This window comes from Bidens hawaiensis, unplaced genomic scaffold (genome assembly GCF_021521415.1).
Source record: "Bidens hawaiensis isolate Kalapana, Puna unplaced genomic scaffold, B.hawaiensis_p1.1 tig00064798_1, whole genome shotgun sequence".
NCBI lineage: Eukaryota > Viridiplantae > Streptophyta > Magnoliopsida > Asterales > Asteraceae > Bidens > Bidens hawaiensis.
This window is the reverse complement of record NW_027501560.1, coordinates 1-70,542: the sequence shown is the minus strand read 5'-3', so window position 1 is coordinate 70,542 and position 70,542 is coordinate 1. Positions and strand designations below refer to the sequence as shown.

General features: G+C 37.8%; 4 protein-coding genes and 2 pseudogenes across 5 annotated transcripts; all 6 read right to left on the bottom strand.

The window, feature by feature from the left end:
• Positions 1–5,993: 5,993 nt before the first annotated feature.
• On the bottom strand, positions 5,994–6,716 carry LOC143604340 (enoyl-CoA delta isomerase 1, peroxisomal pseudogene; annotated as a pseudogene).
• A 7,971-nt stretch (positions 6,717–14,687) lies between these two features.
• LOC143604339 (aberrant root formation protein 4-like) lies at positions 14,688–19,648 on the bottom strand (annotated as a pseudogene). The gene is made up of 14 exons (XR_013148272.1): positions 19,564–19,648; positions 19,351–19,494; positions 18,842–18,991; positions 18,695–18,767; positions 18,371–18,549; positions 18,219–18,275; positions 17,982–18,132; positions 17,823–17,883; positions 17,152–17,420; positions 16,279–16,350; positions 16,015–16,092; positions 15,745–15,942; positions 15,617–15,668; positions 14,688–14,900 (listed from the first exon to the last, which is right to left on the bottom strand). The product of XR_013148272.1 is annotated as an aberrant root formation protein 4-like (transcript).
• Positions 19,649–23,556: 3,908 nt separating this feature from the next.
• LOC143604337 (F-box/FBD/LRR-repeat protein At2g04230-like) lies at positions 23,557–24,150 on the bottom strand. Its single transcript, XM_077080850.1, has one exon. It carries the CDS (start codon positions 24,148–24,150, stop codon positions 23,557–23,559), a length of 594 nt encoding a protein of 197 aa, XP_076936965.1.
• Positions 24,151–25,456: 1,306 nt separating this feature from the next.
• LOC143604335 (UDP-glucuronic acid decarboxylase 6-like) lies at positions 25,457–28,473 on the bottom strand. The gene is made up of 12 exons (XM_077080848.1): positions 28,390–28,473; positions 27,595–27,681; positions 27,440–27,527; positions 27,265–27,356; positions 27,121–27,185; positions 26,488–26,576; positions 26,324–26,401; positions 26,165–26,258; positions 26,023–26,089; positions 25,889–25,952; positions 25,745–25,785; positions 25,457–25,636 (listed from the first exon to the last, which is right to left on the bottom strand). The coding sequence occupies exons 1-12, from the start codon at positions 28,468–28,470 to the stop codon at positions 25,457–25,459; spliced, it is 1,026 nt and encodes a 341-aa protein (XP_076936963.1). The 5' UTR covers positions 28,471–28,473.
• A 23,810-nt stretch (positions 28,474–52,283) lies between these two features.
• On the bottom strand, positions 52,284–54,547 carry LOC143604336 (uncharacterized). Its single transcript, XM_077080849.1, has 6 exons — positions 54,177–54,547; positions 53,948–54,084; positions 53,624–53,719; positions 53,108–53,361; positions 52,790–53,010; positions 52,284–52,708 (listed from the first exon to the last, which is right to left on the bottom strand). The coding sequence occupies exons 1-4, from the start codon at positions 54,180–54,182 to the stop codon at positions 53,184–53,186; spliced, it is 417 nt and encodes a 138-aa protein (XP_076936964.1). The 5' UTR covers positions 54,183–54,547; the 3' UTR covers positions 52,284–52,708; positions 52,790–53,010; positions 53,108–53,183.
• Positions 54,548–61,679: 7,132 nt separating this feature from the next.
• LOC143604341 (CASP-like protein 4C2) lies at positions 61,680–68,537 on the bottom strand (the record flags this gene model as incomplete). Its single annotated transcript, XM_077080852.1, has 4 exons — positions 61,680–61,983; positions 62,316–62,451; positions 62,706–62,882; positions 68,479–68,537. Coding segments are annotated over 4 exons (585 nt in total), but the record flags the coding sequence as incomplete, so codon positions are not given.
• Positions 68,538–70,542: the final 2,005 nt, after the last annotated feature.

The following is a 70,542-nucleotide window of genomic DNA, read 5'->3' as shown; positions in this document are numbered from 1 at the left end:
GGCTCATGCGGAAGAAGTATATTGCATTTCTAGCCCATGTGGTTAAACCTGCTGAAGAGGAGAAGCTTCGCGATATCCCTGTTGTGCGTGATTTTCCTGAAGTTTTTCCTGATGATCTTCCTGGTATCCCTCCCGCTCGTGAAGTCGAGTTCCGTATTGATCTTGTCCCTGGTGCTTCCCCCGTAGCTAAATCTCCTTACCGTCTTGCGCCCGCTGAGATGCAAGAATTGGCAAGTCAACTTCAAGAGTTGACCGCTAAAGGATTCATTCGCCCTATCTCTTCGCCCTGGGGTGCTCCGGTGTTGTTCGTTAAAAAGAAAGACGGATCGTTTCGCATGTGTATTGATTACCGCGAGTTGAACAAACTCACCATTAAAAACCGGTATCCCTTACCGCGTATTGACGACCTCTTTGATCAACTCCAAGGTGCCTCCTGTTTCTCGAAGATCGATCTCCGCTCTGGTTATCACCAGTTGCGCATCCGCGATGAAGATGTTCCGAAGACTGCTTTTCGAACTCGTTATGGCCATTTTGAATTCTTGGTCATGTCCTTCGGTCTAACCAACGCACCCGCCGTTTTCATGGATCTAATGAATCGGGTGTGTAGGCCTTTCTTGGATAAATTCGTGATCGTGTTTATCGATGATGTTCTGGTGTATTCTAAGACCAAGGCCGAGCATGAGCAACATCTTCGGTTGGTGTTGCAGAAGCTTAGAACTGAGCAACTCTATGCTAAGCTTTCCAAGTGTGAATTCTGGTCTGATGAAGTACAGTTTCTTGGTCATGTTGTAAACAAGATGGGTATTCATGTCGACCCATCCAAGATTGAAGCAATCAAGAACTGGATTACGCCATCCTCTCCTTCTGAGATCCGTTCCTTTCTGGGCTTAGCTGGTTATTACCGGCGTTTCATTTCGAACTTCTCAAGATCGCTTTGCCTTTAACAGCTCTTACGCACAAAGGTAAACCATATATTTGGGGCTCGAAGCAAGAAGAAGCCTTTCTGACGCTCAAGCGTTTGTTGTGTGAAGCTCCTGTTCTTGCGCTACCTGAGGGTAATGATGATTTTGTCGTGTATTGCGATGCATCCAACCAAGGTCTCGGTTGTGTTCTTATGCAACGAGGCAAGGTTATCGCTTACGCATCAAGGCAACTTAAGGTTCATGAAAAGAATTATACAACTCACGACCTCGAGCTTGGTGCAGTTGTTTTTGCCTTGAAGATCTGGAGACACTACCTTTATGGTACTAAGTGTATCCTCTACACTGACCATAAAAGCCTTCAGCATATCTTTGATCAAAAGGAACTTAACATGAGGCAACGCCGATGGAACGAACTCATCAGCGATTACGATTGTGAGATCCGGTATCATCCTGGTAAGGCTAATGTGGTAGCCGATGCGCTCAGCCGAAAACCCTGCCAGCTTAACTGTGTCTTGCCACGCACCCAGCTTCACTTCGCGCCGATTCAAAGCAACCTTGAATCGCGTATTCGTGACGCGCAGCGCGCATCCATCAGTAACGGTAACCTTCGCGCCGAGTTAGCGTGTGGCGCGGAAGCACTCTTTGTCCCTAATCTGAGTGGAATTCTCTGCTATCTCAATCGCATCTGGATCCCTTGTGATGAGAATCTTCGCGCTGATATCCTGAGTGAAGCGCACAAATCTCGGTATTCTATTCATCCCGGCGCTGATAAGATGTACAAGGATTTGCGCATTACTTATTGGTGGCCTGGCATGAAAAAGGATATTGCTGTGTTCGTAGCTAAGTGCCTGACTTGTTCTAAAGTTAAAGCTGAACACCAACGCCCATCTGGTTTGCTCGAACAACCAGAAATTCCTACGTGGAAATGGGAATGTGTAGCGATGGACTTTATTACCAAGTTACCTTTGACAGCAAGCAAACATGATAGCATTTGGGTAATAGTGGATCGATTGACTAAATCTGCTCACTTTCTGCCCATTCGTGAAAACTACCGTGTTGAGCATCTCGCGCAGCTTTATGTCAAGGAAATTGTCTGCCGCCATGGTTCTCCTTTGAGCATCATATCCGATCGCGATGGCCGTTTTATATCTCGCTTTTGGAAATCTCTCCAATCTGCGCTAGGAACTCGCTTGGACATGAGTACGGCATATCATCCTCAGACTGACGGTCAGTCTGAGCGAACTATTCAAACTCTTGAGGATATGCTCCGATCTTGTGTTCTTGATTTTGGAGGTAATTGGGATTCACACCTGCCTTTGATCGAGTTTTCTTATAATAACAGCTATCATTCCAGTATTGGTATGGCCCCATTTGAAGCACTTTACGGTCGTAAATGCCGCTCCCCGATTTGTTGGAGCGAAGTGGGTGAAACTCAAATCACAGGACCCGAACTTGTTCAAGAGACAACCGATAAAATCGCCAAGATCCGTGATCATTTGCTGACTGCCAGAAGCCGACAGAAGAGTTACGCAGATCGTAGGCGAAAGCCTCTCGAATTTCAAGTTGGTGATCTTGTTCTCCTCAAAGTGTCGCCTTGGAAAGGTGTTGTCCGCTTTGGGAAGAAGGGTAAGCTTGCTCCTCGTTATGTTGGTCCATTCAAGATTCTCGCGCGTGTGGGAAAAGTTGCCTACAGACTTGACCTGCCGCTCGCGCTCAGTAATGTGCATCCAACGTTCCATGTTTCCAATCTCAAGAAGTGTTTAGCTGACGAGAACCTTCACATTTCACTTGATGAAGTTCAAGTTGATGAATCCATGCATTTCATTGAGAAGCCTGTTGAGATTATGGATCGCGAGGTTAAGCAAACCAAGCGCAGTCGTATCCCTATCGTGAAAGTTCGCTGGGAGTCCAAGCGCGGAGCCGAGTTTACATGGGAAAGGGAAGATCAAATGAAGATCAAGTACCCGCACCTGTTCTCTGCGCAACCTACTTCGAGATAAATTTCGGGACGAAATTTCTTAAAGTAGGGGAGACTGTGACATCTGCCCCGATCCGACCCGACCCAGGTACCCGTTTCTCTGACCCGATCTCTCTTTTATTATTTAATATTTATACTTATATTTTACTTTTAATAATAATATATATTTTCCTTCCCGCCTCTTTCTCTCTCTTTCTTTTCCGCCGTCCCGTCCCTCTTCCTTCTCTCTTTCCGCCTTCTTTTCCCTCTTGTCGCCGTCCCACCCTTACGCCTTGTTTCCCTCCTCTTTGCTTGTCCTTTGGTTCTTCCCGCCTAAGGATGTCTGCAGCTCCACGCGCCAGACTCCTTACATGGAAGCCTGCGTGAAGACATCTTGTTCCTGCGATGCGTGAAGAGAACTCTTCTCGCAGCGCGCTAAGAATGCATGTTCTTCCCGCAATGCGCTAAGAATGTATGTTCTTCCCGCGATGCGCTTAGAATTCTTGTTCTTCACGCAGCACGCTAAGGATTTGTGATTCTTCCCGCAGTGCGCTAAGGAATGTTGTGCCAGCCTTCGCGCTCGCGCACTCAGCCTTCCCGCGCTTAACCCTTGTATCTTCTGTTTAAATCTAGCCGTTTGCTTTTGTGTTGTCTTATCTTTTGAGCTGTTGACCTAATCTGCTTTATGTCTGAATAGTTACTTTCGGCGCAGCATGCGTACCAACCCCCATTGGTTGGTAGAAAAAGCGACTGACATTATCTTTTGAGATCTGCTTTTGCCAAGCTTTATCCAGTACCTTTATCTGAACCGCCCATGCCTGTTACTGTTCCCTGTCAGCTTTATCTTGCCCCCTGCAGCTGCCATATCTTTTGATATCTTTTGCTTTTGGATTCTTATGCTTTTTGATATCTTTTGCTTTTTGAGATCTTTTCCCCTTTTCTAGGATTGTGTTCCCTAGGGTTTCTCTATAAATAATAGTATTATTTTTCCTAACACATCACACACAAAACACTTAATCTCTCCTGTTCTCTTGCTCCTTGCTCTCTCTGCCGTCTTCCTCTCTGCCTCCGTCTTCCTCCTTGTTCTTCCTGCTTTTCCGGTAATATATATTATAATTTACTTATTAATTATGCTAACTTATAATCAAGACTTAAAACCAATCGTTTAAAACAATAATCTTATTTATAGGTTAACTTGTGCTTGTTTAAAGTTGGTTCTTGCTTTATCTATCACCGCATCGTTTATCATGTGAGTTATCTCGTATCTAATCCCTTTTTATTTTAAATGCTTTGGGATGTTCATGTGTTCATACAAAACTTGAGTCTTAAACTTGTTTATGAACTTTAGTCGCGCAGTATCCCATGTGTTGAGGACGTTTACTTGGCTGTTTATTTGTATGTGTGTATCATTAACCGCTTTGTTCGGCCTATTCCGCAGTTCCGTTGGTACCATTAGTTGAACACGGGAGACCTATCGTTTACGGTTTTTCTTTGTTTACACTTGCACAGATGTTTTCTCGTTTTTATGCTCAATTGGGAGCATGGATTGAACTATGATCTATGAACTATCTTAGGCTTGATCACAATCTGATTACACCCTTGTTAAACTCTAGACATACACGTGTTTGCGCGCAGATTTACTGTGATTATCTATGATTATCTATTAAACTTGATTTCTCACCAACACGCAAGTGTTTGACGTTTATTTTAACACATGTTCAGGTTTGCAGTAGCTGTTTTGGAGCTTGTGGACACGTAGGACGTTTTTACTTTTGGACCTAGAATTTAAAATGTATCAAGACAAGTTAATGTTGTTTGAATGTTATAATTTATAATATATTGATTTATGTTTAATTTATGTTCTTTATTTTCCCCGCTGCGCGTGCGCGATAAAATGTGTATTAATAAATATTGACACCAATAGTGTCACGAGTAATGAAACAATATGTGGCGCCCCGATGTATAATCCGCCTTTGGTCGGGGTGTTACAATGTTTACTCGCAACAATTTTATCCGCTAGGATAAAAGTAATTTAAAAAAAAATACGAGCCACAAAAAAATGTCAAAAATTTCTCGGGTTTTAAACTGTTTGCTTGTTTTAACCGGTATTTTTAGAAAAACCAGCGATACGATGCTCTAATAAACCGCCCAAAAATACCGGCCTCTAAATACAACTGCCTTACCAAAATTCGGTATAGCCGGTTCGACCAGCCGGCACGAACGGGTTTTTAAAACATTGGTTAAGAGAGTGAAAAAATCTGAAAAAATAATTTTAAGAAAACATATTTGGACTCTCTGATAAGGGCCAGATAAATGAAAACACTTAGGTAGCGTTGGTATGCATGAATGGGAGGTGGAATGGAATAAACCTTTACGAAGGAATGAAGAAAAGTGTGTTTGGTTGGCTAAAGGAATGGAATCACCCATTACCTTGTCCATTCCATTCCCTCTAAAACACCCAAAATTCATTCCATTCACCCCCTTTGTTTTTTTTTTCATTCCATCCCCTCTTTCACCCTACTCATCTCCACCATCCTCCCACTATTACCATCGATCACCATCACCACCGCCACCCACCACCAACGCCATCTCCACCACCAACCCCACCCCAGCCGCCGCCACCGACCACCGTCGTCGCCTCCGATCACTGCCATCGCCGCCGACTACCGCCGCCATATTAACCATCCACCACCTCCACCCACCATCACCGCAACCCACCCACCACCGCGCCTGCCGTTACCGCCATACCACCTGCCACCCGCCAACTAACGCCACTGACCACCGCCAACCACCATCATCAATCGCCTCCCACTCTCGCCACCTCCGTCCACCACCGCTTACCTCCAATTTTATTTTATTCACTCTTTTTTTTTTCCTGACTAACAACATTAATTAATTATTCATTTCATTTCTAGTTTTCTAGATGATAACCAAACAAGACAATGAAATGGTAATGATCCATTCCATTTCCTCATCCATTCATTTCACTCGTTCATTCCATTACCCCATACCAAACAGACCCGTAACATTTTATTAAACTTATACTTTATTACCATAACCATAACATAACATCATCATATCATAATTCATAACAAACAAGTTTTAACTTTTGACTAAAGTTTCGCCGACGCCACGTTGGCATTAGCCACATCCTCAACAGTCTCATCAAACTCCAAAGCCGGCAACACATCACCATACAACACCTTCCTATTACACCCGTACACGTGTCCATACCACTTCCTCTTAACCAACGCCTCCGCCAGCTTCACAGCCGCCGTAACCGTCTCCTCCGCGCTATCATGCGCCGAGTATATTATCCCCTTCGCCACCGCCACCGCCGCCGTAACCTTCTCAGCTCTCATCACCACATCACGCAACACCGCCGGAGATCCAATCTTACACTTCAAAAGCTTCACGAACCAATTCGGTACCACGAGGTTAATATCCATCTCACTCATGTACAAAAGTCCTCAATCGTTACGCATCATGACGTAATCGTGAGCTTGCGCGAGGATGAATCCGCCGGCGGAGGCGTGGCCGGTGACCGCGGCGATTGTAGGCATCGGGAGGGAAATTAGGTCGCGGGATGAGTGAGCGGAGTTTGGAGGACATGAGGATGCTGCGGTGTGGATCGGATTTGGACCACGCGAGGTCGTAGCCGTTGAAGAATTTGCCGTGCGCGGTGGTGATGAGCGCGCACGGGGATTTGGATTCGGATCGGATTCGGTGGAGGGCGCCCGAGAGGGAGTCCAGGAGCGTGGGGTTTAGCCGGTGCTCGTCGTCACCGGTTAAGGTAAGTATGTAAATGTTATCACGTTTTTCTAAAGTACACATTTTTTTTATTGTTCGTTCATGAGTGGGAGTATGAGACTATGAGAAGGCAACGTCTTAAATAAAAAACAAAGAAGAAAAAAAGGGAAAAAAAAGGGAAATAAAAATAATGGATCGACTTCTTGACAAGTCAATAGTCATTGGTTCATAATTTAATAACCTGTCATGGGGTGTATAGCCTGTAAAGGAAATTTAATTAGTTCTGATAAAATATACCTTTAATAATGTAAGAGTCTTTATCAAAAGTATTAGGGTTTGCTAGTTAGTTAAAGTGTTTCGTTGTTGTCACGTAGATAATGTGGGGGTTTTAACAAACTCACTTGTTAACTCACGTGTCGTGGTTTAACTAGAATTAAATTAAAAAAAAAAAACAAAAGACAAAAAAATGTCATTGGTTATTTAGGGGTGACCACACCATTTCTAAGAGTCACTAGTGAATGGTGATATCGAGCCGGGGGTTTCATCGAAAGCAGGTCTCTCTATTCCTACGAGGTAGAGGTAAGTTTGTCTACATCTTTACCCTCCTCAGACCCTACCATAGCTTTACTATTGATAAGATATACCGAGTACATTGAATAAAAGTAATTTACTTTCTCAATGTGCAGCCACTTGATTCAACTATTTTTTAGAAACTAGTGTTTAAAGCCGCACGTTATGACAGGAATTCGAATTAAATAATAGACTTTAAAACATTAAATCACATGTGTGTGCTGACTCTCAAAAAGTAAACACATCATGTGCGTTTGCAGTGGTACAACACGAATTAATATATAAGTTGTGTTCATGGTAACAATTCAACATGCAAACAGAAACCCATCATTCCTCCCAAACGTATATTATTACCATAAGAAGGGAAGAAAAACTATGGTGTGTGTGAAACAATTGAACCATAGATGAAATCTCCATATCACAAATGCAAATAAATAGACCATAAACTTCCGTGGAGTTATAAAGCGATCAAAGTTGAGTGTAGACTAAAATAGTCATCTCAGGTAAGCTAAAAGTCAAGCTATTTATATAAGTTTTCCAAAATTCATGCATAAAAAGGAAGTACATTAGACAAAAATACTTGTACAAAATGAATACTAATAATGTGTGTATGGATAAAGTTGCTATTTAACATATATACAATGCAATAACTTATTATTGAATAAATAAGAGATTTATTCTATTTATGTCTATGTGGTTATAACTAGTTGGCATGGTATATTCCTAAAAGTCAAAATAATACACTTGAGTCCATGTGGTTTGAAAACGCCTAATACTGAGTCCTTCAGGCTAACAGAATCGTTAAATGGAGTTAAATTTAGGGGCAATATAGTCTTTTCCATTTCAAAAACATGGTATCCCATTTATCCCCTTCTAGTTTACGTGTGCACACACTATGCGTCCTATCCTCTGCCTCCTCATCGTCGGCTTCCATCATCACCGTCAACCTTCGTCTCAACCTCCATAATCTATATCTTTATTGGCCTCCACCTCTCACCACCATTGATCCACCGCCTAACAACCACTGATTCCCCTCCACCGTCAATATGGAACTTAAGTTTGAGCGCGGTACGTGTAGTGTAACAGTGACAACGACAACAACCCAACTTTCTTTCATTGCACATCTTCACTGGATTGACTGTTCTCCCACGACTATCGGATCACTACCGGTGGGAGTGGCCTCTCATGGCGTAGTTGCTAGCAGTGATTTTGTAAATAAATAATTACTACTATTAACGGATTATTATGTTTAACAGTGGAATTATCCATTAGTTTTAATAACTATGTTTATGTTATCCTAGTTTTTTTGTGTAATAATTTGTTTATTATGTTATGATATTGAATGATGTTTATGGTTTTTTTATTTATAATATTGGATGATTATGTAGATATTAAACGGTAAATGATTTTAAAAATTATGTTTATATAAAAACATGGAAGGTAAAATAGAAAAGACAGAATTACAAATTTTGTCCTTTAAAATAAGACGAATTACGGTTCGTGTCCTTTTCTTAGTTTCCTTGCAGGCGGTGTACTTTAAACTTTTTTTTCCTACAAGTTTTGTCCTTTACGCTAACTGGGTTAGAAAAAGTCAGTTAAATCTCATCACGTGAGGCGCATGTGAGGGTAGTTTTGTCCTTTCATATATCTCTGCAACTAAACCCTTTATCAGTCTTCTTCTTACTCCATCTTACTCCGCCGGCAATGCTACCGGAATCCACAAACAAACCACCACCACAATAAACCACCACAATGTCACCACCAACCAAACACCCACTTGAATTAACCGGTGAATCTCAACTGGGATCATGGAAGCTATCAGCAAAATCAACATTATAATCAAACTATTAGTTGGAATATTGAGCCACTTGTTAACAACCATAGGCCACAACAACTCTACACAGCTGCAATCCCAACATTTTTCAACTTAATTTCTGATATGCAATTGGAGATCATACACACACAAACATATGTTTTGGATTATTATCCCAAAATCAATTGTGCAGTGAATGTGTGATTAGTTGTCCACTGTCTTGCGATGCCGCCTAGGGTTCATAAATGGAACCCAACTACAACACACAAAAATCGCCCACCGACAAACAATCGCCATCTAACCCACGACCTAGAGACCGTCGTCCGTACTGCCTGCCTCTCCGCCACCGGTTCCATCGCCACCCACGTCACCACTCACCTCTCACAAACCCTAAACTCTAACTGCAATCTCTCCACCACCACTTCGCAGATCTGAAAAATCGAAATCGCAGACTGGACGGGTTTCCGGCCACCATTACGGCAGCAGCTACGGCCACCATTGCGGCAGTCGTTTTTCCGGCCACCATCGCCATCGCCGGAATCACCATCGACCCCTAGACTCACCATCGCCGTCACAGTCGCCGATATGAGGGTTTCCGGCCACCATTACGGCAGCTTCTACTTCCCTAAAATCACCATCGCCGTCACAGTCGGTTTTTTCGACCACCATTACGGCAGCAGCTACGGCGGCTCCGGCGAGGCTGTGGGCGGTAGATTGGTTGGTGAGATTGATGATGGCGAGGTTGTGATTCCGGTGGTGGTGGTGGTGAGTCCGGCGGGGGTGTTTAGGGTGGATTCTGTGATGGGTAATTGGTTGGTGAGATTGATGATGGTGATTGAAGAAGATGTGGTTAGTTGCAGAGATATATGAAAGGACAAAACTACCCTCACATGCGCCTCACGTGATGGGATTTAACTGACTTTTTCTAACCCAGTTAGCGTAAAGGACAAAACTTGTAGGAAAAAAAAGTTTAAAGTACACCGCCTGCAAGAAAACTAAGAAAAGGACACGAACCGTAATTCGTCTTATTTTAAATGACAAAATTTGTAATTCTGTCAATAGAAAATACAAAATTTGAAGTTAAAATTAAAAAATAATAATAAAAAAATTTTACCTTTTGAGGGTAAACATGAAGTTTTATAAAGTTTGAGGTTAAAATTTTAAAAAATTAAATATGGTGAAATAAATTAAACAAAATTAGTCATAATATATTATTTGATGAATAAAAATGTAATATAATACCTAAAACATTTTTTTTCTTTGTCAAATAGCAACGGGCTTCTAGAAATCCCCGACAAGTTCAAAATATAACATGATCTTCTTGACTAATTCATCTTGAATTTTAAGGCAACTTTCATTTTTTTCTTCTAAACAATCGTAAAAGGCTGACTTCATTTTTAACTGAATTCATTTTTCAGCCCCACAAAATTACATTTGGCTAACAAAAAACCAACAATGTGAAGGCAATACTTTTGAAGATATCCCCACATTGGTCTATAATTTTCCACAAGTCTTTATAATTTTCCAAGTGTTTATAAGCTCCATCACCAAGCTTAGTTTTATGTATCCAAGCAAAAGCATTGTCTTCACATTTTGAGAGTTAATTGAGATGGGTAAATGTTTTGCAGAGACTAATGGAGAGTTATAAAGGGATGAATGAGCTTGATGATCACGAAATCGTTTGCCCTAAGTTATACATCCATACTTATCAACTATATAAGAAGATTCGTGAAACAATACCAAAAATTGGATTAAACGAGCCAAAAACGATGTTCAAAACACAAACCAACTGCTTCTGGCAGTTGGTCTCGATACGCAATGAATGGGGGTATCTTTGGAGTGATAATCGTGATGTAATTTTAAAAACTTTAAAAGAGCGCATTTTCTTTTATGCCAAAATAAATTGAATCTGATTCATATTATGGATACCCAATGGGTGTGATGGCCGATATATGAACTTTGGGATTGATAGCATATGTTTTTATTTAAATATTTAACACATGTGTTATGATAGTTGAGTTAAATAAAAGAAGACACCAACATAGATCAAAGCAAAGTTTAAGGTATCTACGTTTATTTGTGTTACCAACATAGATCAAATCAAAGTTTAAGGTATCTATGTTTATTTATGTTCCTTAAATGGTAAGTTGCTAGAATTGGTAGATGTGCTTAAAAGACGTAGGGTTCAGATAGCATGCCTCCAGGAGACTAAGTGGAAAGGACATAGAGGGGCTGAGTGTAATGGGTATAAGTTGTGGTACTCGGGGTCTGATGGAGCTAGGAATGGAGTGGGGTTTCTAGTGGCTAAGGAAAAACACACTAGTGTGGTAGAGGTGATAAGACATAATGACAGGATTATGGTGTTGAAATTAGTACTAGGAGAGGAAGTAGTGGCAGTAGTCTCCGCCTACGCACCTCATGTAGGCCTAGGGGATCAGGAAAAGAGAGAATTTTGGGATTGCCTAGACGCAGTGGTAGGGGGCATACCTAGGGGAGAGAGGATTTGCATTGGAGGTGATTTTAATGGACACATTGGTAAGCCTAACGATGGTTTTCAAGCCGTACATGGGGGTTTCGGTTTTGGTGATAGGAATGAGACCGGAACAGATCTTCTAGAGTTTGCGGTGGCACATGAACTAGGTATTATAAATTCTTATTTTAGGAAACAAGATTCTCATTTAATCACTTTTAGCAGTGGCGGATGCCACACGCAAATTGACTACCTTTTGATGAGGCAAGGAGACCGACGTTGGTGGAAGGACTGCAAAGTCATACCTGGGGAGGCAGTTGTGACTCAACATCGACTACTAGTGACAGATATAGCCTTCAGAAATAAGCTGACTGTTCGAGAGAAGAAAGGTACACCGAGAATTCGATGGGGAAATTTGAAGGACGAAAATCTCCTACTGTTTAAGGATAAACTCTTACTGCATACGCGGGCTCGACTAAATGGGGACTCAACGCATATATGGGAAGCTATGGAGACAAAGATCATCCAAGTAGCAAAGGAGATTCTCGGGGTCACAACAGGAAAGACAAGTGGGCATAAGGAGTCTTGGTGGTGGAATGACGCAGTGCAAGACAAGATAAGGGACAAACAAGGATGTTTTAGGGAGCTAATGAGGTGCACGAATGAGGAGGAGCGAGTGAAATTGAGGGACAACTACAAAACGGCCTAGATAGAGGCGAAGAAGGCAGTGGCGGAAGCAAAGAAGGCGGCCTTTAAACGGATGTATGAAAGTCTAGAAACAAAAGAGGGGGAACATGCTATGTTTAAGATTGCCAAAGCCAGGGAGCGTAGAAGGCAAGATCTAGGACCGGTGAAGTTCATAAAGGATACAGATGGGCATGCACTGGTCAAGGAGCAGGACATCAAGCTAAGATGGCAAACCTACTTCCACAATTTTTTTAACAATGGGAGAGCTTACCAAGAAGAACATGACAACACAAACTTTCAACGACAACAATCGAATAACTGCTACTGCCGACGGATCACACGAGAAGAGGTGAAGGATGCACTTAGGAGGATGGGAAGGTCTAAGGCGGTTGGCCCAGACAACATACCCATCGAGGTGTGGAAGTGTCTGGGGGAGGAAGGAGTCATGTGGTTAACTACTCTGTTCAATAGTATTCTCAAATCAGGTAAGATGCCAGACCAGTGGAGGAGCAGCGTTGTAGTTCCTATCTATAAGAACAAAGGAGACGCCCAATGTTGTGGTAACTACCGAGGAATCAAACTACTAAGTCATACTATGAAGCTATGGGAAAGAGTGATTGAGGTTAGACTTAGACGAGAAACTCAGGTTACGGTCAACCAATTTGGCTTCATGCCGGGGCGTTCCACCATAGAGGCAATACACCTTATAAGAAGATTAATGGAAAAATATAGGGAGAAGAAGCGTGATCTACATATGGTGTTTATTGACCTAGAAAAGGCCTACTACAGTGTGCCACGACAGGTGCTCTGGGAGTGCTTGGAGGGTAGAAGAGTGCCCAGGAAATACATAGAGATAATTATGGATATGTATACCAGGAGTGAAACAAGTGTCCGTGCGCCAGTGGGGGATACTGATTTCTTTCCTGTAGAGGTAGGTCTTCACCAGGGGTCAGCGTTGAGCCCGTTTCTTTTTGCAGTAGTCTTGGATGAGTTGTCAAATCGATTCAGGGGACTCTCCCGTGGTGCATGATGTTCGCAGACGATATTGTGTTACTTGCTGAGAAAAAACAAGATCTAAACATGAGGCTTGAAGAGTGGCGAACAACCTTAGAGACAAAAGGTTTAAAGATTAGCCGATCTAAGACGGAGTACCTCCACTGTGATTTTGGTGGGATAAACGACAATGAAGACGCACAGATCACAATTGAAGGGCAGGTGGTCCCACAGGTAACGAAGTTCAAGTATTTAGGATCATTTGTACAGAGCGATGGGGAATTAGACAGTGATGTGACCCACCGAGTTCAGGTAGGATGGTGTAGATGGAAAGCAGCCACAGGTATATTGTGCGACAAGAGTTTCCCGACTAAACTAAAGGGAAAATTCTATAGGGTGGCAGTTAGACCTGCAATGCTATATGGAACAGATTGTTGGGCCATCAAGAAGGCACAAGTGCGGAAGATGGAGGTAGCAGAAATGAGAATGCTACGTTGGATGTGTGGGCACACAAGGCTAGACCGAATAAGAAACGGTGTGTTTCGCGAGAGATTAGGGGTGGCGAACATAGCAGACAAGATAAGAGAGTGGAGATTGAGATGGTTTGGACATGTAAAGAGAAGACAAACGACGAATCCTGTTAGATCCGTAGAAAACATTACTATAGAGGGGAGGAGGGGTAGAGGACGACCGAAATTGACTTGGGATGAGAGGATTAGGCATGATTTGATAGACCTAAACCTCTCCGAGGACATGGTTGAGGATAGGAATTCGTGGAGAAGTAGAATTAAAGTTAAGGATTTTTAGAGAGAATTGAATACCTTAGGGCTTAGACTTAACTTATTTAGGTCACATACCATAATGGTATTTCCCTTACATATATTATTATTATTATTATAATTATTAGCTTTTATATAGCTGTTAAACTGTGATCTTATTATTAATATTATTATAATTAGTAGTAGTTTTTATATAACTGTTAAACTTTGATTTCCTTTATTTTGCTTCATTCACATGTACTTAGAGCCGAGGGTCTCTCTGGAAGCCACCTCTCTATTCCTTTGGATAGAGGTACGGTGTGCATACATCTCACCCTCCCCAGACCCACTTATAGCTTTGCTGTCGGTGGGATTTTACTGGGCATAATTGATTGATTGATTGATTGATGTTTATTTATGTTCCAGACGGATGTTACCTTGCAACGCTACTTTTTTTTTCTTTTTTCTTTATTAGCTACCGACAGCTTAACAAAAGTGGTATTATGTTGTCATCAAACACTCTTGGTGGCATGGATTTTTTTAGGTAAAGGTTTCGTTAATTATAATTGAAATAATTTCATAAATCAAAATCACAATCATAATGGATCACCTATCATATATATTTCTATTGTAAAAATGAGTTGAGATCAAGGGAACCTGTTTACAAACTCAATATAATTTCCATTGGTAGATCTTCTACTCTAAACCTATTACATAAGTTTTTCAACCTTTTGTTTAAAACAGATTGTATATCATCAAACAGTATCTAGATAGCATGTTTGAGATTTTCTTCAACGAGCTCGATACAAAACAAACTCAACAGGGTTAAAACCACATAATGTGTCAAAAACCGGTTGACCGTTATCCTCCTGGTTTTCCGCTTTAATGCCATAGACCAAAGCTCTTAAAGGTTCAAGCCATTCCCTGTACACCTTCTGCAACTTGTTCTTAGACAACACTTGACTGTAGTTTGTATTCCCTACGTAATTGCAAACAAAAACAAATTTCATATAATTTATAGAAGAATTAGAGATGCAAATAAATTAATGGAAAATTGGAAATAAATAATCCCACCTTTTGTGTATTGGCCGATAATAATCTCACCTTTAAAAATCACTACCAACGGTCCCACCTTTAACTATTTTTGTCTCAATGGTCCCCCATTAAAAAATATTTAACGTTATTAAGTTTTTTCCCTAGTTTCAAACCGATCTTTTAAGGCTTTCGATCGGAAGAACGATACGAGTCGACTGATGTAAAACTTATCTTGAAATGGTGATTCAAATGGCTTGATTTTTGTTAATTGGATATTCAAGCATCCGAATTGAAACATTGTTTCGTCGTTTGGATCACCATTTTGAGATAAGTTTTACATCAGTCGACTCGTATCCTTCTTCCGATCAAAAGCCCTAAAACATCGATTTGAAACTAGGAAAAAGCTTAACGACGTTAAGTATTTTTTAACGAAGGACCATTGTGACAAAAATACTTAGAAAGGTGGAACCATTGGTAGTGATTTTTAAAGGTGGTATTATTATCAGCCAATACACAAAAGGTGGGATTATTTATTCCAATTTGCCTAAATTAATTACCACAACAATAATGATGATACTGAATGTTCAAAGAATCATATCAAGTCAACATTCAGTACCCATTTTAAACAATACATTTAAAAGCACGGACAAATGCAGGTACCCGATGACTCGGTAATCAATATAAATCTATAGAGATTGAGTGCAGACAACACCTGCAGAAAATAATCAAGTGTCATTTACATACAAACATTAACTATGAGTGGCTAAATGGGCGGGTTGGATTGTTACCGCATCGGTGAATTCAGGAAGAATAGGCGGTCCTCCATGTGGTGGTTTTAAAACAAGCTCCACAAAGTCTAGAGCTTTATCAGTCCAGAATGGTGACAAACCGTTATTTTCTGCTTTTGAAGATTCATTTTGTTTTGAAGGCTTTTGTGGATATTCCTTGTGCATTTCTTCTTTTACACAATCTAAAAGAATTGCAATCTGCCCAATACTTGCACTATATTAAACTACTGCCAAAAGGAACTTTAACAGTTAAAACATGCTCGGGCTTACCATTGATGATAACTCATTGTTTCTTGTTAAAACCATTAAAATTTCAAATCTTGAAGAAGATGGAAGATCTGCAAGCACCTGATATCATCCAAGGGTAAAAAAAGTCAAAGATCACAATCCATTAATCCAAATAAAGTATATAGTTTCTGAAATAAACCATATGTGACATATAACATCCCACAATCAACTTACCGTTATAGATAAACTTAAAATTAAACAAAAATATATTATTACATCTACACAAAATAGGATGAAGATCCTTACCATTTTGAAAGTAACAAAAGCTTTTTTCCGTAACAGTGGATCTAAAGCATATACAATCACCAGTTGAATAGCCTGAACATTTTATTTAGACTTTTAGGCGCTGACTAGTAAATATATGTAGAATGTGCCATGTGGCAATGATGATCCATTTACTAATGAATAGGCCAATTCAGTTTACAAATTATCTTAGCAGGTCAAATGATTAAAAAAGCATTTAGCTTAAATGATAAGTCAAACGGGTCGAAAATCATCCAAAGTGTAGTTTTAATGCATTTGTAGATTATCATTGAAAATTTAGGGGTGTGCATGAGACCAACATAACTGACCCGAACTAACCGAATCCAACCACAACCGACGGTTTGGTTTTATGTTTTTTTCAAAAACCAAATTCCCGCTTTGGTTTCGGTTTTGCATGTACCAAAAATCGAGCCAGGTGATAATAACCGAACCAACTTTTATAACCAAAACCGAACCAAAGTCTTATCGAATTTATGAATGTTAGGTAATTTATAAAAACTAACAAATGTTGTAGTCCAAAAACTTTAGGTCCCAACGTGTAATGATCAATTAATCCATTAATTAACAAAGATTTGGACCCGAAGTTTCAAGTTCAAACTCAATATTTTGGGTTAAAAAGCTTCAAGCCCAAATGGCAAAACCGAAAAAACCAAACCAAACTAAACCCTTTGTGAAAACCTACCGACCCAAACTGACTCATGCACACCCTAATTGAAATAATATGATTCTTGAAATCATAGACTATATATAAGAAACTAAAAAAGGAACACAACCTGGTTCTGACCGGTTTAACACACCGACCCACCTGCGTATTTTCCCACCTTTAGATAATAACATGTAAAGAAGCAAGAGTACCTGTAAAGAAGCATAGAGACTAGGTATGTAAACTGAGTCCAAAGGTTCATCATGGTCCTTTGGAAGGACAACGCCTTCCATAATGCTAAACAAAAAGTCAATGGCATTTCTCTTTAGCTCCCATGGAAGTTTAGTGGAAGCAAATATGTGCTTCAGCTTGCCAACTGCTTTCCACCTTTTGGTTTGATTTTTAGAAAGTTCGTCTTTTACCGCTTTCAAATCTTGCTTTTTAGCATCACCAACTTCATTAGAAAGGTCTCCCCAAAGTACTGTAAACATATTTCGCAAACTCAAGCATCTCAATATTAACTACTCAATTAGAAAACCAGTGGTTCAGAACGACTAACTGCACAAATGGGCACACAACTTTGGTGTGACTTCTAAGCCTGAAAAGCCTTTTCGTTTTCATATTCAGGTGCCAAATCAGCACCATGTCAGCACCACTTTATAAAGAAAAAAGAAAAAAACTCACATGGTCATAAGTTACCAACATGTGAGCAGCCATGTAATTTAGACCGATTACCAACTCAGATCAATATTTTCAAAGTTTGTTACCTTCAATCATAAACTTTAGAGCTTTTATCGTTTAGTTATCTAAATTACTCGGCCAAAGTTGTTTACCTAATTGTGTAATTAAATGCAGTTGCAAAAAACAAAACTGTGCACATAACGTGTAAGGGCTGCACCACATCTGACATATAAAAAAATAACTCATATAATCATCTTCACCGCCTATACATATTTATATGCAACAAAAAAAAAACAGCAGTATGAGAAAATTAATTTGTAAATCGATGATCTTTGAGTTATAGTCAAAACTGAACTCTTACCTTGAGAAAGAAGGTCGATAGCCGTGTCCACTTCATGCCCAGTTATTAAACCAAGATATGTTAACTCACAATAGTGAAGAAAGTTTGATAATTGTAACATCATGGTAAAACATATTGAAGTTTGTGCTCCCACACTATTTGAGATAAGAGCCTGCGGTTATAAATAAGACAATATGAATGCCTAAATAAAATATATACCTGATATTTAACTTAGGTATAAACTATGCGGGCTCTCACTGTGATTTGCAGGATGTATAAGCCAAATAAAGCAATGAGCTTCTTTTCTTTGTAATCCTGTTGCATAAAATAAGTAAAATTAAAAGATTTAACAGGACATGAAACCGTAAGTATTACAATTTATAAAGATATCTAGACAAGGTGTCACTGACTAGTTTTATGCAGATTGTGTTAAGCGAATGCGCGATTAAAATTGATTTATTGAGCAAATCTACAGAGCTTGCAACTGTTTCATCTTCTGGATTTGATAAAACTGCCTCTAGCACCTTAAGAACAACAGGATGGGCTGCTTTGACTTGCTCAAATGGTCTTCTCTGAAGCACCTCAAAAACTGAAAATTAAAAAAAAATATATACCATCTAAAATTTTTTTTAATATTTAGATTACATCGAAACAGAAGGCAAGCGGGCAACAAGCTGCGCCGCTACCCAAACATTGGCAAATGTAATTCAATTTAGCAATTAGTAAAACCATACCTTTCGCAAGAGCTCCTAAAAGTGGCATAAAGTAGGAAGCATTATCAAATCCATCAATTGAAGAAGTCATTGCCTGTGTTTAAACATCTCATAATATTAGCAATTCACACCGACATGCATGATTTGAGATCATGAGCATAAACATACCTCACAAAGAATCGAAACCATATCACGAGGGCTGCAACTTGTGAGGAAATGATTAATAATTCTTTCAGCATACTCAAAACACCTTGCAGATGCACAACCTAATTTGGCTACAGCTTTTGGCAGCTCAAATGCCAATGCATCAATAACCGCCTAAGTATTCAAAATCCAATAAAACCCTAAATCAATGAATAAAACCTTTTTAGTTTTTTATTTATATTTCGAGTTATGATTTTTTAATTATTAATTTTTTAATTTTTTAATTTTTTAATAAGGGGTTTCTGAAATCTCAACCCATTTCAAAAACCCCTCATTCAAAAATTCAAAAAAAAAAAATTCATAACTCGAAATATAAATCAATGTCAACCCGTTTCAATCCTTTTCTAATTTTTTTTAGTTTGACACATCCTGACCCATTATATACATTTTATCACAACCCATTCAACCCAACGGATCACATTTGCCCCCCCCCTAAATAAAACCCTAAATCAACCAAACAATAATTGAGTCACCTGGTCAAGTGAAGGCGAAATCAAGTACTGGTGTATCTGTGATAGAGCTTCAAAGGCCGGTTCATCATTGGATAGTGAATCGAGAAATTGGACGAGTGATGATACGGATTCGTCGGATTGCTTGAAGTCACCATTAGCGATTGACTGTTAAACAAACAGGCAAATTGGTTACTGGTAATTTAATTTAATTTAATTGATGACTGACTGACTTACCTGGGAGCATGAACCTAGGGCTTGCTGGAGATAAGTGTTGTTGAGTGACATGATGAGTGGGTTTTAGCGGGAACCAGATCATTCGGTTCTAGATGATTTTTACACACCAAACTTTAGTTGGTTATAAAGAACTAGTGTTATAAAGCGCAGGTTGTTCGATCGGTTTCGGTTAAGTGAATTATTGTACCGGTACTAAAACCAAAATTTTCAATGTTTATTTGATCGGTAAACCAGTCGGTGGTAAAACCCAAGTGCTGTCGTACCCGCCATTGAGGCGGCAATTTGACCTGAATTCAGTCGATTTCGATTAATTTCGTTACGGTATGAGAACTAAAAAACGGGTGGGAAATAAAAATCGAGGTGGACCAGTAGGTTTCGGTTACTTTTGTTATGGTATCAGAGCTAGGAAACGGATATAAAAAAACGGAGGTGGACCAATAGGGTGGTGTCGGTTGATAAACTCGGCCGTTGGTAAAACCGTAGCGTTGTCGATCGTGGACGTTTGAGGCTATAAATCTACACGAATTTGATTGGTTTCCGTATATTCATTATGATAGCAAAACTAAAACAAAAGATAAAAAAAAATCAATCACCAATATTGTGCCGCCAAGTGGCCCAATCGGGGCTTGGCGTCACCAAACTTTCAAATTGTTATAGATTATAATTACACTTTATGTTTGTAGTCAACTAGGAAGGTTCCTGCCGGGTTAATGGTATTGACGGTCATACTCATGCAACTTATTGAATCATGCAATGCGCCTGTGAGTCGAGGAGAATTCAATCGGTGCTGGGTTACGAAACATATTGTTAACGCAAAAATAAAACAAATGAACATAACAAAATATGCGTTGCGTTACGAGCCGATGACACTTAGGTTGGTATTTGGTTACGACGCCAAAAATAAAGCAAACCATAAACTCGCCCACACCCAAATACAACAATTTAACATATTTAAAATATAAAAAAATGTGGCGAATAAAAAAACACGCACGTTGCATTTGCGAACTTATACGAATTCGTGGATTCTGGAATCGAAAAACCCGCGGTGAATTCATTCGTAATCGACGTTGTCGGCACTAAATCGTACACCGAAAACAATGCGTCGTGGAGGTGAACCGACATGAGTTCGGTTGGTATCAAGTTACGACATAGTCAATATGATCCCAACATCCTACATGGATTATTCACACGGTAAACGTGGATTAGCCAAATAGCCAAGCGTCATCATAGCCGATCAGGAAGATTCAAGCGAAAAACAAAATACCAGTTTGTGTAATAAACTCATGATTCAATCGAAAGAAAAACAGAGAGATCCTAATAAAAACAAACACTTAAGGCAACACGGTAATGATACATCAAAGAAATCAAGATCCTAAAACTCGAATCAATTAAAGTGCATGCGGAGGAACAATCAGATTAATTAATTGTATTCATGCGGTGGTTCGTGATTATAAAGTAATGATTAACTTAAAATAAAATAGCAAGCAACCAAGCAAATTGGAGGCCGTATTCAATTCAAATTCCGGGTTTAAGCAAATTTGGGACCGATATGCATAAACATTTTATTATTATTTTTTTATTAATGTGTTGTTAGAAGAATTTGTTCAAAGCTTGCTTAAAGACAAACAAGGTTCAAATGCGGAGAGATTTGATGTATAATAACTTGTACATATTTTCGACACTAAAATGTCTCCACACAAGTGTAATATCGGCAATTGAATAAATAACCACTAATGTTTATAATTTGTATCTATAGGTAATATAGCTCTAGAGAATAAAACGAGCTGATATGCGGAAAAAACAGAGAAAAACAGTGAAAACAGACTCAAGCTTATTAGATCCTTAAGTACATCTTAAGTACATCCTTAGGAAGAGGGGCATAAATACAATTAATTAAGATGTACTTAAGGATCTAATAAGCTTATTACATCCTTAAGTACATCTTGGAGCTCTTGCAACTCCTAGCTAGTCACGAATCAATCAAAAATCAACCAATTCTTCTTATTGTGTTTACAATGACTACATTTGATCTCTCTATTTGAGTAATTGACATAACATCTCCCTAGTATCTTATTTAACTAGTAATTAAAATTTAAAATCAACAAGTTTTCTCTTGGTCACATAGCGTTGCTTTTGCATACACATTTCGGTTATAATACATAGGCGCGCGTTATCTGTTAACGGGTTTATACTTTTTACTGGGCACAACGGCACGAGAAGTAAGTCAACTTACCCTTTTAAGATTGTAGACTAAAACCTTAGTGTTTAGAATGTAGTAATAATGTATGAATTAAATATTAATTCCGAATGTTTTTCTTTTATTTTTCTTTTTTTGAATTTGGTTTTATCGAAAATTCAAATTCGAGTTGCTATTTTAAATTTTAAAATTCGAAGAACTCAATTTTGAAGCTGTTCTTATTTCTGTTGAAATTAGACTAAGCTAACTTTTTATTTATATTAGTATAGAGGTTTTAATATCATTGTTGTAGAGTATGTTTAGGGTGTATCTATTATGCAAGTGGTTAGGATGTAATTAGCTAGGTGTGATTGACTGATCGGTTTTCTTCTAATCGTATCGATTGGACGATGTCAAACAGATTTATGTAATCCACAATTCTAATGATATGGAAGCTTAATTCTGCATTTTCGGTTGCAAAGTTTAATACTAGCTAGATATGGCTTTAACTAGCCGATAAGCACAAAAGAAAGAAAATCATGCATAAGTGAAACGACAAATTATTCATTATGAATAAACAAACAGCTACTAATAAAAACCCAAGATTCGATGTTACGGTTTATTCGAAACACCCGTCAATCTCCCAAGAACACAAAGAAGAAGAGAAATAGACTCAAAATAATAATTCTTTCTTATTCTTTTTATTAAATGAGATTACAATATAGATGAAAACAAAGACATTAAAATAGAAAAAGATAAATAATAAGGAAACATAATTTGACTATAATAAGGCTACTAAATAAAAGACAAACTTAAATAATAATAATAATAATAAACTTACTAATATAATAGGATCATATCATTCAATGTCCTTAAGACGATGTATTATGGTACACTGGGCATCTGGTGAGTTTTGCAGCAAGTAAGCCTTCACAACTTGAAGAAGTTTAACGGATTCACCCTGTGACTTGCATGGGCCATATTGAAACGAGTGTTGCGTATAAAACAACCTGAAATGCAACTTCAAATCCTGAAAAGGCGAGCGTCGACTCACCAAATCATCCAGAAAGAATGCGAGTAGATTAACAATAGACCGGAAAACCATAAATGATTTCACATTAGATAAGGTATTAAACATCACCAACACATCATTCAATAATATCTTCTCGTGACCATAGGTACAATCACCAATGTAATCAACAACTGCAGTTTTAAGAATAGGAAGACCGCCCTGATGCATTGTCAGCGGTGGAAAGTTCGCCCCTCGGTACTCAAAGTATTTAAGTCTTGGAGTGGTGAGTTCATAGCGTTTCACACACATGTTTTTAGAGATGGTTAACTCTGAAAGGCACGGCGCGTGTATATTCAAAACATTACCATTTGTCTTAAGAGGACAATTGACCAAAGTTAACTTGTCTAGCGCCAGAAACCCTGAGAACGGATCAAGATCCGTAATAATCACCCTTCCAAGGTGTAAACTAGTGAGATTCTTGTTGAAATGTGCTGTATGTTCTGTTTTTCTTTCAATTCAATATTCATATAAAAAAAGGATTTTTTATTAATGATGGATTATTTGTTTTTTTCTTGCATATTATATAAAACGAGTTTCGGGTTATATGCTGCTGGTTGGGCTTGTTCTGGGTCAAGACTGAAGATGGGCTCGGGCTGCTGCTGGTTGGGCTTTGTACTGGGCCGTGACTCAAGTTCTGGATATTATAAAGGAAAGAGTGGAAAGGCAGGAGTCAGAGAGGTCAAGATATTTTTTAGGTTTTCATTTTTTTGTTTTCTCTCTTCATTCTTCTTGAGATCTAGATCATCTATGTCAGATTTGATCTCTTGAGGGTTGTTAGTTTTGTTAGATCATTATATCTATGATCTAAGTTCTTTGTAAACCGCTTGAAGAAGTATTGTTCGTGACAATTCTTGAATAAACCAGTTCTTCCTCCCAAAAACAAACAACCCATATCGGTTCTACTACTTGCTAATTTCAAATTTGTTATTGAATGCGACGATGCATGCAACCCAAACGGCCAAGTAGTACACTTAACGTGTGCGATGTCCATCTCGAGTTCTTTAACGCCATGCAAAAGCGCGTAATCTTGAACTTTTGTTAACATCTTGACATTGCATATTCCACGGCTTTTGAAAGACAACTTATCCAACTTCACCGGCTCACGAAGAGAAAAAACATTGAAGACGAACCTATTAAAAGCATAGAGTGAATCAAAACCTATATTGGAATTGAAACTGAGCGCTGGAAGACTAGTCCATGAGCCACCACATGACTTCAGTAGCATCAATGCTTGAACATCATGTTTGGTTTCAAGAGAAGAAAGAATGTGAAGCTGCAGGGATTCCGGCAAATCTGTGAACCTTGTTTCGTTTTCTTCTTCTCCACGTAACCTTTTCATGGTAAAAAACATGGCGTTTTTTTTCTAGGGTTAAGAAACTAGATGCTTAGTAGGGTTTTTAAATGGTGAAAAATTTATGGGCCTGGGCAAAATTTTTTTTTGTCTTGAATTAGTTGAGTAATTGGGTTTAAACATTAAAAATACATAATTTTTTTTAAATATAATATAATTTAAAAATATAAAAATTTGGGCATATCGGGGGTGTCTGGTCGGTTGACCACCCGGTCCTGCTTCATAGCCGGCCTTGATGCAGATTAGTGACGGTAGTTTTTAATGGATGACGGTGGGCTTTATAAAGGTCCACCGTCCATGTGCTACTTTGGCTAATTATACATATTTTTTAACAGTCCGGCTAATTATACTAGATTAGGATTCTAGGATTAGGCTGTGGCGGACCCGAGAGTTCACGATTAAGGTGTTTTATCAAAATTTTTATGGGGGCGATATGGATTTTCGTCTGCAAATAAGATTGATTTTTTTCGTCTGCAAATAACATGGATATGTGGGTACGCGGTACGCCACTTAGTGGAAGAGTAGTGGGACGTCAAGAGTGGCCACACCAGCAGTTGGTCACCCAAATTGGCTAACTAGGGAGCACAAGGGGCTATCACATGGGCAATTAGCGCCCTCAACACCACGCCGCTTCAAATTAAGGGGGTGCCAAAGGGCCTTTTTCTCCTTTGTTAGTGTGTTAGCGTCCAAGAGAGCTATAAATCAGACGAGGTCCACCCAATGCATCGATCAAACTTTTTTTTTTTTGCCTTTTACTTTCTAGTCACTCAACAACGCATTAGCTTTATAGCTAGCTAGTTAATGGCTTCATACCTTTGTTGCGTTGATGTGACACTTTAAGCAGAGCTTTCTAGTTAGCCTAATGAATCAATCAACCAACTTGTTATTAGCTTATTATTGTTTACAATGATTAAATTTGATCTCTCTGTTTGAGTAATTGACATAAAATCCACCTAGGATCTTATTTAACTTGTAACAAAAATAACAAGCTTTCTTTGAGTCTCACTGGCCTTGCTTTTACAAACGACGATGTATCAAGTTGCTCAAAATTTACATTTCGGTTTATAATCCTTACGTGGTTACTATTAACGGGTTCATATTTTTCTTACCGGCACAAGAAGCAAGCCGAACTTACCCTTTGAGATTGCAGATTAAAACTTTAGTGTCTAGTATGTTTTGATATAATTTGTCAAGTGAGTTGATGTTTCATTTAAGCATAATAATTAGCAGTTTATTCCTAAACAGATATATATAGATAGAAACTCAAAACATCAATGATCAAATTGTCCAGAGCTTATTTGGTGATTCCAAGTCTTTGCCGGAAGTCATTTTCCATAAGCGGAAGGCCATCACGCAACTTGACTTTCGGTTCCCAGCCTAGCAACTCGTTCGCCTTAGTGATCACTGGTTTTCTCTGGCGTGGATCATCAGGTGTGTTATCCACGTGTCGGATTTCCACCTTTGGGTTAATTAACTGCATACATATATAAATAAACCAACTCATATCAGTTAGTAATTACTTCTATAGTGTTGTAACTTTTGCAGGTTATCTTTGGAAAAGAAAAATGTGCAGTAAACTAACTTCTTTCACAGTCTCAGCAAGTTCAATCATTGTGAATTCACCTATGCATAAAACATGTCACAATATGATAGAAAGAACATATTATTATTATTATTATTATTATTATTATTATTATTATTATTATATAAAGCTAAAGTTCCTAACCTGGATTTCCAATGTTGACAGGCCCCGTATGGCTTCCTTCCATAAGTTGAACAAGACCGTCAACCTGGTAAACAAAAACAAAAGGTAAACACAGAATCCGTTTACATACAAACGGGTCAAATGATCATACTTACCATGTCAGAGACATAACAGAAGCTCCTGGTCTGAGTTCCAGGCGATTGAATAGTTAACGGCTCATTTCTGCATAACAATACACAATCGGCGAGACAATAATTTATAAAATGTAAAATAACTGAAAGGTGAGTGACATGTTACCGGGTTGCTTGAGCTATGAAATTGCTTACAACACGACCGTCGTCGATGTTCATTCGGGGTCCATATGTATTGAATATCCTAGCAATCCTTATTTCTGTTACAACAAATTTATCAATGTATGATATTTGTTGTATAACACAAGGGTGAGAAAATGTTAACCTATTCCATGCTGCCTATGATAATCAAACATTAAAGTCTCGGCTACTCGTTTTCCCTCGTCATAACAACTCCTAACTCCTGCAACACAACAATAAATCATTACACATTAGCCATTCAGTAAAAATACATTTTATCATATAGTTGCAAATATATATATTTATTACCTATGGGATTAACATTTCCCCAATAGCTCTCATCTTGAGGATGCACAAGAGGATCTCCATAAACCTCTGAAGTTGATGTCAACAATATCCTGTAAACCTAGCAACAATATTTTAAAACTTGGTACAATATGAAAAGATCATAAACATATATTTTAAAAAGAGTAAAATGCGGTTTTTGTCCCTGTGGTTTGTCCAAATCTACGGTTTTAGTCCAATAGTTTCAAATTTGCGATTTTCGTTCCTGTGGTTTCATTTCACTTGCAATTAAACTTGAATCCACTAATTTCGTTAAGTCTAGTCGTTAAACCCATCAGCGTGTCCTTCACGTGAGGGGCAGTTTTGGAATTTTTCTCCCCAAATAAACCTCAGTCCTAATTCGCAAGCCCCCTCACGTGAGGGGCTGGGTGCATTTTGGGGGAAAAATGGACAAAATTGGCCCTCACGTGAAGGACACGCTGATGGGTTTAACGAACATATTTAACGAGATTAGTGAATTTGGGTTTAATTGCAAGTGAAATGAAACCACGGGGATGAAAATTGCAAATTTGAAAATATTTTACTAAACCCGCATATTTGGACAAACCACAGGGACGAAAACCGCAGTTCACTCTTTTAAAAAAGAACGTTTCTGACCTAGCTCCGACTCGCTTAGCAAGCCCCAACATGTTCAAGGTTCCAATCACATTGTTCTTGATTGTCTGTTGAAATTTGTACACATCCATAAATCAGAATCAATACATAAGCAATTAAGCAAAAATCTTGATCATTAAGGGATACCTTTACAGCATTGTATTTGTAAAATATTGGGGAAGCTGGACATGCTAGATGGTATATTTGATCAACTTCAACCAAAAATGGTTGTGTGACATCTGTAACATAAAAGATAATATGGCTTAGTAGTTATAATACAGTTAATTTGAGCAAACTAATCTTGCATGATTTTAACACGTACCATGGCGAGTAAGCTCAAATCTTGGGTGACTGGACCATTGTCTAAGGTTATCCTTTGATCCGGTAAAGTAATTATCCACAACGATCACCTGAATCGAATATGTTAGTACGAAAACGACAACATTTTGAGAAAAATGTGTTTGAAGAAAGATGTACCTCATTTTTTTCATTTTGCATCAATCTATCCACTAGATGAGAGCCAATGAAACCAGCTCCTCCAGTCACTAATATTCTCATATTAGCCTGAAAATGTTAGCATATAAAATTGTTCATAATTTCAATTTCATTGAATAATCAAAATATCATCCCCAAGTTGGCTGTAAACGAACAAAAGTTCGGTAAACTGTTCGTGAATTGTTCGGCGGAAAGCTCATTTGTGTTTGTCCGTTTGATAAATGAATGAACATGAACAATGAATTTCATTCGATTAACTAAATGAACGAACACGGACATATGTCATGTTCGTTTAATTGTGTCCGTGCAAGTGTTCGTTTACGTCCATTTGTTTTCATTAATGTTCGTTTGTTGATTAATTAAAGATGTTTAGTAAGTTTTTAAAGACTTTTTTAATCTTAAAATTATAATTATAAATTAACAAAAATATATATGAGTATTATGTGATTAACTTATATGTAAAATTAAGAGGCGAATATGAAGGTCAAAAAAACACTAATACAAACTTGGTAGCCATACCAAACCATTGACAATGACCATTCTCGGTTAACAAAATCAGTTTGTGTTGATATGCGTTATTTCATTTGTGTTCGTGAACCGTTCACGACCAGGTTCATTTTGCTTAATCAACGAAAGTGAGCAAGAATTTTCATTCGGTTAGTTATCCGTGAACCGTTCGTTTGTCCAATAAAAGCTTAACAAACGAAAATGAACAAGGTATTGTTCGGTTCGTTTACACCCCTAGTTCAAGCAATTAGCAATCTGGTATAATTATACCTGGAAAAACTTGGCATTACGCAACGGAGATGGATTTGGTGGTGGTTTCGTGGTAGTATAGCAATTTCGGTTTGAAGCCATAATATATATCCGATCAGACTGAAATCGTCGAATACAACAAGTGTATCACATTAAGCTTCGTACCAACCGGAGATAAGGAATCATCAAAATCCTGGAACATAGAAGACAATCATGTAACCAAAGTTGTACTGATGTTTTTCAGATCTGAATATGATGAGTCATTAATAAAAGAAATATATGTAAAATTATAAAATGAGTAGAAAATTAAATTAAAGAAAAAAAAAATTGAAATTGTACCTACGTGCATGCATTTGTAGACAGATCCAGTGACGAGGAAAGTGGGCCCAATGCAGTAAATATGTAATAGCAAACGTTGGTTTAACACGAAAGTGGGCGAATTGGAAGGAAGCAAAGAGATTAATGGGCGAATTTGGTAATTTTGAAAATATTTTTATATTATTTTCTAATCTGATATATTCTAATAGATCAAAGTCGGGATTTTACGAACTTAATTTACTCGAAATCAAATCAAATAAAATCAAATTTGAATTAAGTGGACTTGTCTTCGTCTATCATGTTTTCAACGATGGAAAACACCCTTCCTTCTTCAACTTAACACTGAGTTCCACTTAAAGAAGAAAAGGAAAAGAAATGGATGGAAAGATGTAGGTGGGTGCGTTCCCAAGATTTTTTTTTTGGAAAGAAAGGAATGAAAAGTTTAAAACTTAGTGTTCGCAAGATTCATTTAAGGGGAGAAAGGAAAGGAAAGTAGAGAAAAATGTGAAGTTTTTAAGGGTGAAAGTTTTCTTTCCAAAATGAAAAGAATTGAATGAAAAGGAAAAGAAAAAAGATATGATGTGTGAAAGGAAAGGAAAAGAAAAAAAACTTTTTACTTTCCTTTCTTTTCTTTCGTTAACTTAACTCAGGAACATAGCGTAAAAGACATAACAGGAAAGATTCAGCTGCAGAAATTTCTTTAGTAACGGGAACCTTTGTACTCAAGAATAACGTCAAGAAACGAAGCGTTTTTTTTTTCGTTCAAAATAGTTTGAATTTTTCAAATTAGAAATTCGGTTCAAAAAATCTGAAATTTTACTCGATAAGCACCGGAATAAAACTTTCAAGTTAAATTTTGTTGTGCAACATCTTAATGCTAGAGGCCTATGGGTAGCATTTCTCTTTTATCGTTTTAGTTTACATAGTTTTTTAATTACTATGAAAACATTACTAGTGCCGGAATAGAACTATGCAATGGAAATTACATAAGTTTATTATTCGTAATATTGAACCATATTAGTATATTACCCTATTCAAGACTAGGTCCCTCGAAATAGATACTACATTTCAAAGACTCTTTGATAACTGAATATTCATCCTTAGGCCTTAGCCCGGCCACCTTTCCTTATTGCATCGGCGGATATAGATCTAAAGAAGGTTCCTTCTTGTGGGCTGGTCATTATCGGGTAGTCTAGTTGTAGCCGAAAGAGGCCTATTGTATGCATTGGAGAAGTTGTTGACACCTTTAACACATAGATCCATGGCACTGGATATAGCTGTTATGGGTGCGTTGATGATCCTTACCATGTGTACTCGCTTTTTGCGACTTGATGTTTGGCTCCTCATGGGTCTGTTAATTTTGTGTTATGTTCCATGTAAATATCTAAGGATGTAGTCTATCAATTAGCTAATTAGAAACCAGCAATTTGTATGTCAAATGTAATAGTGGAGGAGGTGCAACCCTAAAGACTTTCAAACTACCATAAAGACCCGACCAATCCTGCACTGCCATTTCAGTTTTACCATGAACTACTCTGGACTGCCCTATAGGTGACGACACTCCTTTCAATACCCTAAAAATTTATTAAATTGGAAATGATGAAAATTATTGAAACTGAAGGTTGATGTGAGCGGGTACGTAGTAGAACCTGGAAATAGTATCCCGGAGTTGGAAATGAAGGGTGGGCGGCGGGATTCCCTCTCAACCCGAGGAGCCCAAAGGTATCATACCCGCCCTCCACCGTCTCCAAGTCTTCACCCTAATAAATATTAAACACTTTTTTTGACTTTTCCAAGCCATTAAGAATTTTAGATATTTACGTTGGACTTTGCTACGCTTTTTGCATGAATTCATTGTGTTTACGGGTACGATGTGAAAGACGCAAGTTGCTTTATCTAACGGCTGCCCGACATATAACAATAAAAACGTCAAAGGAAAGTTGGACCACTACAAAATATGACATATATAACATAAAAGTCTAGCCTACACTGGTACAACCTAAAGTTATCTCTCAAGACATTGACATGGTGAGCTACACTACATAGAACAATTGATTGAACTAGACTTTGATCTTAGCTCCCGCTTTGATGGGTGTAACAAATCACTCTATCGAAAGGGTAATCGAAGATATCAAATTTATATATAGTTCAATCAATTGGTTTATGTGACCATTTCAATGTATTTAGAGCTAACATTAGGTTGCATAAGACTATTTTTATCAATAACCCAACCCAACTCAACATTTTAATAAAAAAATTAATTTCTTTCTCTTCCACATACACAACCCTACCTAACCTAATTTTTCACTTGCATTCACAACCCAACACAACCCAATTATTTTAATATATATATCTTATTTAGGTTTTAATTTATTCTATAAAATTTATTGAAATTAAAAAAAAATGTTTATTTTTTAAATTGTATTATTTTAAGTATAAAAAGTATTAAAAAAACTACGTTCATTAAACATATTTAATTAAAAAGATAATTCAAGTTACAAGCGTAACACTGAATTCAAAATTACAATCTTTATCAAAACATATTTACCTCTCGCTAAAAGTAGATAATGTTAGATTTCTAGATGACAATCTTTATCAAAAAAATCTAACAAACCAATATAGTGTAGACAAATGACAATCAGATAATATCATAATTCTGTAAAAAAAACTTTAATTTTTACAAGTAACAAGAATAATTTTACATATAATAATATAATAACAAATACATGTTTTGAAAAGTGCTCTGTTTTTAACAAAATTTATATCGAAATGCTCATAAAATTAAACCAAACAAGACTGCGTTTTTAAAATTTTAAATTAAGTTAAATAATATAAATTATTAAAGAAAAACAAATTATATAGAAAAGAAATTGTTTAAAAGAAAAAAAAGAAAAAATGAATACTTAAATAACATGTAGGTTGTGACCCAAGTTGTATTCTCAACCGGGCCATGAGTCTTTCTCAAATTTTAATATTATTTTCTTTTGTCTTCTAGTGCACAACCCAAGCATTGGGTTGGTGATAAAGAAAGTCTAAGGCTCGGCTTGAACTTTATGTTTTAGTTCTCACATGTTCTTGTATTGTATTGCTCCAGGTTAATTTTCATTTCACGTTTTTATTCTTATATGACATCCAGCCGTTAATAAAAACAACTCCTCTTTTTCACATTGCAATATCCATTACAATAATGAGTTCACACACAAAGTGTGACAAAAAGTTCAATGAACACATCAAAAAGTTTTGAATATTACAAATGGTCCTACAAGCTGCCGATCTTTAATTAGCTAATTGACAACACCCTTAGATATTTTCATGTAACACCTCATGTATATAAGTGACATAACGTTTCTTTAATGTTCATAACTAAACCCCTCTTCAACCACAAAAACAAACCCATGAGGAACCAAGCGTCGAGTCGCAAAAAGCCGGTAAACATGGTTAGGATCATCAAAGCACCCATAAGAGCTATATCTAAAGCCCTAGATCTATACGTTAAAGGCGTCATCAAATTCTCCAGTGCCTACAATAGGCCTTTTAGGACCATGGTGGATGCCACTCCTAATTCTCAACAACTTCCTAGGTGCTTCACCACAAGTAGACTATCTGATAATGACCAGTCGCCAGAAGGAGCCCTCGTTAGATCTATATCCGCTGGTGCAATAGATAGCCGAGCTAATAAAGGTTCGCCTAGGAGTTGTAATATTGGGATGAGAAAAATTGATGAAGATAGGATTTCTTCTTTTAGAGATGACAACATCATTCTTAAAAGCAAGTTTTGCATCAAGGATGAATATATGGTAATTTCCAAGAGTCGTAATGGAGAACTTGTGTCGGTTACACGAAACAAGTTTATGTAGTATTTATATCGAGCGTCTTTATATAAAATAGAAAAGTATATTAATTCAGTATTGCGAATAATAAACTTATGAATGTAACTCCCGTTATATAGTGATATAGTTTTATTCGTGTAAGTTCACATTTCATTATTATTTCGATCGTTATATGCTTTTACATTTTAACTGATTTTATACAAGTATTAAGATTTAGTAGATGCATGTGTCCGCATATATTCGCACATATTATTTGGATGACCCAAAAAGTTATCTATTAAATTTTGAGTCTACCCGTCTAGTTGCTACAGTGGATCTATGTCAATTCATGTATATTTAATTGTGTTCCCCAAACTCAAAAAGGGCTTGTCCGCATTGGTTCGTTTCTTGACAGGACTGATAAAGTTCAAGTACGGCACTGTCACTCGCTATAGGAGCCAAAAAAGAAAACTCAACAAATAAAGTCGTAATATATGCTCAAAAGTATCTGTATCTCCATACGTGTTTGGTTCGGTGATTCTTTTTTTTTATTATTTAACCATTAATAAAATTCTGTTATTATTTATTTAACTTTTAACAATGAGGTTGGTGACGACAAAGACAAATATTTCAAAACACCAAAGGTTAGGAATTCCCTGGTTTAACTCCCACAAATAGCAGTAGCATTCATCTCTCGCCTATGATTTTATCAATAAAAGATAAAATAGTAACTATTACTATTATTAGATTAATTTTTTTTTTGAACCAACAGGAATCAAATGGAAGCCAACCAAGTTCCCAGCACGTCCAAACGTTATTGATAATCATACTTGAGCTAATAACGATAATGGAAGAGAAGTATGGAAGAGGTTGATTGAATGTTATAACTATGTTATTTTGAATTATGCATAAGTATAGCTCAACTAATTGATCTATGTGGTGTAGCTTACCATTCAATGTTTTAAGAGCTAATATTAGGCTAGAGTTTTAGCTTTGGTTCTGTATATAACGTTTTTATAGTGGTCCAGCTTACTGCTGACTATTAAAATTTTCATTTTTTAATGATATATGCAGTCGTTAAAAGAAAATAAAGAAACATTTCCTTCAAGTCTAACTAGAATCGATAACAATTTTGAATCGGATAACTCCAAAAAACACTTTTCTTAACCAATAAAAATGGACGAAAAAACTTAACGAAAAAATAAATCATGGCTCTGTTTATATAAAACCTAGTAGAAATTTATTTCAAATTTACATCAATCATTCCATGAAATTGACTTAAAATTCTGCTCTATTGGTTATTCATAAAAAAAGAGTTGGTCTTTATCTTCTCCATGATTACCCCATTTTCTTGTACGTCTCTTAGCCCATGACTACTATATATTTTGAATATCAAGCTTTTCCCTAATGGAGCACCCATTTACCTCATCAATTTCACATCAATTTTTAACCGCCGACCATACTTGATCAGCAATGTTACGATGAATCAAAATATGTTCAGCGGACTCAATGACAACCCCGAAAATAACACATCCCATAGAATTTAGTCTACAAACACGTTACATGCAGCCAAAGCCTCAATAGATAGGATTTTATCTAGAATTTAGACCCGCTTCCAGCGAAAAAAAAAAAGTTACTTTTTGGAATCCACTTGATCCAATCATGCAACAAATTCTCTTAACCAAACATACCTTTTCCAATCAAATTAAGATCTTAAATATCGAACTGATGAATCCAGCTGAATGATGAGTCGGGAATTAACCCGCCAACATTCCGCAGTACCTATAAAATAATTAGTTAATGCAGAAAGCGTGACTTTACGGGGTTTTCCCATAGTGTTAAGTTAAAAATCAGTATAAATAGTTGGCATCCCGTCTTAGGAATGCTCAAACAGATATTTAAGGTAGCTTCAAACGAGATTAAAATATGATAAAAGAATGACAATTTCCAACGAAAATATCTAACACACAAATGGCTTCGAAAGGTCAAAAAAGTGTTCCAATATTTATTACAAACGGTCCTACAACCATCCTTAATTAGATATTTTATGGAATGCAACACCTCAAGACCACTTCTTCCTATTTAAGTAAACTCTCATTTCCTTAATATCCACAACTAATTAAACCCTTATCCAACCAAAGAAAACATAGTGTGATCAATGAGGACACAAGCATCAGCTCTCAAAAAGCCAGTGAGCATGGTTAGGATCGTCAAAGCACCCATTATAAGAGCTATATCCAAAGCCCTATATCTATACGTTAAAGGTGTCACCAACTTCTCCAACACATACAACAAGCCTCGTTGGACTACAACTCGACTACCCGATAATGACCAGCCTCAGGAAGGAAACCTTGTTAAATCTATATTCGACTATGCATCAGGCGGCAAAGCCACTAACATTAAGCTCAACAGCTTTAAAATGTACATGATTCAACAACCCTGCCACCAATTGCAATCAAGTGCATTGAGGAAAGGTGAGCCTAGGAGTTGTAGTATTGGATTGAGCAAAATTGATGAAGATAGGGTTCCTTCTTTTAGAGAGGACAATATCACCCTTGTCGTGTTGGTTAAAAGAAACAAGTTTATGTAGTATCTATATCGAGCGTCCTTATATCTAGAATAGAATGATATAATTAAGTGTTACGAATAGTAAACTTATGGATGTAATTAAGTATAGTTTTATCGTATAAGTTCGTATTTCGTTTGTAGTTTTTATATGCTTTTACTTTTTAACTGATTATATACAAGTACTAAGATATAGTGTATGCATGTGTCGGCACATATTCGTACATATTATTTGGATGACCCAAAAAGTTATGTATTAAATTTTGAGTCTACCCGTCTAGGTTCCAACTCACTGTACGGAATAATTCATTTAGATAGTTACATACATGCATGTAATAATTCATAAAATATTAAAGAAAATAGATATTATACTGAAAAAACTAAGAGCATCTCTAAAAAAATACACATGTTTTTGTTTTAAATTGCCAACTAAGCATGACATATCATATTTTAAACTAACATATAAAAATCTTTATTTTTTCTTCAGTGGCTCTTGTTTTAAAACGTCATCTCATCACCTACCTTTTTTCTTTATTTAATCTACATCAATTTATATATTTTATAACTAATTATTTTACCTTTCGTATATATCCACATTGTAATACTAGAATTTCTCTCAACGAATTTTATAATATTTCACAAATTTGGTTGTAAATTTTCTAACGGGAAAATTATGAATAGTCGATTACCTCTAGCATGAACTCTTTTATATTAAACAATAAAACAAAACACATAAAAAGACAATTACTATAAAAACACACTTTAATAAAACAATTACTTAAATGGAGTATTTATTTGTCTGATATATGTTTGTGAAAGCATGTGTATATATAGTATATTAGGTTTAAAAAAATTTAATGTATTTCAACGTAGGCGCTGTTAGTTTGCATAATATGTATCATGTTAAATGAAATTTGTGCTCTCTTTTAAAAAAGCTTTACATTTGGTGTGATATATTTAACTGGTAATAAAGTTTACAGGTAAAGTTTATGTATCTATTAAAAATCTCATCAACAATCATTTTTCTTTCTCATTGACAACCATTTTGCAATTTTATTTTTAATGTTTGGTAGTATTTACTATATTTAATATAAAATTAATGTGAATTATATCAAGTTTTTGTGGTGGTTCTTGTTCACAAACTTTTGATAGAAAATGGTGCCACTCAAATAGAGGAGCGTTTTGTAAGAGGTGTTTGCAATTACAAACCAATGCCACGTACATAAGAGCATTGGAGATGCTCTAACAACATTGTTTAAACCATCACTAATTGAAAACATATCTCACAATTTGTTACGGAAAAGTTTATCTCACAACTTTAAAAAGACAAGTTCTTATCTTAGTCTTAGTATCTAATACCTTCAAAACACCGAAACAAAAACTTATCTTAGTGTTTGCAAAACCTAAGCCTGATGAGAATACCTTAAACATATGAGATGGTACCGGAAGGCCAGAACCAATGTTGTCGAAACCGGACCGGACCGGTCCGACCGGGATTCAGTCCACTGACCAGTCCGGTTTAGAGTAGTTTGCTCAGCCCTCAGAGAACCGACCGGTCTGAACTGGTTCAACCGGACCGGTTGTACCGGTTAACTATGAAAAAATTATTATTATTATTATTATTTTTGAAAAATCTTTTTTCCAGCTCTACCGGTCATTTTTTTACCAAAGTTGTTCGGCCGTCCGACCGGTTAAACCAGTGAACCAGTTGCATGTCTGGTTCACTTTTCGATCTGGTTATGAAAATATTGGCTCGATCGAACAAATATTCCGCTACAAGACGCGTATAAGATTGTTAATTATTAATCTCGTCTCGTTACCATCCATACACTGAATTCATTAAGGTGCTGTTTGTTTATTAAGACAAAAACTGTTTACAATCTGATTTCATCTGATTTCATGTCTGCAACTGAAGATGTAATCTGAAGGTCTGTAATCTGAAAATATAATACTGTTTGTTTTATAAACTGGATATCGTCTGCATAAGCTGAAAATTAGTTGCCTATCATATCACAGCAAATAGAAGTCATTTAACGTCTGTAGACTAGTAAAATAATTGGTGGTGGGCGGTGGATGGTGGTGGTGGCGGACGGTGGGTGGTGGTGGTGATGGACGGTGATGGTGGTGGGTGGTGGACGGTGTTGGTGGCGGATGGTAGGCGGGTGGTGGTAGGGGACGATGGTTGTGCTGACGGGTGGGTGATGGTGGTGGTGGTGGCGGACGGTGGGTGGTGGTAGGGGACGATGGTTGTGCTGACGGGTGGGTGATGGTGGTGGTGGTGGCGGACGGTGGGTGGTGGTAGTGGACGATGGTTGTTGCCGATGGGTGGGTGGTGGTGGTGGCGGTGATGGACGGTGGTGGTGGGTGGTGGGTGGGGTGGTGGCGGTGATGGACGGTGGTGGTGGCGGACGGTGGGTGGTGGCTGTGGCGGACGGTGGTGGGTGGCGGCGGACGGTGGTGGTGGGTGGTGGTGGTGGCGGGCGGTTGGTGGTGGTGGTGGTGGCGGCGCACGATGGATGGTGGTGGTGTTGGACATTGGGTGTTGGTAGGATGTAAAGAAGTGTGAAGATTGGTGAAGAAAGTTAAACAATAGCTTCTTTTTTAAGACCATAAAAACAGTTTGTAGATCTTATTTAAAAAAAACAAACAGTATTCAGAAGCTTATGTCTGCGCGTTCATAGACATAAGCCTCCTGCAGATGTTTTAAGCAAAAACAAACACCACCTAAAAGGATGTTGTCAATTAATTAATTAGTAGCTTGTAGTCCTTTGTTGACTTTTTCAAGCCTTGAGTTGTATATATTTCCTATTTAAAAAAAACAAACAGTATTCAGAAGCTTATGTCCGCAGAGAGTCTCCTACAAATACTTTAAGCAAAAACAAACACCACCTAAAAGGATGCTGTCAATTAATTAATTAGTAGCTTGTAATCCTTTGTCGACTTTTTCAAGCCTTGAGTTGTACCTATTTCCGTTAGAGTGTGTCCCCCTTCGTGCATTAATTCTTTATTTTATTTATTAGCTTATGACATGTCATAATCTATAAATTAATTGCTTAAATTTTATTAAACGTCATATTATATTTAAGGATTAATTCTACCAAGAAAATGTATTTATAACTTATATATAAGCACCATGAGTACGTAATTAATTTTTGCCACTTTACTTATCTACGGATACTTTTGGATTTAATACTCAAATTTCGAATTTAAACATATAAACAAACATATTCAAAGCGACAAAACTCAAAGAGGCATGTCACATCCCAATTGGGCTTCCCAAACCCAATTCGTCCTTCTTTATCTAAACATGCACCGATATACCAAAGATCTTTCTTGTATAATGGACAGAAGCATCCCAACGTTTTAGATGATAGTTGACGGTTAATAATTATAATTACCAAAAGTTGGATGATCATATAAGTGGAAAACCCTTGTGGTCCGCTAGTGCATGAAATAAAAATAGTAATGAGCCTATATGTCACGCCTAGTATATCGTATCAATTTGTATTCGTATAGCCCTTTGCTTTAAGTAAATCACGATGAACCAAAATAGGCCTACCCTAAACTAATCAACATTCGTCCCTCATTTTAACGTAACCCTTGATTCACATAAATTACTTATAAATAAAATACAAACCTATGAATAAATGGAAATGTCTTAAAGATATTACACATTCAAAATATTTGAATATTGTGATGTCACTAACGATCGACTAATTTGACCTTGTGATGTCAAAGGGGTTATTACCTCTTTGAACTTTGTATTCATTGGTGCAAGAAATATAAATAGACATGATCGCACATGCACTTCACAACTCTTAACTCATATCAATCTATATCCATTTTCTCGTTCTTGTCTAAAACAAACCCCGATAAACCAAAATAACTTTAAACACTAAAACCACGAATACAAGCAATTAAACACACTTGGTCCAGAAATTTATAACTTCAATATTAATTTAATTAATATAAAAAAAGAGAAATCATAATAGAGTTTTGTATTCATATAGCTTGAATGGTACATACGAATTCATTTGAATAAAACTATGAAAATGACATGTATTAGCAACCATTATTGTATAATGGACTACAACTAATATGTTACTAACAACAACCTTGAATCAAACATCATTTCTGCGACGTTTCAAAACTACTGAATCTTCATTCTCAATGCATAACTTACCTTTAAGAATAATATTGTCATCTCTAAAAGAAGAAGCTCTATCTTCATCAATTTTCCCCATCCCAACATTGCAACTACTAGGAACACCTTTCCTTGATACCATTTGGTTACGATGACGTTGAATAAGGTACGTTTCAAAGTTGGTGAGCTTAACATTATTAGGTTTGCCACCAATTCCAGGAGCAGATATAGATCTAACCAGTGGTCCTTCTGGTGGTTGGTCAGTGTCAGGTAAAATACTTGTGGTTAAGCTTCTAGGAAGCCGGTGAGAATCGGGGGCGACTTCCACCTTGGTCCTCACAGGCCTATTGTACGCGTTTGTGAAGTTCATGACACCTTTAACGTATAGATCTAGGAGTTTGGATATAGCTCTTGCGGGTGCTTTGACGATCCTACTCATGCTTACCGGTCTTTTGTGACCCGAATTTTGAGTCCTCATGGATGTATGTTAAGAGGGAGGATTGAGGAGTATATGTGTTTATTGTAAAAGGCTTTAATGTTATGAATATGAATGAAATGGTTGGTCACTTTTATATATATATATATATAAAAGGGTGAGGAGGTGAATGAGATGGGAGTATGGTAATTTTTTAATGGTTGAAGTGTAACCCCGTTATTATATAAAAACAAATTATGTTGTTTTCAATAAGTAGTCAATATTCAAAGTTAGAAAGACTCCACAATAATATAAAGTTTTGGATGTTTTCGTTGGACTCCGTCTTATACGTTAAACTTGTAACTCACTTTCTAATTTTTGATTTCTTTCCCACGTAAAACCCATAAAAAACCCAACATATTTGATCTCTTTCAATCTCGGTATCTAACCGGGCCGGTTTAGAGTAAAAAATCTTCGTTTTTCGCGTTTTTCAAATACACTAAATTGTGATAAGACAAATCGTGTTAAGTACTTATATAGTTCTAGAATATCCCGAGTGAAAAAGGCACGGAACGTTGGAACCAATGTTTTCATAACAGGATTGGAATATGAAACGGACAGGCGACCGGTTCATCGGTTCAACCGGTCGGACCGACCGAACAATTTTGGTAAAAAAATGACGGGTTGGGTTGGAAAAAAGTTTTTACAATTAAAAAATATTTTTTTCATTGTAAACCGGTTCAACCGGTTTGGTTTTTTGGTCGGACCGGTTGAACCAGTTCGGATCGCCCGGTTCCCTAGAAGCCAAGCGAACTACACAAAACCGGACCGGTCGGTGAATTGAATCCCGGTCGGACCGGTTGTCCGGTTTCAACAACATTGGTTGTAACCATACACCAGGTTGTAATAACACTCCAAACCGATTGAGAAAAAAGCACGAGACAAACAAGTGCTCTGCTGATTCCGCATACTCACCACGTATCAGAGACAAGGTGGACTCCATGACTCCACAGGTGTGTTCTGCCTCGACAAAGATGACACTGATGGTGGTTTCTCCATTTCAAGGGTGTTTGGGATTTTTTATTTTGATCTCCTTATAACTTATGAAAAATCATAAGTTACAACGTTGTAACTTATCCACCTTTTCACCTCAAACAATAAGGAGTCCAAAATAAGAAATCCCGCCATGCTAAAATATCAATTTTTTTAGGGACCAATTTGTTTCAAATGAGAGTTGCAAATAAAAAGCATAAGAAATTTCTTACTGTGTTAAATAAATTATGTGAAGTGTAAAATAATCCTTATAAATCTTCAAAATCTTTTTCTTCTTAAATTTGTTAAAGACAATTTAATATCGTTTTCTTAAATTTATTGCCATTTTACACGTATACAATAGGCTAGATTGTGTCCCTGCCGGGCTGCCTTGACAAACGCCACGTAGGCCACCTCTCCATTTCGTGGCTTAAATTTATTGTTGTATTTACTGTATTTGTTATTATGTAATGTGTTGGAAAATAAAATAATGTATTTGTCCTATGTTATTATGTCATTTAATTACACCCTCCCGTCAAGTATATAAGTTTCCATTTTTACAATTTTCCCAACATTATTGATAAAATGAAAAATATATTATTAGTGGGAATCAAACTAAATATGTTGATTTTAAAATGTCTATGGCTTACCAACTCAACTAGGATGAATTGATGTTAGCCTTTTCTTTTACTTAATTGTTATAGATTCACAACATTCTATTTTATTTTATTTTTTTAACCACCCGTGTATTACACGGACTTTTTCCTAATACGTTTAACATATTTGAAATATGAGAGAGATGGTAAAAAAAGATAGATGAGAGTTATAACAAATGGTCTTAAGGTACAAAGAAACAATATTTAATGAGATGCATCAAATAGTTAGAAAAAAGTATGGGGTGTAGCACAAGTTATTTGAGGTTGACTTGCTAAAATCACAAATTAAGTGGAGCTTCAAAAAGCCCGTGTCTACAAAAGAATTATAAATTCCGGGTATAAATTTGACTATGGAAAGTGAATTGCTATTACTGGTTTGGACTAGAGGTGCCCATTTCGGTTAACCATTAACCAGTTAATTTTCTAACCGGTTAATAATTTGGCGGAAAATAACCGGTTAGACCGGTTAATCGGGTCAAGTACTAACCGATTTTGATAAAATAATAATAATTAAAAAAATCGGTTAACCGGTTTAGGTATTAACTGGTTTTTAATTAAACAATTAAAAAAATCGGTTAACCGTTTTGTAACTGGTTTCGAAATCAATAATATAAACTGGTTATTAATCGGCAGTTATCAATGGTTAGTAACTGGTTAGAGAAACGTTTAGAAACCGGTTACTAACCGGTTAGACTATGCACCTCTAGTTTGGACATTAATTGGTTTTGGGCCTCTATATCTGATCTAGGTGACGTGGACCGAATGTCCAAATTTTAGGCAGTCTATACCTCTATACGGCTATCTGGACCATGGTTTACGTGATTAGGCTCATATACATTCAAAGGTTCATTTAATAGATTTTAATTGCTAATAATACATTTGTACCTTTGGTGGTTGCATACAATATATGTTCTAGGATCGTCTCTGTAAAAAACGGCCACATGTTGTTGTACTGAAAATTATACATCAGTCGTATCATGTTGGCAATTGATCTTCTCGGTTATATCAACAAGCATAGCCGACAAACTATACCTAGATACTAAACAGTTAGAATGACCAAAACCGGATTTTGTGCGGCGTTGTACCTATACTTAAACAAATGGGAGTAGTTTTGCTTACAACCTAAATCAAATGCTCACCAACCTACCAAAGACCAACAATGGTCGGGGGTTTTACAAACTCTCACATGAAGAAGATAATGACATAGTGTATGCATCTACATCGTGTTTACCAGACATTGGGGAAAATTTGTGCCAATGTTGTGTGCGTGTGGTCATTCAATATGTAACAATTGGTTGTCCCAATCGAAGAGGGGCAATCTCGATCTCATAAGATTGTTGACTAGCATTTTACAACATGGCAGTAGACAAAAGAGTGGGATTTGTTATCATGAATAATCAGGTTGAGCTTGAGCTTAAAAAGCTTGAGCCAGAGCTCAAGTATATAAATGAGTATGTTTAGTAAACAAACTCGAGCTTCACTCATCAAGTTTGCGAGCCTAAACCAGGGCCGGCCCTAGGGAGGGCTAGGTGGTCGGCGGCCCCTGACCCGACACCCCGCTAGGCCGGAATTTTTTTTAAAAAAAATTATATGTATTTTTATGAAAAACGATATGTATATTTAGGGGTGTGCAGGTCACGGTTCCAACCCGTGAAACCCATGTACCCGGTTTACAAAACCCGTATAATGGAACCGTTATTTGAAACCATGTACGGGTCCGGTTCTGAAATTCAGGTTAAAACGGGTAACGGGTCGGTTCCGGGTTGTACCTGGCAGACCAAGTCGGAACCGTGAAACCCGTCTCCGGCTTCTCTATGCTTTTCTTAAACACCTGTTTTTCAAAAATTTAAACATGCATTGGTGACGCATATGCATCTTTTATATATTATGGTTCTTATAAATCGCTAATATTTTAAATTTTCATGGTTCAAACTTTATTTCTTTATTGTTTATAATTTTTATCTTTCTTTAATTTCAACTTACTGGTTAAAATACTTTTATCATCTGCTGCATGAAAGTTCCTCTTTGTTTACTGGTTAAGTTAGTCTATCTGTATCTAGAAATCCTAAAAGTATAACTGAAGAATACCGCTAAACGGCTAAGCGACGGCGGATGTGGTCAAACCCGTGAAAACCGCCTACCCGTTCCGTAGAACCCGTTTCACAACCCGGACCGACCCATTTGTAGATGGTCCAGTTCCGGGTTTCAAAATTCCATGTAAACTGTTCCGGTTCCGGTCCGGGTTCCATGTAAACGGTCCGGGTCGTACCCGTTGCACACCCCTATGTATATTTAATGTTTAAACTCAATTGCATAAAAACTGGCTTGATCTAGTGTCAAAGAGGTATGACTCCCAACCAGAAGGTTGTGGGTTCTAGTTTTATTTGAGGCATGTTTAAACTTATTTTTATACATAAGTTTTTTAAACAACCTAAATAATAACCAAGGAAACCAATTTAAAAATTAAATTGTTTAAACCCAACATAATACTCATTTTACTTAAGGCCCAAACTATTTTTCGCTTTCAGCTTAATTTTTTTTCCAATTCTTGGAGCCGGCTCTGGCCTAAACAAGCATATTTTTTACATACAACTCGCATGTTAGACGCTTGCTTTAAAGTCGCTGTGGACAACACTCTGGGCAGGTTGCATCGTGTAGATAATGCAATCGAATTGTAAGATTTATCATTCTCTCTCTTCCGGTGTTCCAGTCAAAAATTGATTTCCTATCTGCATGAATCATTGTTAGATTCTTAATAGCAAACAACAATATTCATATGAAGTTCACTTACCAAATAGATATCGGTCAAGACTTCTATTTAGCTGTGAAGCTTGACCACATTTCGGTGATGAACATTCTCAAGAAATCTCGTTTGGGAACTCCTCGACAACTTAGAACTTGGTTTCAACCTTTTAACGGCTACCCATTTATCGTTTTCCCACCTGCCCTGAATTAAAATACCACACAACTAGAATACCATATAGTGATACATGTAACAATGTTAAGCTAACATCACAAGGGCGTAAGAAGCAACAACACCGCTCTTTTGTGCATACATTGTAGACACCGTCATGCCCGTCTTTTCCTATGGCATTGTCCTCAGAGAAATCATTCGTTGCTATCTTTAATGAGTCAAAAAGGAAACGTACTGATATGTCTTTGGGAAAATCCATAACAATTAGTTAAGAATAACAGAAGGTTAGCAATCAATAATTAATAAAAAGCGTTGGGACTTTTATATGAAGTTTGAGCTCAACAAATATAACTCATTATCAACAATACTAAGAGTATCCAAGACAGTTGGTTAAGAGAAGCAAATAGTTAGGAACAGTTTGAACATGTAGCTACAAGGTTTAAGTTGTAGAAACAAATTTTAATTTGAGAATGCGCATTCCGCCGCATTCTAAAGAAGACATATATGACGGCCACACTTCTTATAATGATAACAGTCACAGTGAATGCTAATATCATTACTGACATGTTTGAATTTTTCCTACGAAAAGAAAGTGATACTAAACAAACATTGTAGTTAAATAATGAAGAGAATTTTTACATTTCACGTTTTACTAACTCATTTTACCACAACTTTTTAGATTTCAAACTATAAAAAATATTTTTTTATATATGTATGTGTCACATAAACATATTTTATAATTATAAGCATTCAGGAGTTTATATTGTTTATTTTATCATGGCCCAAGATGAGAAGAACCAATTGTGAATGATCCAACCACTTACAATTGAGTTTTCTCATCATTGATCATAATTGACCATAATGTATTGCTATAAAATAATCAACAATATAAGCTGATAGCCCGATTATAATTGTGAAATATGTGTGTCAAATATACATTATACTAAAAAATTTATAGTGAGGTAAACAAAAATTGTGGTAAAAAATAAATTCGAAAACGTGAAAATTAAAAAGTCTATTAATTATTTAACTATTATGTTAGTTTAGCAACAATTTTTTTTCAGAATGCAAAAGTTCAAAAATGTCGATGATGATACTGGCTTTCATGTATGTCGTCATTATATTAAGTGTGGTCGCCATCTTTGTCTTCTTAAGAATGACGTAGAAGACGCATCCACAAAGTAAGTTATGTTTCTTCAACATAAACTTTAATATAACTATATGGTCAAACTGTTCCTAAGTCTTTCCTTCTCATATCCAGCTCTCTGGGATACTCCTAACACTGTTGATAGTGAGTTTTATCTGTGGAGCTCAAACTTCATATACAAATCCTAACACTTTTTATTAACTACTGATTGCTAACTCTCTATTTTTCTTAACTGGTTGTTATGGATTTTTCCACGGTCATATCAATACGTATATCCTACAACTCACTAAGCAACAAACGATTTTTCCAAGAGCAATGTCTTAAGAAAAAGTGGATATGGCAGTGTATACAAGGTATGCACAAAAAGGGTGTTGCTGCTTACGCCTCTTGTGATGTTAATTTAACATTGTTGTATGTACTACTGTACGGTATTTTAATGTGTGGTAATTTAATTTAGGGCACGTGGGGAAACAGCAAAGGGATCGTCGTTGAAAAGTTGAAACTGAATTCAAACCAAGGTGATGGATTCAAACAATTTCTACACTCAGGAGCATTCATCAATGATATGTGGCCCAACTTCACAGGTCTTGCACGAAAGAGACAAGCACAATTTGGTTTACGAGTTAGTGCCAAACGGAAGTCTTGACTGATATATATTTGGAAACTAATTATATTTTAGGAACCTAGATCCATGTGAATATTGTTGTATGTTAATAAAACCTAATAATGATTCATGAAGATAGGAAATTAATTCTTGATGGGAACGCTAGAAGAGGGATAATAGTAGATATCACAAATGGAATGCACTATCTACACGAAGAAACAAGCCAAAGTGTGATCCACTGCGACTTTAAAGCAAGTGTCTTAACATTTTGTTAGACGCAAGTTGAAAGACCAAAAACTGCCCGTTCAGACGTGCGAGCCTTCTCAGGCTTGATAAATGAAGCTTGAGTTGGGCTCATGTATTATACAAACTCATTTTTAGACTTGAGCTCAGGCTCAAGCTCGTTTAAGCTCAACTTAAATCCAGATTTCAGCAAGCGGCTCGTTTAGCTCCTGGAGTGTAGGGCGGATTTGTTACACGAAGAATGCTTTGATTGCGTGATTTCAAGCAATCAGCAGCCTCAACATAAAGCAAGAAGAGTGGGTTAGTGAAAGACAACCCGGTTATCCATGATAACAAGCTCCACCGTTTTGTCTTCTACCATGTTGTAAAATGTGAGTCGGCAATCTTAAGTGATAGTGGTCGCCCCTCTTCAATTGGGGCAGCCAGTTGTTGCGTATTGAATGGCCACACGCACACAATGTTGACCCAATTTTGCCCCATAGTTATGTAAACATAGTGTAGATGCGTGCACGTGTCCTTACATTGTCCAAGTGAGAGTTCGTAAAACTCTAGATCCTTGTTGGTCTTTGGCATGTTGGTGAACGTTTCATTTAGTATGTAATCAAAATTACCCCTGTTTGTATAACTACCGGTATGACAAAGCACCGAATCTGGTATTGGCCTTTCTGATAGGTTAGGATCTGAGTATAGAATTTGGCTATACTTGTTGAGCCTAGGCGTTGTCGATGGTGTCCAAACTCCAAACCTTAAGAGCAGTGGCAAAGCTTGAACGAAAATGCGCCGTCGGGGGGGGGGGGGGTTGAGCATGCAGTTTAAAAGAAAAACATAAACCATGGGGACTAGCTCAAATTTCGGTCGAAAACGGGTAAATTCACACTACGTATAAAAATAACGAAAAAGACGGGTAAATTTACCCTGCTGAGCGAAAAAAACAGCAGGGGCCTTGGACCACAGGGTTACAGTAAGCTATGCCCCTGCTCGAGAGTGATGCTCTTACCCTCTTACTGTAAGCAAAAGTCTTACTGTTGAAAACATAAAAGAGACAATATGTAATATAACCATGACAAGTTCTCACAAACCCTAGATTATATGCAATCATTAACCTTCTCCAAATAACTTTCAACTAATCTAACAAGCTATTAATAATAAACCTCCACATAAATTTAACTAATCTAGCAATACATGTAAACAACTTTTGCTAGTAACTAATATTGGCGTTGCTAATATGCAGGGCCGGCTCAACTGATCAAGAGAGAGTAAAAACAAGCTAGGGTTTTAGGCCCACTTGTTCAAGACCTTCCAATAGACTTCAATGGACAATGTAAGATGAGAATGGTGCCAAATTTCTTATTATAATTTACATGTATTTACTTATCTATATTCTTTATTATTTTACTTATTGATGCCATTCATGTATAAAATATCATGTTTTAGTTTAGGAGTTTATAAAAAAAATAGCTGTTATATAAGTTTTATTCTAATAATTTATTTGTCAAATAGAAATAGAAACCAATTCTTTAAGGCCCCATAACATTTATTTGTTTTAAGCTCCTAAAATCATTAAACCGGCCCTGACATGACAACTAATATCTCACAAGTGCATCATCCACCACGCATAATACATATCAATAAATTTAGTTAACCCTAGATCCAGATAAAATTCATAATAGAAATCAATAAGGTAAACACCGAATATAATTTCATCTAAAACAGAATCAATAACAAATTATATTGAAAGATCTAACTATATATCTAAGCAAAACGCTAAATAATCGTGTAACTTTTAGATGTAATTAAACGTTAAATAGTAAAACCTAAGCTTATTCTAAGCATTATAATAGAATTTCATACATAAACATAATCATAATCCGAAAATTGCAAGATCTATACCGAAAACCGACATGTACCGAATATATGAAGCATGCATCTTTGATCTACTAATGTCGATGAGAGGCTGAGGGATCTGGTTTTGCTAATGTTAAGGAAGAGAGAAAAGCAAGAAAGAAGAAGAGGAAGTTAAGGATGTACTTCTGAAGGAAATAAAGTTCTCATATATATATAAACATAGTATACATGATAGTATAATACGACCAAACACCACTATGGTGTTTGTGGGACCCACATTATTTAAGCCATTATATTTTATATATATAGAGATTAAATTTTAATGTAATGTAAAATGTGAGATGCTCTAGCGAAACTGAAGATAACTAGTAGGCGCTCAAAGGTTTCGAACGACGGGGTTGGGCCAGCTGACGGTGATCTTTTGTTATTGGGTCACCCGTACGGAGTTAATAGACAATTCTCTATTTGTAGGTCGTTTAAAAAGAGTTTATATGCATCTGCTTATGTTGTCATAACTTACAATTTGTTAATGGTTATTTCTAATTTTAAAACTTTTTCAACTCTATAACAAATCAGAATAGTCAAAAGGAAACACAATCCATAAAATTTTGAAAAGTGTATATGTGACATTCCATTAAACTTTATTGGGTTGTATGTATTGTTCATCTTCTTTTCATGGTGTAAGCGAACTAAGGCGACTAGGCGAGTATAATCAACTTGAAGCCTAGGATCGAAGCCCAATTTCACGCTCAAATCAACAAAATGATAACGTTAACCAACGTTTGTATTACTCAACATGATTGTCACTATAGCGATGAGATAAACGCACATATAAACATCGCTAAAAATCTAAACAACACAAACTTGATATGATTTATGGATTTGATTAATAATTTAACATGAAAAGGACTAGTTAGCATATGCAATTCCATGAAAATGGCTTCTACAATTATTGTACCATCAGCTACTATTGAACTCTGTGTGTTTCCACCTATAACTAAATGGTACCACTGATTCCTTTAATAATGTTTTCCTATTTTAGACAACAAGATTAAAAGCGATCGTTGCTTGGCGTGGTAACCAATTGTATAAATATTTTGCTTGATCTTAAAAATCTATAATTACAATAAAAGTATTTAAAAAATTGTCTGAAACCATTTTTACAATAAGATACAATTAATAAGCATGCTATACGTAAACGTATTTTTGGCATCCATTTCTTGTTTGTTATTCTAAATTTTCTAACTGCATAAGTTAATTCTGTCCCTCTCGTCTATCGCATGTTGATGTTTAAATGTGTTTGCCATGGGTTTAGATTCTGATTCTTTAGTTAAAGACTTAAAAATGAGGTTATGATCAAATGTTAATTCAAATGAGTTCGCATGTTCATGTTAGCGTATATATTCAACTATTCAAGTGTGTACGAGTGTTTCTTATTGATTTTTTTCATAATATTTAGCAAAAAATTAATTTTTAACAGTCACTTTTAATTAAACCATGTGTTCGGTAAGTACATGTAAGGAACTTCTTGTAGTTTCACATTATATTTTCTTTTTGAAAAGTAACAATCACAAACTTGTGTCAATTATTTTACATGTAATAATTCCTTGATAATCATTTTTTGTTGTTTATCTTCAACTGTAATAATGTTACGCTATTATTACTTACAATAACTTAAAATTCTATTTACTGAAAATAACAACTAAACGCGTATTGGTTTTTTCTTATTATGAAAGTTGGATATTTTTTTGATCTTGTAATTGGTTTGGTGTTCTCTATATTTTGTTATTGAAAGATGAAATTTATAAAGGTATTTACATGTAGTTTCAAAGTTTATAAGAACCGAGGACCACGGACTAGGTGGCGTAGGTGATCATCACTTGATCACTTGGCTTCTTCTCAAGAAATTCTCTCTCTGTTCTTTGCGATCACATCCATGATCACCATCACGAAAACCACCCATCTACACAACAAAACGATGTTTTTCCTTATAAATAGTTACCTTATGTTCCCTACTTGATGTTCAACTTAGACTAGCCTCAATTGTATGATTTCTTCACTTGATTTGAAGATTTATAAACACTATCAACTGACACTCAACAATATATATATATATATATATATATATATATATATATATATATATATATAAAAAGAAGAAAAGAAAGAAAAAAAAGAAGTAGAATTTGGACTTTGTTTAAAATGATTTTCATAAAATAGTTAGATGGTTCACTATGGGGCGTAAATGGGCAGCGTAGGAGGAAACACCACCAAGGGGTGGTATTGGCAGGGGGCTTGGCTAGGACGGGCGATAAAGGGGTGTGGTGTGGGCCCTCCTTTATTATGTTGATGTTTTTGTTTTTTGAAAAAAAAGAAAAGTTTAAAACCCCTCGGGGCTTCGAACCAAAAAGGGGCAACATAGTCTTGAGGCTTTAAAGCCCCCCAGTGCTCACGTGTTGATGACGTGGTACTGTGGAGGGACTTTAAAGTCCCCACCATAGTGAAGAGCCTTATGACGTTCGTTCCAGCTTAGAGCAACACTGTGGGAGATGGTAAAAACTTATCTAGCAAATCACACTGAAGTTTTTGTGCTACTTCTTCCTAAAACCAAACAAGAGTCGCATTTGCCATGTGTCACATTTTGTATCAAGAAAAAGTAAATAGACGAGTCATTATAATCGTGTACCAAACGTTTTAATGTGTCATCAAAATCCAAAGCTGAATGTTATCATGTGGTTGATTTCAACGAGTTGTCACGAACGGAGAATTAAAATATCGAAAAAATACCGGTCCAGGCATGAATAACTTGCGTAAACTAGTGAATCATAGTTAGACACTCATATCCATATAAAAAAACCATACTAGAGTATCGTATTTATATAAATCAAGTATGGAACACGAGTTTATTTGAACAAAACTTATGATGGGATTTCATCCATAAGTTCATGTGTTTGTATTATTGCATTATAACTAAATACTTATTCTAAGAATAACATTGAATCAATATCACTATGACTCTTTGATGAATCTTCACTATCGACACATCGCTTGCATTTAAGAATAATATCATCATATCTAAAAGAACAAACTCTATCTTCGTCAATTTTCCCCATCCCCGCATTGCAACTCAAAGGCCGCGATGCACTTGACTGCATGCGTTGAATCATGTACAACTCAAAGTTGGTTAGCTTAACATTAGTGGCTTTGCCACCTATAGCAGGAGCGGATATAGATCTAACGAGGGGTCCCTCTGGCGGTGGGTCATAGTCAGGTAGAATACCTGTGGTGAAGCTCCTAGAAAGCCGGTGAGAATTGGGGAGGACTTCCACCATGGTCCTCAAAGGCCTATTGTACGCATTGGTGAAGTTGATCACCCCTTTAACGTATAGATCAAGGATTTTGGATATAGCTCTTACGGGTGCTTTGATGATCCTTCCCATGTTTACCGACCTTTTGCTCCTACCCATGTCTTTTGCCCTTTGGTGACCCGAATCTCGGGTCATCTTGGATATCTGTTTTAGAGAAGAATTTGATGTGTTTATTAAAGAAAGAGGGGGGGGGGGGTATTTGTGGATATTAAGGAAACGGTATTCGTTTATATATAGAGAGGAAGTGAATGCAGTTGAGTATTTGAAGGATATATCTAGTACATGTGTCAAAGGAAGATAGTATTCAACCTTAAAGACTTTTACCAAACTTTAGATGACTTGAATGTTGATTATTTTCCCTGAACTTGGTACTAGACTTCCGTATTTGACAGGTTTAACTTTTCTTATTTTTCCAAAAGCAAACACTATCTCTACCCGCATTTCACTCCTAAATTACACCGAATTTACTCCTTCCCAAATAGACATTGCAAACTCACAAAATGCTATTAAATGATCGGTGCCTCACTAGCTATTAATTAGTATAACTAAGCAAGAGTCCATGTGTCACATGCCACAGTTTATAACCTAAAAAATTGATTAGTCATTATCAAACATTTAATTCGCAATACGCATTTTATAGATATTTTAAGATGTAGTCAAATGTTATCAAATGCTTGGGCTCAATGAACCGTGTTAGGAAATAAGAATTGAAACTCACCCGGAAAAGTTATAGGTCGAGTAAAACCAAAAATGTATATGCATTTCTAAGAAATCGTCTTTACACACATATATTATGGGTCGATTGAGGCCCGTCTTTTTATCTGCATCAGTTAGTCATATGACTCATATCATAGAAAACAGCAAAATATGTTGGTACTCAAACCAGTTGAAAAATATGTCCAAACACCATAGCCTAGATGACAAAAGTGGTTTCAAGAACCACTTCTGTTGTACAAGTGAGGAAGCATAGAATGGTGATAACAAACTGCTAAAATGAACACAACACATACCCATATCAGCAAACCACCCATAACAGTCTTCGTATGCTCCCGGTTAGTATCTAAGCTGGAACCAACATAAAGCTCAGTATGAGAAGATGCACCGTTTCGATGAAGGTCAACTTGAGTCGTTTCACCAACAGTCGCCACCACATTTGCACATTTAGGGCAAGAACAGTTGCCACCAAGAAACGGTGGTAATTGTTCAAGGTATCTGGCAAGAACCTCTCTGTAGTCGTCTCCCACAATCATTAACTTTTGCTGCGTCCTTGGCCTCAAAACCTGAAGCCCATTTACAAACATTTTATTTGTAATCTTTCTGTGATAATGATTATGAACAAGTACAAAATCTGACATGCTTACTTGGAATAGAGTTTGAGTGATGACTCGGGCAACAGAGGGGAGGCGTACAACGAGTAAAGACCCGAGCCGGTTTGGGTAATGATCTTGAAGAAGTACAGCACAGGATCTGAATGTTTTTACCGGGATTCCAAAAGGCGAGAGTCCATCACAGTCCATCAAAACGGTAATTTGCGAATGCTCCGTGTCAAGCAAGTTTAGCACTCCATATTCCACTTGGGAAACTGAAATATATGATACGATTTCATACTTTTTGTTAACCAACTAATTTGTTGGAAACAGGATTAAAGGGAAGGCAATATAATCCACTGAACTGCTTACCAACTGCTCTAACAAACTGTTCTTGGCCACTTGAAGCCAAATCAGCTGCTAGTCCAATGCGTATAATGAGGCAAGGTCATTGCATCGTATCAGATCCATGCCAAAAGACGAGATTGGCCCAAGCCTCAAGCTCTAGTGGTGAAAAGAGACGATATGTCTGCCTCCAACGAATAGTCTTCTTAACTGACGTTATAAACAATGCAAAGTCACCTTCAGACACAGCATAGAACCTACGAAGATCTTCCTCAGTTATCCTAAAACAATCATTCAATGTAATGTATATGTTAAAAGCATCTCACAACCAAAATCATTATGGAAGATTACAAATATACTATCAAAATGACAAAAAGAATGAAATTGGATCTATAATGATATACCCTACTACTATGTGAAAATATGAATAACTATATTATTAAAAATAATCATTATACAGAAGCTAATTGCTCTGATTCTTCAAAACCGACAGTTGACAAAAACAAATCATGTGTACTTTAATAGAAAGGTAAATGACAGTACCTCCCTGGAATAGTAAGACCCTCCTTATCAAGTTCTGCATAGAGTTCAACCAACCAATCTTCAACAACAACACTTCTAGAAACCTTGTTGTCGGGCCTATATAACTCAAATATATAAGAGATGAATAGTTTATTAAAGATTAAGTTTGTGACATGTGTATATGGCTATATGCTTGTCAACCTTAAGCACAATCCCAATTTCATTTTTTTTACCATGCCACAATACATATTAAAGAATCAAAATTCAACCAATATTGTACCGACAAACTAACTTATCTGAACCAGTTTTAGCAAGGGAAATTGAAAACAGACAAGAATTACACACCTTGTGTCTTGTGTAGTCAACTGTGAAGATAACTCCATGAGCTCAGCACCTGAACCACTGAGTGTTCCTTTTGGAGAGTCCGATTCACTAAATAAACCAGTTGCCAATGAGAGGAACAGCAATGGTTTTGATAACGTCTGAAAGAAGATTATTAAGTGATCAAACGACCAAATCAATATCAGATTTAAACAATGGTACCAAAATGTAATTGTACGAACAAAAATCCAACCTGCATTCCTTGAACCAAACCAGTGAAAGGGGCCCATTTCTGGATCCATTTAAACGGTGGACAACAGAGAATTTGCAGGGCCTGAATCCCGCGCCAAATAAACGGGCAATGGGCTGATGAGAACCTTCTAACAATCTCTAGGGCTGCGGTTGTCAAAAGAAAAACTCCAACATCCCCAGCACTATTGGCCACCAAGTTGACTTTCAATGAAGTAGCACATTTAATTGTCTTCTTTGAATACTTGTTTAAAACTAAACCAAACAAACGACTTCTGGGCAGATTCTGAGTAGCTGTTACTCTCAGCTCTACCTTCTTATTTGATTTGAAAACGCGTATTGTCTCCCCAATCACTTCACATCCTTCATAAAACCATTACCATAAACTTCATTCACATAATCAGTGTTAGTAATTTATCAACCCAGTGTGTATCATAGAAATCTTATGTCATAACACACATGCTTACTTTTGACTAATAAACATCATTGGCATCATTAGCATCATAGAATCCAATTCTAACATTATTCAGTTACAACTGTACATTATTCATCATATTTCACCAAAGATTAATGATTTTCCTTGGGGATGTAAACAAACCGAACGTTTGGTAAACTGTTTGTGAACTGTTTGGCATGAAGTTGAAGCTCGTTTATCTTCGCTCGTTTAGTAAATGAACGGAAATGAACAAGAAATCTCGTTCGACTAACTAAATGAACGAACACAAACAGAGGCCATGTATTGTGTTCATAAACATTTGATAATGTGTACGTTTACATCCTTTTATGCTTTGTTTTGTTCATCAAAAGTTTTTAATACTTTCTAATAACTTTCTTAATCTTAAAATTAAACTATACAGTATACATGACTATTATGTAATTCATTTATGTGCAAATTAACATATGAATATGTACGTTACAAAAAACACCAACACAAACTTGGTAGCCGGACCTAACCACTGGCAATGACCATTCTCGGTTAGCCAAATCAAATAAAACATTGTTTATGTTCGTGAACCGTTCACGAATAAGTTCGTTTTCTTAGTGAACGAGCACGAACAAAAAAAAATCAGTTAGGTGTTCATGAACTGTTTGTTTGTACAATATTAGCTTAACGAACGAACATGAACAAGACCTTGTTCGGTTCGGTTCAGCTCGATTACAGCCCTAATTTTCCCTAACTTGTAACAAACTTATCATCCTGGTTCAAATAGATGCATCAAAGGAAACAATACAAATTCAACAATTCTATAAACTAAAAACATATTCACAACTACGCATTCAATCTCGGTGGTATCTCGGTTATCGGTCCTCATGTGAAATATCGGTCAAAATATCGGTACCGATAATATCGGCAACATTGACAGATATTTGACCGATATGTGACCGATATTCCCGATATCAGCATTTTAAGTCTTAATTTTCAACTTTTAGTGTTTAATGTTGGTGTTTCGAGTATTAATTAGTTCCTACTTGCTACAATTGTTAGTGTTGCAAAAGGTTGATTTGTTAATAGGAGGAGAATATACTGAATTGTTAGTGTTAAAGTGCTATATATATTGCATGATATTAAAATTACCGACATCTCACCGTGATAACCGATATCTCAAATATCGGTCCTCGGCCAATATCCAATATTTTTCGGCATTAACTGCTTAGATTCACAGGTAAAATTTGCATCAACTGTTGGGTTCGTAGGCCTTGTTGGCCTGGTTTATTATATGAAGTCAAAAGAGGAGACGGGTGTGGGCGGTCGGGCCCAAGCCCGGCCCGGTTTAGATTTCTTGCATAATAATTTACTAACCCTAGTTCAGTCTCTATATAAACAACATTATGTACTTGTAATATTGGTCACTCAATAAAGATATACCTAGTTGCCACCCGTGGACGTAGGTCAGTTTAGACCGAACCACGTTAAATCCTCGTGTTCGTTTATTGCTTTCGTGTCGTGTTCGGTTTCGTGTGTGCGTTTAATCCTAACAAGTGGTATCAGAGCTTAGGTTCGGATCACACGAAGAACACGGGAACCAACCTTCCGCCGCTGCCACCCTACTGCGCTAGGGTTCCGCCGTCGTCGCCGTCCGATTCTCGCCGCCACAGCAGCCGGTTGTCGCGGTCGCTTGCCGTCAAAGATTGGAGTGTTTGGGTTCCGTACGAAACAAGTTAAGCAGCGCATCACCACCGTTCAGGTCTGTTCACCCGTTTGCTCGTTTGAAAACCGCGATTAGGTTTATTTTTTTGGTTTGTGTCGACTGCCGTTGATGACAGTGATTGCCGATAAATATCCTTGAAGAACCGGTTTTGGTTGTGAGTGCCCATAGTAGACGAAGGGTAATAATATTGTCTCTTTTTCTTGAAGTTTGTTGTTGACCAGGAAGAAAGGATTGTTTTTTTTTATTTGGAGCAAACTTCTATTATTATTTTATCTTTAGATCTTATAATACAAGGCAGTAGGCCTAGTATTATTATTTTGTGTGGACCAAAAGGATTGGGCAGTTTAACCTGAAAAGAAATTTGGGTCGATATCCTATTTTGCCAAGTACGAGCCAGGAACAGTTGAATCAAGATCTTATTTTTGTTGAAGAACAGTTGTCAAGTCAGAAGAAGCATTAAAGAAGCAGTGAACCAGTGTCAACCGCGCTTGACAGGTTTTATCGTTTCAGTTTAAAGTTTCAGTTTCTGATTTTCAGTTCGATATTCCGCTGCGTATAAATAGGTTGATTGTTTAACAGAGTTCAGTAGAACAGTCGTTAAGTTCAGGCTCGTGCCATTGCGTGTTTGTCTGTGTTTTATCTAGTTTTTCGTTTTAGTCATTGTCATGGCAGAAGACGGAAAGGTTTCGATACAGAAGTTTGACGGACAGAAGTTCGGTTGGTGGAAGATGCAGATTGAGGCACTACTTTGTCAGAAAGACTTGGATGTAGTGTTTGAGGATGAAAAACCAGAAAAGTTGTCAGAAGCAGATTGGAAGAAGTTAGACAAGAAAGCTAGGGCTTGTATTACATTGTCGTTGTCGGAAGATGTGGCGTTTAACATCATGAAAGAAACCACAGCACGTGGTATGATGGAGGCGCTATCCAACATGTATGAGAAGCCTTCGGCAGCGAATAAAGTCTATCTTATCCGAGAGCTAGTGACAACAAGAATGAAAGAGGGTGGGTCAGTTACAACTCATATCAATAATCTTAATTCGATCTTGTCCCGCTTAGTGTCAGTTGACATTAAGTTTGATGATGAAGTTCAAGGCCTCTTGTTATTATCCTCTTTGCCCGACAGTTGGTCGCAAACAGTGACTGCAGTTTGTAGTTCGTCTACAAATATTACTTTCGATGGGATTCGAGATCTGATTCTGGGAGAAGATTCAAGACGCAGAAGTTCAGGTGAATCATCAGGCAATATGCTAGTCACAGAAGGTAGAGGTAGGGGAAAACAGCGAGGCAGTGGGAGCAGGAAGAGGAGTCAGTCTAAGACTCGTAAGGATATTGAATGTTGGGGTTGTAAAGAGAAAGGACACTTCAGGAATCAGTGTCCGAATGGTAAGAAAGAGGTGAACGTTACAGAAGACGACACAGATGACGGGGTCAGTAGTGATGAGGCTTTGGTTTGTAGTGTTGAGAGTAGCGTTGATGCTTGGGTGATGGATTCTGGTGCATCGTTTCATGCCACTCACTGTAGTGAAACGATGAAGAATCTTAAATTTGGGGATTTTGGAAAGGTTCGACTAGCGAATGATGATATTTTAGAGGTTACGGGTATGGGAGACGTTGATTTGATAACTTCAGCCGGTACTTCTTGGACTTTGAAAGACGTGAGGGTTATTCCAAGTTTGAAGAAACGTTTGATATCAGTTGGGCAGTTGGATGACCAAGGGCACGATGTTAAGTTCGGGAATGGGCAGTGGAAAGTAGTCAAAGGGAATCTCGTGGTTGCTCGTGGCAAGAAAATGGGTTCGTTGTATATGGTCGATATGTCATCGAAAGGAGTGGATCCAGTTTTGGTGAAAGACAAAGTCCGGTTCACAGAATCTCGTGGGCAGAAGAAGGTTCGTTTTGCAAGTAACAAACCCAGAGCCAAAGTGAAGATTCAGGATGAACGAGCTAGGAAGGTTAAATCAGTTGGGGGACATCGTGACAGTGGGAGCACAGATCGTGTTTCAGTTACAGTTCCAGGTCGACAGTGGATTAAGAAAACCAGTATTCCAGCTATAAAAGTCTCTCCAATGAATTACTTGCTGAATATGGAGAGTGTTTGTTCTCAGGTTATCTCAGGATCCGGTAGTTCGTTACAGTGGGAGCCGGTAGGGACAGAGAATGGGTCAGGGGCAGTTTCAGCCGTGACTGACGTGTTGGAGCTCCGGGGAGCTTCAACGGGCCTTCAGGTTAATTGATGAGAAGGCGGTGGCAACTAGAAGAAGTTTAATGTTCAGATTACAGAAGTACAATCAGGAGTGCAGACGAGAGTACTCAAGGCCTCCGAGTGGGAGATTGTTGGGTTCGTAGGCCTTGTTGGCCCGGTTTATTATATGAAGTCAAAAGAGGAGACGGGTGTGGGCGGTCGGGCCCAAGCCCGGCCCGGTTTAGATTTCTTGCATAATAATTTACTAACCCTAATTCAGTCTCTATATAAACAACATTATGTACTTGTAATATTGGTCACTCAATAAAGATATACCTAGTTGCCACCCGTGGACGTAGGTCAGTTTAGACCGAACCACGTTAAATCCTCGTGTTCGTTTATTGCTTTCGTGTCGTGTTCGGTTTCGTGTGTGCGTTTAATCCTAACATCAACAACAATCTGAAGTATGTTAGGTACAAAAAGATTAACGGTAAATAACTTCTAGCCCTAATTGCTCCACTCGTTTCAATTAACAAGGTCCGTTTTACAAACCTAGCAAATTAAATTAATATTCCACGTATTTTGGATAGTCAATTACGGATAATGGAAGAATTATATAAACTAGATAATTGTTGATAACAAGCGTTGTGTTACCTGGAGAGCAGTTTGTCGTCAATGGCGGTGTACGATTTATTCGGACATGATTATTATTAATATTATTATTATTATTATTATGACTAGTTTGATTATGAGAATCCGTGTGGATGAAGATAACTATTTGGGTCCCGACTCGGGTTTAGTCCACTTTGGCAACTCTTTTATTCCGGGTTATTGGGTTACCGATGGGTAAAATCGTCTTTTCGTGGTTTTTATTTTTTGTTTTGTTGTCTCGTATAGAAAATGAAATGTAAGTCGATTTCAAGATGTTTTGTACATGATGTAATGTCAAGTTGGAAATTAAATATGTAACATCAGTGTTGTACTGTTGTCAAAGTAATAGAGCGGATGGATATGTAGAAGATAAGTATAACTCGGATAATAAAGGAATAATCAAGAGAATCTAAAATCTTAGTTGATGTATGAGCAAGATCCTAATACTCTTCTTTGGTTCCAAACGTTAATGCGTTTTTTTTTCTTGGAACTTCATTTGGCGAGGTTGGACCCAAGAAACATGCAACAGTTAGTTGTACATTGATGATAATCTAGACAACTAGCTCAATCAACGTACATGAATGGCAAGATTGTAAGATCGACGAATAGTCAAATGATCAGTATTAACACCCTTAAGGTAACAAACATAACTGTGATCCAGTAATATTTAGTAGGTGTCGAAAAAAACTAACAGACATTACCAACTACGTTCTTTTAACTAGTATTTTCTAATAAAAATTGAATACCATTTTTCTTCTTCTTTTTTTTTTTTGTTAATGATCATGAAACATGATCAAATACATTTTATTCTTAACATGAAAATAGTGAAAACCAATTTGCTGTTATTATTAGGTTTATTTTTATAAGTGTTTGCTGTTATTAAATTTGTTCGTATTTGCTAATTTTCGATTATGAGACGTTATAAGTATTTGTTTATTTATATTTTGTTGCTATTATTAGATTTTTTCTTTTGTTGATATAAGTATTTGTTGGTATTTGCTGTTATTATTTTGTTTTTGATTTTGATTTTTTTGTTGTAATTTTTAGGTTTTTTTCTTTATTATTGCAAATAATTGTTTATGTAGATTGGTATTGTAATTGATATTGTTTCTTACGTTCTCATTTTTGTATAATTTGATATTATTTTCTACGTTCTCATGTTAAGACTAAATTGCAAATGAACCTTCCCTTAATGATCATTATACATTGTTTGGACATGGGTTAATTGAGAGTGATGTGTGTATGCATATATGTTACGATGAGATCGCGCTTGTAGGCTAATTATTTGAGTGTGGAAATATAATAGTACAAAACAATTTTAAGGGGACAAGGGCCTAACTACATGTTGTGAGGGACATTGTTACTAAATATATCCCTAGCTGTGATGCTATTTTGTTGAGCTGTAACTACTAACTAGGACGTGTTAATGCGCATTGCTAGGTCTTAATCACGCATTTAAGCATTCAATGTTATGTCAATCAATCACCTCAACCTAACTTTGGACACCATGATTGATTGAGTTCCTATTCATTAACAATGGTTAAGAGATTTACGATCAAATTTTGGAATCAATAATAACTAAACTAATAACTAATGTTACAGTATCACGCTAGGGTTCAGGAGCATATGTGGTGCCACTAAAAAGATATCTCTCGTTATTATAGGAGAAATAAAGATAATTTGGCATAGAAACTTGATGCCTAGAATAATTGAGACGAGTACAAGATTAGTTTTATAATTTTTGTGGGTTTGAGGCAGTAAAGATTAGGTGATATCCATGTGATTATCCAAATATATTAATATATCATATAATCATTAAAATATAGCAAATCATATGTTAAATTTGTTGAAAGCCTTAAATTATTAAGGTTATAGAATTGTTAAAAGTGTGGTTGAGAATTTGGCATTTAAAGTTGTTTTTTCGACAAGTTTAAGAAGTCGTATTTTAGTTCTTGTATAAACTTAATGCCTGCAAGTCATATTAATATTATCAGGTACTTGACGTGTATAAGACACAATTTCATAATCAATTATGAAATTGTGATTACTCTTATTCATCTGGTTGGCATATCTACCCGTTATTTGATACTATTCTCATATCTTTTTACCGAGTTGCCTTTCTTGTACGTATGGTTACTGCGAGTACTTATATTGATTATGAACCTTTTTTTCCTAATTTGACAAATAAAGTTCAAAAACTTATTTTTTAAATACATCAGTAAACACTAGTATTTTCGAAAACAAAATCACTCATTAGTCAATCTTATATTCTTGTGCACATTTGGACCTTTGGCCACGTTAGAATAAACAATTATCCTTGAGTAACGCGTTTTCCACACTTGTAAAGTATTATTTTAATTTTTCACTTTTATTTATCTTTTAACATAAGAAATAGACAAGCAATAATTGACTGAAACCATCCCTGGTCAAAGCATGGGAAAACTCAAAAACCGTACACCCTCCACGAGACATAAAGTCATTCAAACGAAGAAAAAAAACACACAAAACCAAACCACTCCTAGTCCTCACAGAGGTGACACAATAATAATAATAATAATAATAATAATAATTTAACGCTCAATAATTTGATGTCTCTAAAACCCAAAACAATGTTCCTACACATGATATCTAGACCCCTTGATTACGAAACAAACAACTCTAAACCCCGACAGTAACGAAGACATCATCAGAAACAAAAATCCCGCAAATCCTAAGCCCACCGCGATGTTTGACTGGACACAAAACGCGTTACACGTGGCAACACGTCTAAGTTGCCTCGCCATCTCCGTCCCAGCTGAGTCTGCTGATAGTAGCAAATATGCGAAAACCTATAGATGTAAACATTCTTTTAAAAATATACTTAAACAATATGCAAGGCAACTTGTTACCGGTTTATCTGTCACTTATTGTTATTGTGATTATTTAAATGCATACAACCATCTTAAAATTACTATAAAATAAATTAGCGCCACTAGTGGTAGTGAAAATTTTGAATATTTCAAGACGAAGTTTTTAAAGATTTGAGAAAAGTACATTACACGTGGTCCCGGATGCTTTTTATAGGATGATTGGGATTTTAACGTATAAATAACACTAAATAAATATATTTCTTGGCGCGCTTAAATAATTTTATGAATAGTGAGTGATGAAAATAGAGAACCTGATCATGGCCAAAATTGAACCAGACTTGTAAGAACTCAGGGAAAATGGTAGAGCCTCGAGTAATCTCCCAAGCAGACGCAACCATTTCGAATAATGAATATAAAGTGATGATCCCATTTGCCGCCACAACGAATCTGTCGAGCTTTAATTTGTTAGCAATTAGCATCAATAAACTAATGTACGTTTTAATTTAGATAACTGGTACAGTTTAGAAGTACTGTAGTTTGTCGTTAAATAAAAAAAGTATTAAATAAAGTGTGCACGGTAAAAAAATATATATATTTAATAAGGTGTGCAGTAAAGATGTTCTTTATATTATATAATATAATAATAATTCATGTAATTTATAATTAGTGGGTGTGTAAATTAGCCGAGTAATTTAATTTACCTGAAGGCCGCAAAGTCGTACCAACGAGTCGTATCGGACTTGGTAGCGATCATAAAAACGACAGCCGAGAGCGAAAAGCAAAATGCGGCTAGACGAAGGACGAAAATCAAGTAATTAAAACGTCGAAGCTTGCGTTCGGAGACCTTGGAGTGGAAGTGAGGCGTGTCGTGCGGGTGGATTCGATACCGCCGTTCCCAGTCATGTTTGTGTTAACTAATGAAAAGAGAAGTGGTAACGTGGTGTGTGTATATATAAAGTGTGTGTATATATTATTCTAGTGTGTTAAATGATATTATTATTCACGGGTGGGAGCATGATTTCCATGGGGAACATAAAAAAATGGGATAGTGAAAGAAAGCAAAGGGAGAAGGGTGTTGAAAAGGTAGGTTCCAGCAGAGCCCAGTTGGACCCGCAAGACTCACCTTGAAGAGAGACGTCTGCGCAGAAACCAACTGGATCCGCAGGACCCACCATGCTCAGAGACGTGACGTCCTTACGCGCAGTACGCAAGCTGTTCCCGCAGGAAATGCCTCCCAATGGTGAAGTACTCTGCCTGTTCCCGCAGCTGCGGATACAAGCCATCAGGGAAGGCCACACGCGCAGCAAGGCTACACGCACAAGGCACTTAGCTCTCAATAATTCAGTTGTCACCTGAAGGAATGAGCAAAGCCGGGAACAATCCCGCACAAAGGCGGGAGGGGGAATACTCCCGCCCAAATAAGCCAGTCCGTACGATACGGGATGATCTTCTGTACTGTACCTGACGAGGTATGGGCAAAAGATCTGACCAAAGATACGACAGCTCATTGACAACAGTATGGCGAGCAGCATGCTCTTGTACTGTATGTCACTATTAGCCGCTACCTACTCACCAACTCCTGTCATACCACGTGCATAGCCGGCAGTTGGTGGAAAAGGAATAGTACACAGCAGGCCTGGTCACTGTCAGCCGCTGCCTACCCACCAACTACCAGCATGGCACGTGCGTAGGCCACAGTTGGTAGAACAGGAATACTATTCAGCCGGCTACACCTTCTTGGAAACCTACCTTCGGCTATAAATACCCCAAATGGTATGATCATCTCATCTTATCATCTTATCATCATATACTATCTCGTATTACATATTATACCTGATATCTGCTCTAGCAATCTCTTAATATACATTTATATTTAAGAGCAATCTAGTCTGATTCTCACGCCGGAGGGTGGTCACAAGGAGGAACCCCCCCTTCTCAGTGACGAGCTGACGGTGTCTGTTTTGCAGGTTATCAGAAGAACCATCTTTGCCGGGTCCAACCCCTCGTGGGAAACATCTATTTGACCCCTAGATTATCCGTAATCTGCCCGGGGTCGATTAGTGTTTCTTCATTGGCGCCATCCGTGCATAAAAGCTAGAACTTCATTTCTTTTCAGTTTTTTCAAACTTCTGGAAAGATGGTTAAAGAAACCCTGGTAACCACAACCCCAACTACTGGGGGGAATATCGCCGACTACACAGTTTTTACGAACACTACCCCGGTTACCCAAGCCGGGGCAAGTGCAGTAAATTTTACGAACACTACCCCAGTTACCCAAGCTGGGGCAAGTGCAGTAAATAATCGCTCACTGGGATTCACTGATACTCGGTTAGAGAGAGAACGAACGAGGCTCCCCCGCCAAACACTCGATGAAATTAAAGCATGGGCGGAAGCACGTCAAAAGGAATTCCAAGCTGAGTTGGACGAACGCTTGCGTTCCGTCCAACAGGCTGACGAATTTGGAAGCACTCAACAGCTCAACATGAGTAGTGAGTGCGAATACTCGGAGGAATCCGACACCGACGCGAACCCTCGCCATAGGGCAAAAGGGAAGCGTAAGGAAACGGACTCCCAACCGAGAAGGCGTTTTGGAGAAACCTTCAAACCAAAAAACGCAGGTGGAAACCCACGTGACTTCTCCAAAACATTTACACCAGCTGCTGCAAAGGCGGGAACGTCCAAATTTGCAAGGGACATTGCGGAAGCAATCGTCCCGAAAAGTGCCAAACAGATGTCCAACATCGGCACTTACGATGGTATATCTGATCCAGACGATCATTTGAACAGGTTCATAGCGGGGGCAACCGTCAGTAGTTGGACGGAACCTACGTGGTGTTACATGTTCCAAATGACGCTTGTTGGGGCAGCTAGAGCGTGGTTCGATCGTCTACCGGCCCACCACATCTACGATTGGGAAGACTTCCAGCAGAAGTTTAGCCAACACTTCAGCCAACAAAGAAAGTATACCGAGGAACAATGGACAATCCTCAAGTGCATTCGAGAAAAAGATGAATCTTTGCCAGACTTCATCACTCGCTTCAACTCAAAGAAGCTAAGTCTGGGTAATATCAGCGAAGATCTTGTTCGCGCTGCCTTTATCCAGGGCGCGAACGACCCAGAGCTCATCCGCACCTTAACGGGTAAAGATGGCATGCCATCCACATGGGATGCCATCATGACAGCAGCTAAACGCTTTGCGGAAACGGAGAAGCAACTGGGTAGAGATCTCCCCCAGAGCACAAATCTCTTGTAACATCCTAAAATTTTTATATTGATAAATAAAAGAAAGTTATGTTTAGTAAATTCACGTTTTAGTTATTTAATGTCGAGTAAGGAACGGGTCTTGGGCTTAGTTATTTTATGAACTCGGCCTGTCTCGACCCGTAGGAAGCCAACCCGAGCCTAACCAAACCCGTAGTATATAAACGAAAGTTCTTGACACTTCCACCATTTTCACCATCTTCCTTCACTTACACCCACCCAAACACTCTCATTTCTAGAGAGAGAAGCTAGAGAGAGAAAGTTCTCAAATCACAAATCCGAGTCCACAATCTTGTTCCTAATCGTTTTTGGTAAGTCCCTCTCGAAAATCATCCGTTTTCATAACCATTTCGGCCTCAAATCGAGCAAAAACGTAACTTGAGTTTTCGGGTCAAAAAACCGCCTTGTTTTGGTGTCAAAATGCAAGCTTTTGTGTTTAAAAGTACTAGGAATCGATAGCCCTTTCAATCCCGAGCATTTCCATGTCAAAAACTTCGATTTTGGGTCAAAAATCTGGAAAATCTGGAAAACCCGTGGGTTTCTCCGTCGCCCAGCTTGAAGGAGTCGAATCAGACTCATTCGATCGAATCAGTCGATCGAATCAGTCCATTCGATCGAATGTGTAGATCGAACAAGTCCAGTCGACCGAATAGGGAAGCAACCGAACGGTCTCCATCTTATTCGACCGAATGAGCTTCATATCCGACCGAACGAGTTCCTATTCGATCGAACAAGTGCCATGTCCGACCGAACGAGTTTTCCCAACTGGTTCGATCGAGTGTGTGTCTAGTTCGATCGAGTGTGCCTCAGATTCGATCGAATATGTCCCTATTCGACCGAATCAAGCCAGAACCAAGCCGAACGAGTTTTCCCAACTGGTTCGATCGAGTGTGTGTCTAGTTCGATCGAATGTGTCTCAGATTCGATCGAATATGTCCCTATTCGATCGAATCAAGCCAGAACCAAGTTGTTTCCAAGATTCGCCTGAAGTGAAGTTCGTTTATGAAATAAATTAAAAACCTAATGGAAAATGTGTTAAGGCGGTTATCAAAAATGAGTAGTGGTAGTAGTAGTAGTAGTAATTGATATGTGTAAATATTATACAGTTAGCCGAGCCCAGTTAAAGAAAGGAATTACAATCAACGGCGAGCGTAACAGAATCCAGGTGAGTTTCTAGCCCCATTCCTTGTTATGTTTTCGGGGCTGTGTGCATACTCGATGTGTTGTTAATACATTTATCCTAAGTGATAAGTGTATGCCATATGTGATATATGTGATATGTATGAATGATTGCTTGATGGTACGTGAACGATCTTCGGATATTGCACGTACTGTCAGGTTGTAACGTTATAAATATGGCAAGTATGATATGTATGTTTACGTGTATGAACGTAATAAAGTTAATAAAAGAAGGAAATGACGGTTGTAGGGTTGTATGGTTACGAAAAGGGTACCAAGCCCTAATAATACTCGAGGTATGTTGCATGGTTGTATGGTAACGAAGAGGAAACTGAACCCTACTAATATTCGAAAGCAAGGGACCAGACCCTTATAATATCTGTGATGTTAGGGACCAGACCCTTATAATATCTGTGATGTTAGGGACCAGACCCTTATAATATCTGTGATGTTAGGGACCAGACCCTTACAATATCTGTGATGTTAGGGACCAGACCCTTATAATATCTGTGATGTTAGGGACCAGACCCTTATAATATCTGTGAGGTTATAGGGCGAAAGGCTCTTTAAAACGTATGATTATGAAAGAAAGAAAGTATGTAAGTAAGAATGAAGGTATGAGTACTTATGTGTGTATAAAAGAAAGTTATGAGGTTAAGTACGTATGTATGTAACAAGGTATTGTATGGTAGTGTACGATTAACTAGAACTCACTCAGCGTAGCTGACTTTTAGTATGCACGCAGGTGAGTAGGATGAGACAGCTGGCTTGAGTGGAGGACACATGGCAGAAGACTAAAGCCTGGCATCTGAAGATCCGATATGTTTTATAAGTTACGTTTTGATTTTGAAAGACAAGAGGAATGTTTAAAGACATGATTATGAATTGATATGTAATGTTTTATGAAAGTTTTATATTCCGCGTAAAGATTTTAATTAACTCTGATATTTAGAACTGTGTTTATGAGTAAATCCAACACGAAAGTAGGGTTACCGGTAACGGGGCCTTACAAGTTGGTATCAGAGCAAAGTTCGAGAGATTTAAGCATCCTACATGCTTAGACTCGAACAGAGAATGGGATTTAAGTAAGAAAGGAAAGAAGATGCCAGTCCAAGAATGCCATGTGTCGCTCAAGCAAGATCAGTGAAGGTAAGGTGTATGATTAAATGATATATATTAATGAGAAAGGAAAGATATGTGAACGTCAGGGATAGGAATAATTGATTGTTTGATTTGACAAACTGCTTAAGTAGAACCAGCACAAATAGACTCATAAAGGGAAGTGTATAGGACACGGAAAGTAACGTGATCAGCTAATCACAACTGGCCACTGTTATTACCTGTTAGCCTTACTATCCTTGTACTAAATAGTTCCTTGAGTGATGATGTTTGTGTTTTCTCATATAGGATACTGATGGCTGGAGCTGGAGAATTTGTTGAAGCTGGGGGTCGCACTGGACGTCGTGGCAGGCCTCGTCTTGTCCGGCAACCCTCGGTGGAAGAAGCTTCCCACACCGAAGATGAGGGAAGCGCAGCTGGAGGAGACCAGAACAACAACGAAGAAGTTCAACTTAGCCCCGCAGTTCAAGCAGCCATCGTTCAGGCTGTAGTTGCTGCTGTGAAGAACCTGAATCCCGAAGGATCTGCTGGAAGCCGTGAGCGAACTGCTGAAGGGGCGGGTGGTGATGGTAGAAGGGATGGGGAAGGTGAAAGAGGGGCCTCGAGTGGGGATAAGTCTGTGAAAGTCGATGATAGGAGAGGAGGACAAGGTGGGTGCAGCTATAAGTCCTTCAAAGGTTGTGACCCGCCTAAGCTGACTGGTTTAGGAGACGCAATCGCTACTCTCCAGTGGATAACCGCTATGGACAAGGTTATCCGCATTAGCGAATGCCGTCCCGACCAAGCTGTGGGTTATGCTACTCAGTCATTCGTAGATGAGGCTATGTATTGGTGGGAGAGTGTGGAGCAGAGGAAGACCCGTGAAGAGATCAAAGAGATGAAGTGGGAAGATTTGAAAGAGTTGGTAATGAAGAAGTTCTGTGCAGATGCCGAGGTTGAAAGAACGGAGATGAAGTTCCAGAATTTAAAAGCCGGTATGATGACGCATCGTGAGTATACCACGGAGTTCAACCGACTATCTAGGTTGGTGCCTGACATGGTTGACACTGAGGTCAAGAGAATCAAGTGTTATGTGAGGGGGTTGCCACAAAAGGTCCGCATGTTAGTCAGGGCGATTCAACCTGCTACTTTTGATTCGGCTGTTGGACTCGCGGAAATGGTCTATGCTGACGTGGCCGCGGATGATAGGGTGGAAAGGGACGAAGAGAAAGAGAAGAAAGGGGTCACTCCTGCTAAACGACCCGGTACTCAGTTATGGAACTCCAGGGATAAGAAACAGAAAGTGTGGGAGAAGAGATCGTGTAAGACCTGCGGAAAGAGGCATGGTGGTGAATGCAAGTGGGGTAAAAGTTCTAATGTTTGTCTCAAATGTGGAAAGGCTCATGGTGGAGAATGCAGAATGGGGTCGAATGCCTGTTATAAGTGCGGGAAGGTAGGGCATTATGCCAATGAGTGCAGTGCGAAGCCAACATGTTACAAATGTGGCAAGACAGGCCATATGTCAAGAGAGTGCACTGAAGGTGTAGCTGGAGGTAGTGGAAAGAAGGATGCCGATCAAGCTAGGCCCAGAACTAGAGCCTACATGCTGACCCAGGAACAAGCCAGGCAGATTCCGGATGTCGTCACAGGTACGTTTCTGGTGAACGATGTTTCCGCTTCTGTATTATTTGATTCTGGTGCGAATAGAAGTTTTGTAGCTACGACGTTTAGTAAACTAGCTAAAATGAAAGGCTGCCGAGTGTCTGAAACTTTTGTAGTAGAAACCGCAAGTGACACTTCGGTGAAAATAACAAAAATGGTGAAGAATTGTAAGATAGAGTTAGAGGGACATGAGTTCCCTGTTACTTTGTATGTTATGGCCTTAGGAGGGTTCGATGTAGTCTTGGGTATGGATTGGTTGTCTGAGTTTGAGGCTCAGATAGTATGTAAAAGTAAGATGATAAGGTTAAAGTCATTGGATGGTAGTGCGGTGACGGTTTATGGTGATAAGGAGAGTTATGGGCTTAATGTCATTTCGATGATAAAAGCCGAGGGTTTGTTAAGGCGAGGGTGCGGTGCCTACCTGGCGTATGTTGTCAACGCTACGGCCGAGACGAAAGAAATGAAGAATGTTCCTATTGTGCGCGACTACCCAGAAGTATTCCCTGAGGATCTTCCGGGGTTGCCACCTGAGCGAGAGATAGAATTTCAGATAGATCTAGTACCAGGAGCCCAGCCCGTCGCGAAGGCGCCTTACCGTCTAGCACCGTCCGAGATGAAGGAATTGATGTCCCAACTGCAAGAACTCCTCGACAAGGGTTTTATCAGACCGAGTGTTTCTCCGTGGGGCGCACCGGTTTTGTTTGTGAAGAAAAAGGATGGGAGTATGAGAATGTGCATAGACTATCGTGAGTTGAATAAGCTTACGGTAAAGAATAGATACCCCTTGCCTAGGATTGACGATCTGTTTGACCAACTGCAAGGTTCGAGTTGGTTCTCACGAATAGATCTCAGATCAGGCTACCATCAGCTGAAGGTGAAAGAGGTAGACATCCCTAAAACAGCGTTCCGAACGCGGTATGGACACTACGAGTTCCTTGTAATGTCATTCGGTCTAACAAATGCTCCTGCAGCATTTATGGACATGATGAATAGGGTGTGTCGACCGATGTTGGATAAGTCGGTTATCGTCTTCATCGATGATATATTGATTTATTCAAAGAGTGAGTCTGACCATGCCGAGCATCTGAGAGAGGTATTGGAAGTTCTGAAGAAAGAAAGGTTGTACGCCAAGTTTTCGAAGTGCGCGTTCTGGTTAAGGGAAGTGCAATTTTTAGGTCATGTGGTTAATCCGGAGGGGATTACCGTGGACCCAGCTAAGATTGAAGCGATAACGAATTGGAAGACTCCGCAGAATCCGACTGATATACGAAGCTTCCTAGGGTTAGCTGGCTACTATAGGAGATTCATCGAAGGTTTCTCCAAGATAGCCGCACCGCC

What these genes read in the sequence shown, in the direction of transcription:
- LOC143604337 (XM_077080850.1), bottom strand. Translation starts at nt 24,150, where the DNA reads ATGAAAAGGTTACGTGGAGAAGAAGAAAACGAAACAAGGTTCACAGAT.
- LOC143604336 (XM_077080849.1), bottom strand. An exon ending in TTGACTACACAAGACACAAG is followed by an intron (nt 53,720 to 53,947) that starts GTGTGTAATTCT and finishes TGAGTTATATAG; the next exon opens with GCCCGACAACAAGGTTTCTA. An exon ending in GGTCTTACTATTCCAGGGAG is followed by an intron (nt 53,362 to 53,623) that starts GTACTGTCATTT and finishes TGATTGTTTTAG; the next exon opens with GATAACTGAGGAAGATCTTC.
- LOC143604335 (XM_077080848.1), bottom strand. Translation starts at nt 28,470, where the DNA reads ATGGCTTCAAACCGAAATTGCTATACTACCACGAAACCACCACCAAAT. An exon ending in TGCAAAATGAAAAAAATGAG is followed by an intron (nt 27,528 to 27,594) that starts GTACATCTTTCT and finishes TATTCGATTCAG; the next exon opens with GTGATCGTTGTGGATAATTA. An exon ending in TCATAGGCAGCATGGAATAG is followed by an intron (nt 26,259 to 26,323) that starts GTTAACATTTTC and finishes TTGTTGTAACAG; the next exon opens with AAATAAGGATTGCTAGGATA.